This window comes from Telopea speciosissima, chromosome 1 (genome assembly GCF_018873765.1).
Source record: "Telopea speciosissima isolate NSW1024214 ecotype Mountain lineage chromosome 1, Tspe_v1, whole genome shotgun sequence".
Taxonomy (NCBI): Eukaryota; Viridiplantae; Streptophyta; class Magnoliopsida; order Proteales; family Proteaceae; genus Telopea; species Telopea speciosissima.
The window spans coordinates 31639663-31696823 of NC_057916.1; the positions used below are offsets into that span (position 1 = coordinate 31639663).

Genomic DNA, 57161 nt, shown 5'->3' on the forward strand with positions numbered 1-57161 from the left:
AGAAGAATCTCTTTACACAAAAAGCTTCTTAAAAGAGAGGCATGGAAACGATGGTTTCTCTGTTTTCTTCTTCTTCTTTCTGTAGTGGAAGAAAGAAACTCTTGCCATGCTAATAAATAAAGCTTCTTCAAGTGGTGGTTTTGAGAGTCCAAAAGTTCTCATTCGAATCGAATATGTGAAACTTGAAAAGCTTTCACTTGGCTGACCTTTTCCATAGAATCTCTTCCAATCCTTCAGAAAGTTAGAAATGCTTTTCTAACAACATTGCTTTGCTTCATTCTCTCTCTTTCTCTCTCTCTCCCTTCTCCTGTATGCCTTTCTCTGTGTCAAGTCGGAATGCATCTTCAATCCCTCAGTCTGCACAGTCCTGGTAACCTATCATCTCGACAGTTGGGTTTCTCTCATAACCCTCGAGTTATCAATGGCCTCTTCCCGCCAATTTCGGCCAATTGTGGAGCGGTTTCGATCTTTAACTGTAAGGGGCTTCAGGTCTCCTTTCCTAAGAATCGCTCTAATTCCCTGACCTTCACTGATAATCGTGGAGAAGATGAAAGGTCGAGAGGTGTTATCACCAAAGAAGCTGACATCGCCACTCTCGGTAACCTCTGTGTCGATATCGTGCTCAACGTCCCCAGTTTGCCCCCGCCGTCGATTGGGGAGAGACAGGCTTACATGGAACAGCTCTCCGCTTCTCCGCCTGATAAAGTTGGTTTCTTCTTGCTTTCATCCATTCATTTGTTCCTTTTTTTTTTAAAACATAATTTTTTACTCATATTATTAGTTCGGAATTTGTGGTTTTTTTTTTTGAAAGTGGACCTATTAAAACCCATTTCTTGTCTGTTCTTTTTATTTTCGGTTGTCACTCCCTTTGTTTTATATATTTGTTGATTTCGTTCAAGTAAGTGAAATACATGACGGGTTAGAATTTAAGCTTGTGTACTTGTTATGTATGATTTAGTTTGAGTTGGGGAGTGATCCAATTCCTAATGAGGGTTTTGGTCTCAGCATGCCGCTTTTGTGTCTTTGGAGGGAGAAGTCAATCTAGGGGCTCAATCTACTGGGAATCTGAGATTGGAAACACTGCACCTTGAATATAGCTGGAAGAAAGCTGGAATGTTGGTATTTAACTAGTGTGACAGGCCAGTCCGCCAGTATAAATGGTGCTGACCCCCCTGAGTAAACAGAGGTGTTTGGGCATTTCAACAGCTGATGGTATGGGATGCCTCATGGGGTTAAGTGACCTACAAGCTGGAGAAAACATTTCAAGGTATTAATGAGAGAACTTCTTCATGGGTACTAGTGTGAATTCGACTCCAATTTTATGTGGAGTAATTGTGTGATGTTCCTTGTGTTGTGCTATTGCTATTTGCTAACATAATAGCAAAATATTTGGGAGCGTTTAAGGTTAGACTTTATATGACCATGATTCCTGGAGAAGCAAAGAGAAAGATCAACTACGGATCCTAGTGAACAACTTCTAGTTTTTCAAACAATAGAGGCCAACTCTGTTGGTTTTAGATTTTTCATGAATTGCTTTAGCAACATGGTTTGCTATTTCAGATCCTTTCTGATACCACGTGGTTAACTTATGCCATCAACTCTTGTGGTATGGCATTTGATTTCTGTGTGGCAAAGCATTGCAGCTTGATTCTGCCTTATTAATATTCAACTTGAGTCCTATGACTATGAGTTACTTAGGTCTCCCTTACCATTTGGAATGCTGATGAGTTCTTGGCTGGGTACATGCTAAAGTTTTCATAGTGCTAAGGAGGAAAGGAGAAGAGTATTCTATGGGTGGAAAATTTTAAGGCCAAAATTATCACAAACTCCTTAGTTAAGAGTTTTTCTTTTCCAATGTTACAGTGGTAGTTGTATATAAGCTTTAAGCATCAAGATATTTTGAAGTTAAATGGTGAGCAAAGTGAATGATGTCAAACTTTGAAAGTCCGGTTCCAATTGATTGACTTATTCAAAATATGTGAAGAATGGCTTACAAAAGTTATTCATCTTTCCGAATAAAGCAGACAAGGGAGTCCCAAAGAGTACCATAATAGGCTGTGCCCAAAACGCACCATTAGCCCTTTTACAAAAGATATGGGTTTTCCACTGAACAATACAGATGACATCATTGGTCTAGTTAGGGGAACACTATTTTGTGGTATTTTGTATTTTTTCAACTTTTCATCGTCGGTAAATTTGTTTTCCTTTTGGTAAATATAATATATGGTATCCGTAGAAAATTGGGATTTTTTTAAAGTTATTGTAATATTAGTATGGTGTGGTAATCTGGTAGTATAGTTCTACTATGGTATGGGTGTAACATGGGTACAAGGGTAGTATAGTCTTTTCTTGTTATTTATTGTTACCATACTTCAAACTATTATAAATAAAGGAGACTAGTGTCATAATAGACACGTCACAATTTCCCAAATCCCAACATGGTATCAGAGCTGAGATCCACCTTGGGATCCCAAAAAATCTAGTCTCTCGTTCTCTTTCTCTCTTGCCATACCCTAAGCACCGTCGCCACCACTCTTCCACCTCTACTCGGCGCCACCACCTTTTGCCGCCGGGAAGCACTGCCAACCACTTCTGTCTTCCACCTCTCACAACCGGCACCTTCTCCAGTCTCTCTCTCTCGCGGTTCCTTTCTTTGGACCATGAGCCCCTTTTTCCACCCTTGGTGGTGATTTTTTTCTCCCACCAAGGGTTCTTTTTGCCTGCCTGTTATGGGTTAAACCAGATCTAACGGTTTATTCTCAGATCTGATTTTTTTGGTGTTCATGCTACACTTTGTTCTTTGTGGCATGTTTTGGTGTTCTCGTCGATAATCTTTGTTCATGTGGTTGCTTTTATTTTCTATTTCTAATGGAAGGAACAGATACTTCAACGACTTCCACCATGTATCCTTTGGATGGAAGAAACAACCGTCAAGATTTTCCTACTATCCCTGTATACTCCGTTAAGCTTGATGGGAGCAACTATTTGATGTGGTTGAAGACATGTTCTCTTTCTATCAGTTTCTATGGTTTTTCTAAATATCTCACAGGTACCTTGGAGAAACCGACAATTGCTGATGCTGCTCAAGAGAAGTGGTGTTTTGATAATTCTCTTGCTATGGCCTTTCTTTTGAACTCGATGCAACCCCATATTGCTCATGGGTTTGTTACTTGATACTGCTGCCTAGATCTGGCAGGCTGCAAAGGAAACCTATTCCCAGGTGGGGAATGCTGCCCAGGTATATGAGTTGAAACAAATAATCAGTAGCACCAAGCTACGGTAGATGACTCTCTCTCAATACTATTCCGAGTTACGCGGTATGTGGCAAGAATTCGATTTTTATGAAGATTATCATCCCTTTTGTCTTGATGATGCTACTGCTTTCAAGAAACGGGAAGACAAACACCGGGTGTATGAATTCCTTACCGGCCTAAACATTGAATTTGATCCGATTAGGGCACATGTCCTGAATCGAGAATCTTTTCCAATCTTGGCCCAAGCCTATTCATTGGTCTAATCTGAAGATAATCTTGTGTTGCCATGCCACAGCCAAATGCTCAGGAGAGGTTGGCTCTACTTTACTGGCTCCTCCTCCCATGGAGGGAGTTCTTCCAATCGATCTAAAGATTGCAACCAGCCCATGAAAGAGGTTCTGAGTGTGATTCTTGTGGTACGGAGCGCCATACCCGAGAACATTGCTGGAGGCTTCACAAGCGCCCTGAACTTGGTGCTGGTCATGGGCATGGGTGTGGTGGTTCTACACTTCTATTGGTGGCCGTGGCCATGGTATACCACCCCTTGGCCATCACACGGAGACTACTCCTGTCGGTTCTATTACTACCACTGATTCTCCATTTTCCCAAGAGCAACTCTTATGTTGCGAACCATGATGACTCAGATTTCTACTCCGTATGCTGCACCAACTGCTTCCTTGCCAATTCTGCCCATTTAGGTATTTTCTTTTTAATTCTAGTGATTTTATGGCATCCGTTCCTTGGATAATTGATTCGGGTGCTATGGACCATATGACTAGTTCTCCCAACCATTTTTCTCAATATTCTCCATCATCAGATAAGGAGATAGTTCGCATTGCTGATGGCTCCCTTTCTTCTATTTCTGGGAAGGGAATTGTCAAAGTTACCAATTTATCTCTTTCCTTTGTTTTACCTATCCCATCATTTTCTACTAGTCTTCTTTCCATTAGTAGCATTACACAAGCCTTAAATTGCAAAGTAACTTTTTTTTTCCTTGTCACTGTATTTTTCAGGACATGGTAACGGGGGCAACGATTGGCAGTAGTAAGGTGCGTGATGATCTCTACATTCTAGATAGTGGTACTCTAGTTCTTTCTTCCTAGGCCCATCACATGGACTCCTCTACTGTTGCTTTGTCCTAGTTACGTTTATGGCACTAACGATTAGGGCGTCTTCCGTTAGGCATTTTATCTACTATTTTTTTCACTTTATTTTTTAAATGTTTCTAGATTTTTTTTTTTTTTTTTTGTGAAGCTTACATTTTTGCAAAGTAGACTAGAACTAGTTACCCCAGTTTGGGCAATAAAAGTTTAGTTCCTTTCTCTTTAATTCACTTTGATATATGGGGCCCCGCCCGTTGTGTTTTTGTTTCTGGTTACCATTGGTTTGTTTCTTTTATTGACTATCATTCTCGCCTTTCCATGGTCTATTTTATGCATCAGAAGAATGAAGTTTTTGCTTGTTTTAAGCGGTTTCATGAGTTGGTAAAAACCCAGTATGTTGCCCGCATTCAGATTCTCCGGTCTGACAATGGAAAGGAGTACATGGATGCTTCGTTTCAATCCTATCTTGTAGACTTGGGCATTATACAACTAGAGTGAGGCCGTTCTCTTTGCTGCTTATTTGATCAATCGGATGTCTTCTTGCTTCCTTGTTGAAATTATTACTGGGCCTTCTTCTTTTGTTGTGCCCCCCAAGGTCTTTGGCTGTGTTTGCTTTGCTCGGAATCATCACACTAATGGGAAGTTTGATCCCCATGGTCTCCGTTGCATATTTCTTGGTTATTCTACCACTCAGAAGGGTTACAAGTGCTACCAACCTCCTTCTCGTCGCATGCTGGTGACAATGGACGTTTTTGTTCCATGAGACAGAGGCCTTTTATTTTGGGGTGGTACCTCTTCAAGGGGAGTCTGTTGCTTTACGTGAAGATGTGCCACTAGTTGCCCTTATTGAGGCAGGCCGTCCCTTGGTTGTGATGAGGAAGACAGATAGTGAGCCTCCCATTCAGGGGGAGCCTAGATTGTTACGTGTTTTCTCCAGGATGAATCTAAAAAAAATAACACCAGCCGCACAAGCTGACACCACTCCAGCACCTCAAGTAGATACCACTACCATTGCACTACAGTGTTGCCCTATGATCCAGTGTCTACATCTTTGCCTGGTAATATCTCTTCTTCTCCATCTCATGGTGAGATTCTCCCATCTCCTACTCATGATGCATCCTAGATATACCTATTGCTGTCCGTAAAGGGACTAGGTCCTGCACACAACATCCCATTTCTCACCATGTGTCATATGAATTCTTATCTCTTTTATATCTCTTTCATATCAGTCGTTTATCTCATCCTTGTCCTCTATTTCTATTCCTTCAAATTGGCAGGAAGCTTTTGTAAACTCCAGATGGAAGGAAGCTATGCTTGAAGAAATGCGTGCTCTTGGGAAAAATAACACATGGGATCTAGTTCCCCTTCCTCCCACTAAAAGACATGTCGATTGCAAGTTGTTTACTGTTAAACAGCAGGCTGATGGGACTGTAGAATGGTACAGGGCGCGATTGGTTGCCAAGGGTTTTACCCAGACATATCGCATTGACTACCAGGAGACCTTTGCCCCTGTCGCTAAGATGAATATCATCCGGGTTATAATTTCATATGTAGTGAATTTTGGATGGGAAATGCAGCAACTTGACGTCAAGAATGCCTTCCTCCATGGGGAATTATAAGAAGAGGTGTATATGGGTATTCCACTGAGGTTTTCTTCTCCACAGACTCAAGGGAAAGTATGTAAGCTGAAGAAGGCATTATATGGGCTGAAGCAATCCCCTAGGGCCTGGTTTGGTCGATTCAATAGAGCTATGGTGTCAGTGGACTACAAGCAGAGCAATGCTGATCACACTCTATTTATTAAACGGGTAGGTGATCACCTTACCATCCTAATTGTATATGTTCATGACATAGTGGTCACTGGGAATGACCTAGTTGAGATAACTACTTTGAAGGCTTACCTGGGCAAGGAATTTGAGATCAAAGACCTCGGGCAGTTCTGCTACTATCTTGGTATTGTGGTGGCTTAATCTACTAGAGGTATATTTCTTTGTCAACGGAAATATACTCTAGATCTTGTTTCGGAGACGGACATGCTCAACTGTAAGCTTCTAGATACCCCTCTCGAAGCTAACTCCCATTTGAAGGTTAAGGAGGGTGAACCGGTTGATAAGGGGAGATACCAACGCCTAGTCGGCTGACTCATGTATTTGTCCCATACCTGGCCGGATATTGTTTATGTTGTGAGCTTGGTGAGCCATTACATGTATGACCCTTGCGCCTCTAATATGGAAGTTGTTTTTCGGATTCTTAGGTACTTGAAATCAGCTTCAGGGAAGGGTATTCTTTTTTCACCTCATAATCACGTGCGTGTTGAGGCCTTTACTGATGCAGACTGGGCTGGTTGACTAGATGACAAGAGGTCAACATTTGGATATTGTACCGTTGTTGGCAGCAACCTACTTACCTGGCGTAGTAAAAAGCAAACTATGGTGGCTCGGTCATGTGCAGAGGCAGAACTTTGTGCCATGGCCCATGGTGTTTGTGAGCTATTATGGCTTCAGGGCTGCCTTTGCGATTTGGGTCTCCCTGTTCGTGTTCCCATGATGTTATACTATGACAACAAGTTCGTAATCAATATTGTTCATAACCCGTAATCAATATTGTTCATAACCCGTAATCAATATTGCTCATAACCCAGTTCAGCATGATCACATCAAACATGTTGAGATTGATCGCACTTCATCAAAGAAAAGCTAGAGCTGGGTCTTATCTGCATTCCTTTTGTGAGTCTAGTGAGCAGTTAGCAGTTAGCAGATGTCCTCGCAAAATGGCTTAGCAATAAAGTATTTGATCCTATTTTGTGCAAGTTGGGCATGTGTGATATCTATGCACCAACTTGAGGGAGAGTATTGTAATATTAGTATGGTGTGATAATATGGTAATATAGTTTTACTATGGTATGGGTGTAACACGAGTACATGGGTAGTATAGTCTTTTCTTGTTATTTATTGTAACCCTACTTCAAACTATTATAAATAAAAGAGGCTAGTGTCATAATAGACACAAGTCACAATTTCCCAAATCCCAACTTAAGTGAATCATGATTTTAAAACATTTTAGTAGTACTGAAGTTTACTTTCTGCAGTAATTCCAGATTCACTATTATCCTCTGAATCGTTTAGTATTTTTTAGTTTTTTTTCTTCTTTGGCATTAGTTTGTAAGAAACATTTATAGACCTTTTCGTTTCCTTTTCAAATTTTCTTTTTCGTTAGAACCTTGAAGATGAATAGCCAAGGATTGACAACTAACATGACCTTAAATAGAGTTGAATGGCAGAACAGAATTTGTGTAGCCGGCCCCATTTGGTTGGGAAAAGGCTTGGTTGAGTTGAGTTTGAACCTTGAAGAATGTAATTTCCTTTTGAACTAGTCACATTAGAGAGTATTCTTTTATCCATTTTGAGTTTTATTATGAGATTTAGTTATATTATGAGCAATTTCAACCGAAATTTTGCAAAATATTTTGTTTTCTACATAAGGTTGAATGAAACCATGTGTGATACCTGAGACTTACCATGTTTCGGTCGAAATTTTGCAGTTTTGGTGCATTTTCAACTATGTTTCGGATTTCGGTATTATTTCAGTCAATTGGTGATGACTATGAAGACCCTAGGACAAGTAAGTCTGAACTAGGGGTGCATCCTTTTTAAGATAGAAGGAAAGAGAATTCTAGTAGTGAACACTTTCTTTGAAAAGAGAGAGGAGCATTTAGTCACCTACAAAAGTGAGCATCATATCGGCCAAATAGATTTTTTCCTAACTAGAAGGGCTGATAGAATGTTTGGTAAGAACTGTAACTCTGTAAGGTTATACCTAGGGAGAGCCTAACCACTCAACATAGAATGGTCGTCATGGAAATGTGCCTCATCATGCAGAATCATAAGATAGGAGAGCCTATTTGCCTAAGATAAGGTGGAGGCTAAAAGGGGACTCCTTGAATCCATTTATTGATATTGTGGTCATACAAGGAAAGTAGGACTTGAAGGGAGACACCAATGCAAGGTGGAACGAGATGTCAACTTGTATTATGAAGGTTGCTAAAGAGGTCTTAGGGGTTTTGAAAGGAAAATGACTTGCCCCTAGGGAGACTTGGTGTTGGAATAACAAAGTTCAAGCAGCCATTAAGATTAAGAAAGCTAGTTTTAAGACTTGGCAAAGGACTAAGGATGGAGAGGATAGAAAAAGGTATATATTTGCCAAAAATGAAGCTAAGATGATTGTAGGGAAAGCAAGGGCGAAGAATATGAAGACTTTTATAACAACCTTAGCACAAAGGTAGGGGAAAAGGCTATCTATAGGATAGCTAGAACGGGGGAAAGGAAGAGTAGAGATTTCGACTATGTAAAATGTATTAAAAGTGAAGATGGTAGTGTACTAATAAGGGATGAGAACAATTAGGAGAGGTGGAAAGAGTATTTTTACAAACTTCTCAATGTAGTCATTTCAAGTATTAGTTCCTTGGAAGATCGTACTAATCATCTGTGGTTTATCTTGACTAACCAAGTTGTTGTATCTTGTATGGCCATGTCAAACTGTTGGATTTTCATGTCTAACACTTGTACAATTTATTGGCATAAAAATTACATATGTCTTTAGTTGTATGGCCATGCCAAACTGTTGGATTTTCATGTCTTAACACTTGGCAATTTATTGGCACTAAAAATCAAGTCTGTCTCTAAGCTATGTGGTGTTCTACTCTGGCAATGCACAAAAAGTAAGTGGGTTGTGCTTATTATTTTAATGGATGTTGTGAACGGGCTCCATGATTAAAGGTTAATATATTCATGGGTACCCATCAGTGCAATCCCTCGTAGAAGCGGCCCCTTTAATTTAATTTTTGTTGCTAGAAATTCATCAGGAGGAGTTTTTCTCTAAATTTATTTATCTAAGTATATGGAATTGGAAAAGAGATGTAACTCCAGTTCCTTTAGAAATGGTAAGATCTTTGGCGCAAGGAGAAGGGGTATGTACTTTTGACACCAATTCCTGCCTTAAGGAAATGCATGAGCGATAGACTCTTTTAGTTCCCTTCTTTCTTACGCTCAAACCCTTTAACAATCTTTCTATCAAAAAAACAAAAACCCTTTAACAATCTTAAAAAGGCTTTCTTGACGTCTTTGCGGAAAGCTCCATATTCATAGATCGGTTGTTCCAAATGTGATGTTGCAAGCGCCAATCAGTGCAACCAATATCTGACCCTAGGCCAGTTCTTCTATCTATGATTACGATGAAGATTGAGCCAATTAGTCAGCTTTGCCCCCATTGATGCGCTGAAGCATAGCAGCTCTAGAACTCATGAACTGAAGAGCTCATGTCACAAACTAAAGATGCTACGTGATACTTGATATGCGGATACAAGGGCCCTGCCCATTATGACTATGGAAGGGTCCTTTTTAGTTTACTTGATGAGTTAGATTCCACCCATTCGACTGGCAAAGTTCATGAGCTGGTTTTCCTTCATAGGATTTGTTGGAACCGCTTCCTCTAAAAGGCCGACCTTGTAGGAAAGGGAGGAAATAATATGTATATCATACAAGAGCTCTAACATGGCGGACTATCCAAAAGGGGACACGGGTGGATAAATAATTCAACACCTGCCTGCTCCCATGGGGGCTCGATACCATGACCCCTGCCTGCTCTGATACCATGTTGGAGCCGCTTCCTCTAAAAGGCCGACCTTGTAGGAAAGGGAGGAAACAATATGTATATCATACAAGAGCTCTAACACGCGGACTATCCGAAGGGGGACACGGATGGATAAATAATTTAACAGGATTCTTTCCTTTTTCTACACCTTTGTGTATTAGTTTTATGGCACACTGAATTTGTAGAATTTTCATATCTAACACTTGTCCATTTATTGGCACTATACATCAAGTCTAGGCTATATAGTTTACTGCTTTGGTAATGTTCAATAAAGAAAGCAGGTTATTCTTCCTTTGTTTTCATCTAGTCATTTAATCCATTTAATAAGCATAATGATTTTACCTTCTTGTGCAACTCGCGTTTTATTATCAGAGAATGAACTTTCAAGTTTGATCATCTGTTCTCATCTCTCTAATTATTCATGCTTCATGCCCTCATTACTATAATTGTATACTTTTCTTGATGTGCTTGTCCTGAGAACTTTTCCCATCTTCATTTCTCTAACTTTATGTATTAGCCTAAAGCATATAATTGCTTTTTTCTCCTTAATTTTATGAGATCAACTCCTGCAGTCCTGCTTTCCCACCCTCCAAGAAAATTATATCACATCAATGAGGCACAATACTCTGATTAAGCAGTTTCAAGATTTTTTGTATGTGTCCTCCTTGTTAATAGAAAATTTAGCACTATGCTTTTGCTTCATTTTGGGAATTTATTTTCCGCATAATGGAACTGTTAGCTATCTTTATTTGTTGGCATATATTCACATGGAATCCTCTGGTAGTGGTAATGTGACTCTGTGCAACAGAAATATTGGGAAGCTGGTGGTAACTGCAATGTGGCTATTGCCGCAGCAAGGCTCGGCCTTCACTGTCTTACACTCGGTCATGTGGGTAATGAAATCTACGGACGCTTCCTCCTAGATGTGCTCCATGATGAGGGAATCTATATGGTTGGGACAAATGAAAATACTGACGCTGTTACGAACCAAAGTGACTGTTATGAAACACTTCTGTGCTGGGTTTTGGTGGACCCCTTGCAGAGGCATGGATTTTGCAGGTAAATGAATTCTAGTTAAGTTTTGTATTTCCCATTGATTTTTTTTTAATCTAATTCCCATCATATTGCTTGTTGCTAGCTCCTGCACATATTATGTAAAATTTTCTTTCATACCACTAAATATGACATGCCTGATTGCCCTTGTTTCACTTTTCAGTCGAGCTGATTTTAGTACGGAGCCTGCATTCAGTTGGTTGAGCAAACTTTCTGAAGAAATGAAGATGGCAATTAAAAAGTCAAAGATTTTATTCTGCAATGGATACAGCTTTGATGAGTTCTCCCCTGATTTAATTGTCTCAGCTCTGGATTATGCCATGGAAGTAGGGACGTCAATTTTTTTTGACCCTGGACCACGGGGAAAGACTCTTTATAATGGAACCCCTGAACAACAGAGAGCACTTGACCGGATATTGAGGATGAGTGATGTTCTTCTTTTAACTTCTGATGAGGTTTGCTTCCATCTTGGTACAAATTGTGTTGATATTACCTTTACTCATTTGATTTGAAGCTTGGGATCTCAAATTTAGTGCTTCCATTTGCATAATTTTGCATACAGTATTTACTATTGCTGTTTATGCTATAGTACTAAACTGGGAAAGTCCCTCTTTGGTTGCTTGATTCATAAATTTTAAATAATAAATGAGCAATAAAAAATAGGAATACAAAAAAATACTAGAAACAAAGGAACACATGAGCTTTTTAAATTTGTATGAATAGGAATTGAGAAAAGGAGAAGTGTTAAAACAAACAAGAACCTGCAAAGCGCAAACACCATACATCTGAAAATGAATATTGGGGGATGAGGAGACAAGATTTTTTTTTTTTTGACCAGGGTGAGGAGACAAGATTGATCTATTAATTTTCTTGTTAACCTTCTCCCATCTCAAAAGGTGATTTTTGCCAAGTCTAGATGGTCTCAATTTTGAGTGGATATTGGGAAAAAGGTTTTAGGTTTTCTATACCGCACTGTTTGGATTGTTGGAATTAGAACTCTGATCAATATAGCCTCATTTTCTCACTAAGTTTGGACAAGGTTTAACATGAGCTTTCAGGTTGGATTCCTGCCTAGGTAATTTATAGATTCATTAAACTCAGAATTTTGGGTGGAGGTCTGAGTTGCTATTCATGATAGGGTTCAGCTCGGGAAAAAACATACGTAATTCAAATGAGATGCCCAATAATTACTTCCTGTTCCAACATAATCTGAACTTTCATGGCAGTTCAGGTTCTCAAGTATCCAAGCAGTACATACAAGAAACCATGAAAGGTTTCTGGTTCATGCCTTCATGGTGCCTATTTTTATAGTTGTGTGACTTGATTCTCTGCCCTAGCTTGTTGGAACTGTCTCTACTCTGCCTGTGTCTTGAAATCCTCAGACCTGTAATCACTTTAAGTGCTTAGTCATGGCCTGCTGCACCTCATAAGGAACTTGGGTGCATTGGGCCACATCCCTGTACCCACCAGCCAAATGTTACTTCGGTCTAGTGGCCCCTCCAGAATTTAGCACCTTCTGACAATAATTACACTGGGACTTTTTCCTATCGTTTCCCATAGGCACTCTATGCATCCATACTATGTGTCCACCTCCACCTCTACCCTCAGCTATTGTGCAACAATATTCTTATTTTTTACAATGTTAAATAAAAAAAGGGAAATTATCATCGCCACCCCCTGAGTTACACCGTTATTTTAATGCAACTCCACTAGATACCCAAATATCAAAATGACCCCAAAATCTAACGTGTTAACTGTGTGAATTACGAATGACTAAAATACCCTCTACACTAGAACATAAAAAACCCAGCCCCACCATACTTTCTTACCGTTGGACTTCAAACCTGTGAAGGAAAATAGGGCACCCGACCTTCATCTTCCATCCTTGCGACCAGCACACCGGAGAACCTGCAAGTGTTCAGCCACAACTCGAAGTACAGACCTATTCCTCTCCATTCTAGCTCCTCTCCATTCTATCTCCTCTTTCTCCTGCTACCAGAGCACATCTTTCATACCACTCCCCTTCCTTCCCCAGCTACCACACACGCACACACTCCTGCCCTTGGCTGTACCCGAGAACACACACACCCACACCCACACCCACACCCCCTGCCTCTTGCTGTACCACAGCACACACATCCACACACCCCTGCCCCTTGCTGTACCACAGCACACACACACACACACCCCTGCCCCTTGCTGTACCACTGCTCACACCCACACCCACACCCACACCCACACACCCCTGCCCCTTGGTGTAGTGTTGACACACACACACACACACACCCCTGCCCTTTGCTGTACCAGATAACACACACACACCCACACACACACACACTCACACACCCCACACACCCACACCCCTGCCCCTTGCTGTACCAGAGAACACTTACACTCACCCCTACCCCACACCCCCTTCTGCACTGAGCACACACACACACAAGCACCCACCCACCCCCATCACATCCCCTGCTGCACTTAGCACACAGACAGACCAGACCCCCTCCCCCCTACCACACTCCCACCACTGTCTAATTGTATTGATTCTCTGCGTGATGAACTTTGTACTATTGGTTTTTAAAGTATGATGTAACTTTTAAACTTTGTAAGTTGTTGGTATTAGTAACAAAAATGGTCTTTGGTATTGAGATTTGGTTCATATTTATCAATTTTTACCAACAACTTGATGATCCCAACTGGTTCAAATAAAAATTGTAAGCAAGCTCACCTGGTTCGCAACACAGTTGGACAGCATGTAACTGTTCCAATATTCTAAACACATAAATAAAGACCTGTTCACAATCAAATGCATAATACTAACATGATCACATCCATTGGCAGAATCAAATTCCAAACACAGTATGAAAACAAATCCATCTGTTCCATCACTCATATTACAACTTAATACTATTCCAAACACAGTACTATCTTACCAAATTTCCCTGAAAACACTCAAATAGTTAATCATCCAATACAATCCAATTGTCCACCAAATCAAACAAATACCTATAACTACTGACCACCACCCTCTGTGGCTAAACTACTAGCAACTTTTGCATTTCTTCTTGCCCTCATCGCTGCCATCTTTGCTCTCACCCTTTCTTGTATACACCCAGTTGCCTTTGAGAGTTACTTGTATCACCCCGACTGCTGGTTCCACTTTGCTTTTACTACACCAGCAAAAAAATAACATGAATATATATATATGAAATAACACTTGTTTAGAGGAAAGATAACAAAAACCATAGCTGTGATGCCACCCTTTTCCTTTCTTCACCAGCTACTGTGTTGGTGGATGCTACCCCTTCCCCTTCCCCTTTCACTGCACCCCCTGTGCTGGTTCTCTTGTTGTCGTTTGCAATGGCTACATCTTACTGATGTTGATCTCCTTCTGAAGTCTGGAGGGGGGGGGGGGGTCCTTCATCAGTATCTCTCCTTCTGTTTTTGTGGGGTCTGTCAAGTCTCCTTCTCATAGCTGGGGGCTGCAGCACACCATAGAAACTACTCTCAGACAATCCTGCTATATCTGGTTGTGCATGGATCATCTCTCCATATGCTATATGATATCTCTGCACACTATAGTAGGGGTCACAGTAGTCTTCAAGGTTCTCCCTCTTAGCAGCAATAGAATGGGTTGCATGCTTACAAGGCAGCCCGGTTGATTCCCAGACTTTACAAGTTCACTCAGTCAAATTCACCACAACTGTGTGATCTCCATCATTGACCTCAAACTCATAAACCTACTGCATATCCAGTGCAACCCCTTGCAGCCCTTTCAATTGACTCCAACCTCTTCCTAATAGCTGGTGTTATTGTACCTTGGAAAGTGCAAGCACTAGCATACCTCTTCTGAAACCTAGTTATCAATTGCACCCTTAGTTGGTCAATCAAATTCACAATTGGTTTGTCTCTGTAAAGTTCAATTCATTGGTTGAAGGACTCGGTCATATGGTCACATGGTCACTCTTGGCTCCATGATCGAATGCATGTCTTGACCAGCTTGATGGTGGATTTTTCATCAACTAGTCATGAGCATCAACATTTATATCCTTCATCTCAGCCATTGCTTTTTGGAAGTCAGCAAGAGTATATGCTTTAGCAGCAGCCCAAAAAGTAGTCTTCAACAATGCTCTAGGAAAAACACCCTTAAAGTTGGCATATAGGTGCCTACAACAATGCCTCTGATTACATCCAGGGAATTGTTGCTGAATAGAATCAATTAGAGCCTGTAAATGATTAACAAATATATATATATATATGTTAGGTTAGGCATATAAATGTAAGAAAAACATAACTTAAATTAACCCAGAACTATTTACTAACCTTTTGTTGGTTAGACATAAAGGTCAAGTGGGGTATATAGCCTGTATCTGATTGTAGAGCAATGTTTAAATAATCAAGGAACCACATCCAACTATCCTTCCTCTCAGCCTCTATCATCCCAAATGCAATAGGAAATAAAGCATTATTTCCATCCAATACTTTCCTTTTAGGTGGCAACCATCTAGTCCTATAAATGGCGTGCACTCTTGTACAAACCCTTTTCTACATTTTTTAAAACACACAAATAACCTTTTAAATACAAGATTTTCATTCATATCCTATCTTTCCACAAACTGAATCTTGATGATTGTGTCTAGGTTATACTAATCAACCAAATCAATATATGTTGGCAACTGTGCAAATGATTTTGCATTACTGCCTTCAATCTCTTCTTTAGAAATCATTCTTGCCCTATACAATTACAGCTTGCTTGGTTTCTGTTGATACTGTACCCTCATCATTGCCTCCATGCTTTTAATGGTCATTCCAGGATCTACCTTGAGGTGGGGAGCAAGTATACTTGCTATCCACCTGGAGTTAGCTGCTGCATTTTTTGACTTTCTTCCACAATAATTATGTTTGTCTGTATATGATTTTACAATGAAGGTTTTGCCATCAGCTGAAGGTGAAGCATGTTTCCTCCAGGAGCAACCATCCTTTGCACATATAACAGTCACTCTAGTCCTCTCATTCTTGATCCTATGAATTTCAAAACCCTCTTGAATTGCATAATTTTTCAAGTGAGTTTTATATTGGTCCATAGTATAAAAAATCATCCACTGAGCCAACTCCAATTTTCCCTTATCATTAACCCCACTTTTTCCCTGGAAAATTGTAAATGGTGCTCCTCAGAATCATAATCTGAAATACCATCCCTCTCTTACTCACCTTCTCCTTTATCTTCCTCAGACCCATAATCTGACCCATCATCCCCTTCCTCATAAACTTTGTCTTTATTTTCATAAAAAAAATCCTCCTCTTTCTTCAGATTCTTTATCACCATCATCTAAAGAATCTGAAGTTCTTTCACTTTCTTTATCAAGCTCATCATCACTCAGTTCCCATTTATCATCATCACCTGAATCATTCAATTCCATAGGTTCATACTCATTAAATCTAGCAGGACTTAAAGGTGTCCTACATGATGCACTAAGGCCTGTAGCACCACCCTTTTGACAGTCTTCTTTGGCATTCTACTACTACTAGGACCAGTACCACTTTGCTATCTAAACATAGTAGAATCCTGCCCTACATTTCTTTGCCTTCTTGAATGAGTGGCCATACCAATCACCTCACATTCAAATCCATTAATCTTACAAGACTAGCTTCTTTGGTCAGGCTCACTCTCTTGAACATTAAAGACATAGAGTTTGATGACCTTGTCCTTATCGTAGATGTCAAACAGTTGCATTATAGATTGATCATCCCACACCTCTACCTCATCATTCCCACTAGGTAGTATATAGCTTTACATTTAAAACTCACACCACTACCATCTGGAATGACTTGGGACTATACTTGTAAAATTATGTACACCAGAATACCCATGGTATTATGGTCTTTTGGGTGTTTTATTTGTTCTTTATTTATGTATTTATGAGCAAGGGTAGAAATGTAATTAGGGATGTGACACTGACACTGTTCACGTGAACAGTATCATGAACAGTGTCATGAATAGTGTTTCCCCTTGTAATCTTCTTTATTATTATTATAAATAGAGAGCTTGACTAATCTCATTGATCATTCAAGCATTATTCCACAAACCTGTTTTGTTAACATGGTATCAGAGCCAAAATTTCTCTGATCTAAATTTTCAAAACCCACCCCCTTCCTATCGTTTTTTCTTTCCTCCCCTTCTCTCGATTTCTTCTCTCCTTTTTTTTCCTTTGCTTCTCCTCCCTTCCTAAGGGCAGCACTACAGAGGTGATCATATGATGTAGTTGCTGCCCTATTCCCACCTCTGTTTTTCCCCTTTATGAGATAATTTATTTAGTCCGATTGTTGTTGGGTCCTGTCTGCGATTTTTGGAGTTTCCAGAATTTTGAAGCCCTAGCCACTATCATTGATCAAGGCTGGTTTTCTACATATTGGACACTCATCTACGATCTGGACCAGCTGCCCTCAAGCCCCTTTTGGTTGTTGAAGACCCCTCCTCCCAATCGATTCCTCTTTGAAAACCTTGATCATTATCGATTTTTGGGAATTGGGCTGTTTGCTGTTGTTTTTTTATTGGAGCTTCTTCTCTTTATCAAGGACATCCTCTACAGGTTCTTGGACAGATTCGATCAAGCTTCTTCGTCAACTTTTTTGAGGATCCCCATCACCACATCGATCTCCAATTTCGGGTTCTCTTCCAAAACCCTGACATTGTCGATCTCTGTGGAAGGGATCTCTCTGCTGCTGTTGATTTTTTGGGAGCTGTTTTGCCCTTCATATTGGCCCACACGACCTTGATTTCAGCTCTTGGTTTGGTGTAATTGCTGGTTTTTCATTCTCCACAGCCTTGTTGCAACTATGGGTGACTCTGCTGATTCCACTGCAACTTCTAATCAACCTGGACATGAAAAATCAGATTATCATACTTTTCAGCCCAATCCCATCAAACTTGATGGCAGCAACTACCTATTGTGGTCTCGGTCAGCCTCTTTTGCTATTGCTGGCCGTGGTCTCACTGGCCACATTGATGGCACTGTTCCCATGCCTGCTGCCCCAGGTGCTGCCCTGACTCGCTGGCTTGGCAACAATGGTGTTCTCATGTCTTATTTGATTGGTTCTATGACTTCGGACATTGCACATGGGTTCCTCCTTTTTGATATAGCTTCTTAGGTTTGGTCAGCCTGTAAGGAAACGTATGGACAGCTTGGTAATGATGCACAGGTCTATGAACTCAGGAAGAAGGTTCTTCATACTACTCAGGGGGACTTAACAGTCTCTAAATATTATGCTACTCTGCGCAACCTTTGGCAATAGTTGGACCACTTCTCTGATTACCAACCTGATAATGCTACTAATCTGGTTGCCTATAAGAAACATGTGGATAAAATCAGGGTCTATGACTTCTTGGCTGAGTTGAATATTGAGTATGACCCAATTCGTATTCAAGTGTTGGGCCATTCCCCTTTTCCCACACTTGAGCAGTCTTATGCCTTGGTCTCCTCTGAAGAAAATCACCGAGCTGCTATGTTGCACCCTGCTGTCCCTGACAGATTAGCCCTCCAGACTACTGCACTGGCTCCTTCTACACCAGTTGGCACTCTCTCTGTGGGTGGTACTACTATTGGCACCATTACTTGTGAGCATTGTCATAACCCTTATCACACCAAGGAAAAATGTTGGAAACGTCATGGGAAGCCTGCTGACTTTGAGGCTAAACGGGCTGCCAAGCGAAAACCAAAAACCAAGGCCAATCACTCTGAGTCTATCACTGCAGCCCCTAGTACTGACACTGGCCTAAAACAGGAGGATTTACAGGCATTCCTACGTGTGCTAAAGTCTTCCATTGCTGCTGCCTTTACTACACCAGCTACTGCCACTTCGTCTACTCCCTCAGGTTTACACTTTGCTCGGTCAGGTATTTCGTTTGGTGGTCATTGTGCCTCTGTAGCGTTCCATCCTTGGATCATTGATTCTGGAGCTACAGATCACATGAGCGGGTCCTCTAGCCTCTTCCATCGTTATTCTCCTACCTTTAGGAAAGACAAAGTCAAGGTAGCTGATGGTTCCTTTTCCTCCATTTCTGGAAAAGGAATCATTAACTGCACTCCTTCCCTTCCTTTGTCCAATGTTTTACATATTCCAAAATTTACTACTAACCTTCTTTCTATTAGTAGTATAACTCGTGATCTTAACTGCAAAGTAACATTTTTTCTTTCCCATTGTGTTTTTCAGGATCTGGACTCTGGGAAGACAATTGGATTGGGTAAAGTGCATGGTGGCCTGTACCTGCTTGACGATGGACGTCTCACTCCACCTCCATTACTACCACTACATCAGAATTCCTTAGTATCTTCTGAAATTTATCAGTGGCACTCTAGATTAGGTTACCCCCCCTTAGGCATCTTAGCATCTTTATTTCCTACTTTGGTCAAACATTGTGATAAGACCGATTTATTTTGTGAGGCTTGTGTTCTGGCCAAACAGACACGGTCAACTTATTCTATTTCTAATAAAAGGAGTTCTTCACTTTTTCACTTTTTCACTTAGTACATTTTGATGTTTGGGGCCCCAGTCGTAAGACTTTGGTTTCTGGTCACCGTTGGTTTGTCTCTTTTATTGATTGTCATTCTAGACACACATGGGTTTATCGTTTACACACCAAAAGTCAAGTTTTTTCTTGTTTTCAGCATTTCCATAACATGGTCAAAACTCAGTTCAATGCTACTCTTAAAGTCTTGAGAAGTGATAATAGGACTGAGTATACAGAGACTCAATTTCAGAAATACCTTGCTGATAATGGGATTGTTCATCAGACAAGTTGTGTTGATACCCCAGCCCAAAATGGTGTGGCTGAAAGGAAGAACCGACACTTGTTGGAAGTGGCCAGGGCGTTGATGTTTTCGCGCCATGTTCCCTCCCAATATTGGGGGGATGCTATTCTTACTGCAACCTATCTTATTAATCGGTTTCCTTCCGGTGTTCTTAACTCCCGCAGTCCGGCCGATATTTTATATGGGAATTCCACCTTTGTGGTTCCTCCCAAAGTTTTTGGTTGTGTGTGTTATGCCAGAGACACTAAACCTCATGGCAAATTTGATCCTCGTGGGTTAAGGTGTATTTTTTTGGGTTACTCTCCAACCCAGAAAGGTTATAAGTGTTACCACCCTCCTTCTCGTCGTACTTTGGTTAGTATGGATGTGGTCTTTCATGAAAGTCTTGTTTATTATCAGTCTACACATCTTCAGGCGGAGAATTCTGGTTCCAGTAAAGATGTGCTAGTGTTTCCTCCCCTTGAAATTCCTCCTTTGGTTGCTGCCCAGCCTCCTTTGGCTGTTGTCCCTTCATCTGTAGGGACTCCTTTACAGGGGGAGTGTATAGGAAATAATGGTGGTAATGATCATTGTTAGGGGGAGTTGACTCCAGTCCAGGGAACCATCAGTGAATTTCAGAAGAGAATTGACAATTCTAATATCATCACCTACAAGAGACACTCCAACAGAGGGCAACATCAATCCACTGTGGCACCAATACCTATTCAATTGTCGACCCAGGAGTCAAATCCTCCTCCTCTTTGTGGTGAGACCTCTCCTTCCGATCTACCTATTGCTCATCGAAAAGGTACTAGGACTTGCACCCTGCATCCCATTTCTCGCTTTGTTTCTTATAGTTCTCTTTCTCCATCTTTTCGTGCATTTGTGTCCTCTTTTTCTTCTGTTTCTATTCTCAAAAACTGGCAGGAAGTATATACAGATGGAAAGTGGAAGGCAGCTGTGTTGGAAGAAATGAGAGCTTTAGAAAAAAACAACACTTGGGATCTTGTAACCCTCCCTCTAGGAAAAAAACCAGTGGGATGTAAGTGGGTGTTTGTGGTCAAACAAAAGATTGATGGATCTGTGGATCGGTATAAGGCACGTTTGGTTGCAAAGGGCTTCACCCAGACATATGGGATTGACTATCAGGAGACTTTTGCCCCTGTTGCAAAATTGAATGCAGTTCGGATTTTACTATCGTGTGCAGTTAATCTTGGATGGGATCTCCAACAGTTGGATGTGAAGAATGCCTTCCTAAATGGGGAACTTTGTGAGGAGGTATACATGGATATTCCACCAGGTTTTTCTTCTGACAATAATGAACGCAAGGTGTGCAAATTGAAGCGAGCACTGTATGGGCTGAAGCAGTCACCTCGAGCATGGTTTGGTCAGTTCCACAAGGCAATGGCATCTGTTGGCTACAAGCAAAGTAATGCTAATCATACTCTCTTTATAAAGAGGGCTAGTGAGAAGCTCACTGTTCATATAGTGTATGTGGATGACATTGTGGTTACATGCAATGATGGGGAAGAGATCAGCCGATTGAAGAGGTTTCTTGGGCAGGAATTCGAGATTAAAGATCTAGGGCCGCTACGGTACTTTCTTGGGATTGAGGTTGCCAGATCTTCTAAAGACATCTTCCTCTCCCAAAGGAAGTATGTCCTAGACTTGTTGGCTGAAACTGGTCTGTTAGGATGTCACCCTTTAGATACTCCTATGGAGGCTACTGTTCATCTCAAAGAAAAGGAGGGTGAACCTGTTGATAAAGGCCGGTACCAACGCCTAATGGGAAAGCTGATTTATCTCTCACACACTCGTCCAGATATTGCTATTGATGTGAGTACTGTGAGTCAGTTCATGCATGATCCCTATTCTTCTCACATGGAGGCTGTTCTTCGGATTCTCCACTACTTGAAGTCAGCTCCTAGAAAAGGCATTCTTCTGTCTCCTAATGGTAACCTACGGGTAGAGGCGTATACCGATGCTGACTGGGCTGGTTTTGCAGATCGGAAGTGTATCTCTGGGTACTGTTCTTTTGTAGGTGGCAATTTGGTCACTTGGCGTAGCAAGAAGCAGAATGTGGTGACTCGTTCTAGTGCTGAAGCCGAGTTTCAGGCTATGGCACAAGGCATTTGTGAGTTACTTTGGTTGAAAGGCTTGCTACAAGATCTTGGTGTTCCTGTTCATCTTCCCATGATGTTGTACTGTGATAACAAAGCTGCAATCAGCATTGCACACAACCCGGTACAGCTTGATCGCACTAAACATGTTGAAGTGGACAGACATTTCATCAAGGAAAAGCTAGAAGAAGGGTTGATTTGTGTTCCTTTTATGAAGTCTGCTGATCAGGTTGCTGATATCTTCACTAAGGGATTTTCTGGGAAATTGTTCCATCCCATTCTAGTCAAGTTGGGCATGATTGATATATTTGCACCAACTTTAGGGGGAATGTTAAATTATGTACACCAGAATACCATGGGGGTATTCTGGTCTTTTGGATGTTTTATTTATTCTTTATTTATGTATTTATGAGCAAGGGTAGAAATGTAATTAGGGCTGTGACACTGTTCACGTGAACAGTTTCATGAATAGTGTTTCCCCTTGTAATCTCCTTTATTATTATTATAAATAGAGAGCTTGACTGATCTCATTGATCATTCAAGCATTATTCCACAAACCTGTTTTGTTAACAATACTGTAGATGTCATACACCATATTAATGAATCCATACCTGTCTCGGTCTACTATGTGAAACATTCCCATCATAATAGTAATAAATGGTGAACAAATCCATCTTGCAATGATTGAACAAACAACCAAATATTATGATAAAAATATCCCAACATAAAGTGTATATGGGTTTGTGTGGTCTATGAATATATAAAGGGGCAGGGGAAGGGGTGTGTGTGTGGTCTATGTAATAGCAACTGGAATGGGGTATTTGTATGTGTGTGTGTTGTGCTATATAGTGCAGCAAGGGGCAGGTGAAGGTTAGGGGAGGGGGGTGTGCAAGTGAGTGATGCAGCTTACTGGTGCAGCAGGGCAGTGGGGTGTGTGCAAGTGACTGGTGCAACAAGGGCAGTGGGGTGTGTGTGTGTGTCTGTGCAAGTCATTGGTGCAGTAGGGCAGTGTGGAATGTGTGTGTACAAGTGAGTGAAGCAGCAGGGCAGATGGGGTGTGTGCGTCTCTGTGAAGTCATTGGTGCAGTAGGCCAGTGTGGGGTGTCTGTGTGTGCGTGCAATTGAGTGATGCAGGGGAAGTGAGTGGTGCAGGGGGGGTGTCTGTGTGTGTGCTAGTGAGTGGTGCAGAGTGTGTGTGTGTGTGTGTGTGTGTGTGTGTGCTCTCTGTTACAGCAATGGGCAGAGCCGCAGAGGGTGTGTGTGTGTCTGTGCTAGTGAGTGGTACAGCAAGGGGCTCGGGTATGTGTGTGTGTGTGTGCAACTGAGTGGTGCAGGGGAAGTGTTACAATTTACCCATTTCGATTGTAACAGTGTGCTTTTGCATGCACTGTTTTGCACCGAAACCGAGTAGAAACTGTAATTTCAGCTGAAATGCCAAAATTTCGGTGATCCTACTAAGCCACACCCAATTTTGTTTTAACCTTTGTCGAAAGTGAAATATTTTGCAAAAATCTCAGTGGTTTTGACTGAGATTTCGAACTACAGAATCAGATGAGATGAAGTTGCTCTGAACTCTAACACCATTTATTTACATAGGAGTGAGGACAGTAGAATCATTCACTTCAGCTCTTACACCCAATTTTAGGATTTTCATTGGTACTGGTGGACAAAATATCTATGGTGTTATAAAATGCTAAGAAATGTTAAATTGCTCTCTTTCTGGTGTAAGAAAATGCTAAGAAATTTTAAATTGCTCTATTTCTAATCCTAATACAAATGTCTCTCAGGCTGAATCATTGACCAGCATAGAAAATCCTATATTGGCTGGACGGGAGTTGCTCAAGAAAGGGGAACGTACAAAATGGGTGATTGTTAAAATGGGTGCTAAAGGTTCAATTTTAATAACAATGTCAAGTATTTCTTATGCACCAGCATTCAAGGTATTAACTCTATAGCAACCTATATAATGATAAAGTAACTTGGTTCTGTTTTATTTTATTGTGTGCTTCTGAGCATGTCGTGAACATAATTTTATTGTCCAATCCAATGATAAGTAAAATTTATCATATTGATCTTCCTAGGATGGATGTGTCTGCTTATACATACAGATCTACTTTTAATTTGAAATTTTGGTTTGTATTTCAAAATTTTCCTCAGGTGAATGTAATTGATACTGTTGGATGTGGAGATAGTTTTGTAGCTGCTATTGCCTTTGGATTTCTACACAATTTGCCCATGGTTAGTACATTAGTACTTGCAAATGCTGTGGGTGCTGCAACTGCCATGGGTTGTGGGGCTGGTCGGAATGTTGCCACCTTGGAGAATGTCATAGAACTCATGAAAGTTTCAAACGTCAATGAAGACAATGGCTTGTGGAATGAGTTATTGCTTCAAAATATGGATTCAGAAGAAGTAATACTACTTTCAAAAACAATCATAAATGGAAGCAATGATCAACTGAAACATGTGTCCCTGCAAAAGGTGGTCAATGAGCTACTGTTGAAGCTTGAGGCTGTGTGGGAGAGGAAGATGGTGACATCTTGATGAGGGTTTGGACTAAGAGAGCATTCTACAAGAAGTTGAATTGATGGTGATTAAATTCTTTTGATGGGCTTGGTTAGTTTTTATCTCGCTTTGCCTGTACCCCTATTGGATAATGATCCTCGTAAAGAGTATCGATTGATGATTGAATATTTTCAGAGTTAAGCCAAAGTGGGTTCTTTGGTTGTGGTCTAGATGAGATACTTGAGAGAGAAATCCTGATTTCAAGGTAAAGATTGCTCGGTTCGAGATCTGTGCTGCAATCTGTGCTCCATGGTGGTATTTTTTGAATTGATATATGATGATCCCTTTGCAATTGTTGTAGCTGCAAACGTTATTGCTTAGCTGGAAGAAGCACTGAATTTGTAGGTTGGGAACAATATCATGCTAATGTAAGCTCATCTCATTCTTTGTGTTATTGTAGAAAACATGCGCCCCAAAGTGAGTAATACTAAGCATTGCAACTGGTGATTTGAGAAACTTGTATTTTGCATAACTTCATTTTTTTGTCAGTCTTGTGTTGGCTTCGTCTACTCAAATTTTCTAACGTTTACTTTGTAAGGGTTTGAAGAGATTTTGTGCTTTCTAAAACATCTTTAAAGAAGCCTCTCCTCCCCTCCCCCCCTTTTCATAAGTTATTTTGATTTCTTTATGGCTTGGAACTATCTAAGGTGGGGAGCAGTGGTAGATTTTACATGGAATTAATCATACAGGTGTACTTGGAAATATGGCTCCTTGAGATCCATTGATCCCAGCCAAATTAGGGTTTCACCTTTGGCTGTATGGTTCAGCCTGAGGTGGAATTCAGTATAATTTCTAATGTGATCGGTTTTCATACACACTGTATGTAACACAGTCAACACTTCAATCATCGGATAGGCATACGAGAATTGGATATTCTTATCCAACGGCTGAAGTGTTAACATGAGCGCGACCATGTATGAAATCTTTCATCATTTTCTATTAAATTAAAAGGGAAAGGATTTCCCAGTTTATGGGACTCATGGAATCTCATGACCTTATGGGATTCATCAATGGTGATTATCCACAAAGAGATCCCCGTACCAGATTATGTTTAAAGCATGGCAGCATTCTAATGCATTACCCTTTGGCTGGCTCTTTAATGACAATATGCCCATGTTAGCCAGGAAAGTGATTTTTTTTTCTCATGCATGAATTCACATCTCTCCGTAAGACTCTTTCCACTTCTATTCATGATTATTTTGTGCAGTTTAAGATCTGTTGTGATTCATGATATGCAATTAATAGACTTTTAGCCATTGAGGCAAAGGTAATTCAATTGCTTAATGGACTTCGCCAACAATATGGTGGTTTCATTGAGGCCTATTTGAGAACTATTTAAGCTATCAAATAATTTGTAATCTTATTATTATTATTTTTTTAACCTTTTTAGTATAACACATTACACACTTCTTTTCAGGGCATAAAGGATGTACCCAGTGCACAAGGCTCCCACCATTGCCTTACCCCTGCTTTCGCAGAGAGGCTGTTTCATATTGGAGCAATCTTTACCGTTGCACCAAGACTCGCCCTTATTACACACTTTTTTTCAATGAGGGTAAATACTGTCATTTCACATATAAACTTGAAAAAATGAGCATGATAATGATAACTTTTTTATAATGATAAGTTATATTCAAATAGTTTTTGAAAACCATTTATACCCCTAAGTTTTAAAAAATAAAAAACTTTTAGAAGTAAGATAAGAACAATTAAAAGAAGGTATAAAATTCTAAATACGCATATGGAAGCGTCATTCAGACAATCCCTTTTTTAAATGTTAGATAATGATGCACTTAACCCTTGAGTGATGGGATCTTCATCCCTTCCAGTTCTCCAGTGCCTCTGACAAGGGGAGGCACAATGATCACCCTACCCCTACTCGGGTGGGCCCCCCCCCCCCTATTAGAGGCACTGGGGAACTGGGCCGGGCAGGGAACTGGAGGAGATAATTTTGACTCTATAGTATCCATCTGATGACTTAGCATGGCTTACAAAATACTGGATCATATTTTGTTATGCTTGGGAATGACTCAATTTCTTTTTTGCAATAGAATAAAAAGCAAATCAATTGGTTCTCTTTTTTTTTTTTATCAGCTTTACCATACTTATGGCATCAACGTCTGGGACATTCATAATTTTCTATAGTTCAGTTTTTAGCAAATCAATGATTAACTAAAGTTGTTGACATTCATAATTTTGATCAGTTTCTTCTCTCTAGTGAATACTCAGATTAAAAGAGTCAACTACAGGCCTCCCACCTTGTTGATGGTCATCCACAAGGGATCCATATAGTCTAGAGTGAAAGAGAGAAAATAATAAAAAATCCTATGTGAGAGGAAAATAGTACTATGGCATCATTGTGCGGATTATTTTTCCTAGGAAGAAGTTTTCCTTTACCACACTTTGAAGGATTTTATTCATTTACATGTAAATATAGCTTTTCAGATAGCTATAACCTATCTGTATCCCCATCCGTTTAGCTTACGGACGGATTCGGATTGTGCTAAACAAATACAAACACAGATATGGAAATGGATTTCGACTATTCATTTACACCCCTAGTTTCTATATTGGTGTGGCATGTAGATTCCTCCCCACAATGGCAATGTAGAGAACCCTTTCCCTTCATTTATTTTGAGAGGAAGGAAAAGCCCTCGCTTTTCATCAAAACTACCTCTTTAGTCTTGAGCTCGTCCCCTAGTGGCCCAAATTAAGCCGTTAGAATAAGATTGGTGGTACAAAAGTACCCTCCCTTCTTACTGCAAATAGGATTGCCCTTATCAGTCATATACCCTCTTCTTTCACAAAGCAACAACTATGCCCCTTTAAGCATATTTTGTGTCCTTTAATACCCTTTACTCACTTCCATCCCTAACCCCCCCTACTAAAACCTTATTTTCACTTTAATATTTTGATAAAGCTATGTTATTATAATATTTATTAATTTTAAAAAAATTATTGCATTACTTTTAATTTGGAGACTTAATTAGAAGAGATGCATTATTGCATTACATAACTTTCTTTCTTCTTATTTTTCCAATCTTTTTAATTTTTATTTAAATTATATTTTTCCCTTTTTTAGAAAAAAATATTTTCCATAAGAAGGGGTGAAAATTAACATAACCGGGTGACTTTTAGCCGTACGATTCCCCGTTTTATATTTTTAATTGAAGTCATTAACTCATTAAGGAATTAGGCTTCTTTATAAACGAGACAGAGACAGAGACAGAGCTATATAAATAAGAGAAGAAGCAGCTTGTAAATTTTGACCTAAATACCCTCTTTTTTTGAGGGGTGCCCTAACTTTTTCTTCCCCAAATTGCCTTCGATACCAATCTTCTGCCCATTGCCCCTGCAATTCTCAATCTCCCAATCCATGCCCTTTCGTCTTTGAGGTTTTCCTTCCAACAGTACCCGCCAAAAATCTCTCTCCTCTTTTTTCAAATACCCTTTTGTCGGTTGTAGTAAGCATTTCTGTCACTGCAGTTTGCCTTATTGTCTGCTTCGATTCGGAGCCCTAATTGAGGTTCCGTTGCTTCTTCTTTTCTTCTACAGAGTACAGATCGGTGTCAGATTGCCTCTGGATTTTCACCTCAAGCTTTGTCACAGGTTCTTGTGCCGGTGGAGGTTTTGTCAACGTCAGAAGCTGCTTGGTGATTGGGGTTTTTGGGCTCTTCTCTTTGATTCGCAGAGGTATCGTTTTGTTTTTTCTTTCCCAACTATAAATTTATCGTTTTTGGTTGTTTTTCTTGCCATATTGGTGGTTTTAAAGGTGCACGATATGAAGTGAAGGTCTTCCTCTTCTCCTTCAGATTCAGTCTTTGTTTCGTGGTTTTGACTTATGGGCTGTGTTTTTTCTTGTTCTCTTGGTTGATAAAATGGCAGTTGGGAAATCCATGTGTCAGTGGCACAATTGGAGGGTTTTTGGGTTCATTAGTCTTGCGGATTCACGTATTCGAGAAGCGAAAGAAGAAAGGAAACCCGAGATCGGTTTACCCAGGTAGTAGTAGTAGTGTTCGTACATCGTCTGTACTTACTTGGTGGTATTTCTAAAGAAGAAGGAAAAAGAAAACGATAATTTCTTTACATAAACTGTTTTTTGCAAGGCAGGTTTGCTTGGGTGTGATAGATAGAAGGCAGTGATTTTTCAACGAAAATTGAGCATCTGTTTTGAGAGATTGACGAGGTTGTGTGGTAAATATCAGTACAGTGGATTATTCCTCAAATGGCTAATCACGAGTTAATTCTTGGCCAAAACCATGATTTATCTCTTGGACAGAACCAGCAGTTGGCTCTCCGTCACAATCATGAAATTGGTCAAAACCATGATTTGGGTCTGGGGCAGACACATGATCATGAACTGCTTGGTTTAGGACATGCCCATGTCCAAGAAATGGCCCTGGAACAGACGCTTGATCATGAACTGGCTCTGCAGCAGACGCATGGCCATGATTCGGAACATAAGAATGAATTAGCTTTGGGTCAAATTAAAGACTCTGAAGTTGGTGAGGATGGTGATAACAGTCATGACCATGTTGAAGACCATGATCATGAAGTATCTCTTGCTGCACAAAACCAGGGGTTAGGCTTGTCAGAAAACCATGAATTGCCTGTCCCAGAGAGCCATGATCTTGATCAGAGCTTAGAGCTGGCTGAGGACCAAAGACAGGAAATGGCCATAGAACCTGCTCCTCGAGAAATGGTTGTCCAACAGCCTACGCTAGTGGTAACTCCTGTTCTCCAGAGCCGTGCTCTTGTTGCTCACCCCAACCATGAGCTGACCGTGGGGCAAGAATTTCCAGATGTCATGAGCTGCCGTAGGGCATTGAGGGACTCAGCTATAGCGCTGCATTTTGAAATACAGACAGTGAAGTCAGACAAGACACGTTTCACCGCGAAGTGTGCAGCTGAGGGATGCCCATGGCGAATCCATGCGGCAAAGCTTCCAGGTGTTCCAACCTTCACAGTCAGAACCATAAATGAACAGCATACATGCGGAGGAATCACCCACCTGGGCCATCATCAAGCGTCAGTCCAGTGGGTTGCAAGCTCTGTGGAGCATCAGCTGAGGGAAAATCCACATTACAAGCCGAAGGAAATATTGGAAGAAATTCATCGGGTTCATGGAATCACATTATCATACAAGCAAGCATGGCGTGGGAAGGAGCGAATCATGGCTGCCGTCCGTGGGTCATTTGAAGAAGGGTACCGCTTTCTTCCACAGTACTGTGAACAAGTTAGACGGACTAACCCAGGGAGTATTGCCTCAGTTTATGGGAATCCAGCAGATAACTGCTTCCAACGTCTATTTGTCTCATTTCAGGCATCAATCTATGGATTCATCAATGCGTGCCGACCACTTCTTGGGCTTGATAGAACTCTTTTAAAGAGCAAGTACCTTGGGACATTGCTTTTTGCTACTGGTTTTGATGGAGATGGTGCTCTGTTTCCTTTAGCATTTGGGGTGGTCGATGAGGAAAATGATGACAGTTGGATGTGGTTCCTGTCTGAGCTTCATAACCTGCTTGAGCTCAATACGGAAAACATGCCAAGGCTTACCATTTTGTCAGATAGACAGAAGGGTATTGTGGATGGAGTGGAAGCAAATTTCCCAACAGCCTTTCATGGATTCTGCATGCGGCACTTGAGTGATAGCTTTCGGAAGGAGTTCAGTAACACAATGCTTGTCAACCTTCTTTGTGAAGCTGCTCATGTTCTTACAGTTATTGAATTTGAAGCCAAAATACTGGAGATTGAAGAGATCTCCCAAGATGCTGCTTACTGGATTCGCCGCATCCCACCTCGTCTCTGGGCCACAGCCTATTTTGAGGGAACACGATTTGGACATTTGACGGCAAACATAGTTGAATCATTAAATTCTTGGGTACTTGAAGCCTCTGGACTTCCTATAATTCAGATGATGGAGTGTATCCGCCGGCAACTGATGACTTGGTTCAATGAAAGACGTGAGGTTAGTATGCAGTGGACAACAGTACTTGTGCCTACTGCTGAGAAGCGTATGTCGGAAGCTCTTGAGCATGCACGCACTTATCAAGTGCTTCGTGCAAATGAGGCAGAGTTTGAAGTAATTTCTCATGAAGGAACAAATGTCGTTGATATTCGCAATCGCTGTTGTCTGTGTCGTGGCTGGCAGCTCTATGGATTGCCTTGTGCACATGCAGTGGCAGCACTACTGTCTTGTCGGCAGAATGTCCATCGTTTTACAGAGAGCTGTTTTACTGTTGCAACTTACCGAAAGACATACTCACAGACTATTCATCCTGTTCCAGATAAAAGCCTTTGGAAAGAGTTGTCTGAGGGAACTCAGGATGGAGGCAATAAAGCTCTGGAAATTATCATAAATCCACCGAAGTCACTTAAGCCACCAGGTCGACCTAGGAAGAAGCGTGTTCGTGCTGAAGACCGTGGACGTGTCAAGCGAGTTGTACATTGTAGTCGTTGCAACCAGACAGGGCATTTCAGGACAACTTGTGCTGCGCCTATATGAGTTTTCACTAATAAAGCGAATTAGGTGATGTCTCTCCTGTGCATAGAAAAGGGTGGTCTAGGTTTGTTTAATGTATCTGGAGCTGATATCGGTAATTGGGATCTTTTTTTATTTGGGTTTTAAGCAGGCTTTTCTTGATAATTTTTTACCCTAATAATCACATCCAAGGAGATACTTAGGATTTAATTTTTTTTGTTTTGGTTTTCCATTTCTAGATGGAGTTGTACAGTCCAGTGGTGGGGTTTGTTATCTTAGGGTTTTTTAGCCATTATCATTAAATTTTAATGCTTTTGAGGGGAACTAATGATGTAAATGTAAATCTAAATGTGATTCTTGACCATCTGGATCTTTGTGTTGGGTGAAATATGATTTTTGGTACTTCATCTTTGCTCTTGCTTGTTTGCTACCAAAAATAAATGAATAACTCTGTACCCTGGCTTCTCCATTCTTGCTGTGTAATTGTTTCATTTCTGGGAGCTTCATATATAAAACTCTTCTGGCTTGTTAGGGTGATATTGTGCCATCTTAAAAAGTTTTGTAATCATGATTGTGTAGCGTAATTAAAGCTTCCACCTTATTTGGTAATTATATTATTCATATATGATCTTTATTTTCCTTTTCACAACAAAGGGATTTGGTTGCAACATAAAGTGAAATTAATAAATAGATTTGAAATGCTTTGCAGTTAGTTACACAGTTAGGTAATGAATACAAAAGTTTCCATCTCAGTACTGATTTGATTTCTCTTCCTTTCTTTTTAATTGCTCTGCAGTTGAATGGAGCCGGATTTCTTCATTTCTAGGTTTTTTGTTTTTTTTCCTCTGAATGACAGCCAACTTGCTGGTCTGATGAGCTGACACAGACCCAAATTGCGAGTGAACCTTTTTGATGGGGGGATGCATTTCTACCTTCTAAGGATCTTGGTATCTAACCTACAAATGCATCTCCTCTTAAGCTGGTGAGGCTTTAAGTGGAGTTAGCGTCAGTTGCTGCTAGGATTCAGCAATGTCTCTTTTCCCAATTTTGTTGTTTTTTGAGCATTTGCTTGCTCCTAAGATAAACCTAGCCTGTTATCTATATGTTTCTTCTTTGCTGCTGCCTGAGAAAAAGGTTTTATGGGAAAGGTTCCCTGAGCCGATCAGAGGATACATTAGCAGCCCCTCTCTCTCTCTCTCTCTCTCTCTCTCTCTCACACACACACACACACACACACACATGAAATAATCTCTCTGCCTTCATGTACGAAACTGTTTCGATGCTCCTTATTGGTGCAGTCCTTGTGCCGTTTGCTCCGTTAACCTTGTCCCAAAGTTTATAAATATCCTTGAATATGTTATATATGATGAACCCTAGGGTGTAGCTCAGTTGGCAAGGAAGCGTGCCTAAATTGGCATGACTCCTTTTCCCCACTTGGGGCTAGTCCCACGGCTTTTATGGTTCTCATAGGATCCAGTGCTCTGATCTGATGCACGTGTAGGGGTGCTTGTGCATGCTCGGGGGGAACTAATCGGCCGAAAGTTTGAACACCCTCGTTAGCCAAAAAAAAAAAAAATCAAAATGAGTGTTATGGTTGATGAGTCTTCCATCCAATGGTTAGTCATGTAAAATGCAAGAAAAAAAAAGTGTTTTGTTTTTTCACATATTATGTTTTGGACACCTAAAAAAGAATAATGTCCAACTTTTTTCTACGAGAAATTTGAAAATTTCCCATCCTCCAGCACCTTCCTGATATCTTCCTCTAAAAAAGATTATTTAAAGCCGAAGCAACTTTCTAGTTGAATGCTTGAATAATCGATGGTGTAAAGCAACTCGACGGTGTGATTAATATGTCAATTGTTTGTCATCTTCCATAAGGGTTTGGAATTTCCTCCAATTGTCGTTGGTGGGGGTTAGGACTTTGGAGGTACCCTAAACATATATGTGAAATGTTAGCTACTTAATTAGGTAGTGTTATAAAAAATAAAAAAATAAAAAAATAAGGGTAGTATTATAACTTAATTATCTATTAGCAAAGTTGAAAATTTAAAAAGTTATGGTTAAGTTAACTAACAATATTCTTGTTTAGATTCCTCCCAAACATAATATATGAAATGTTAGGTACTTTAATTATAATTTCTCAAAACATTAGGTAACTCAAGTGTAGTTTATCACCCCCCCCCCCCCCAAAAAAAAAAAAAAATTAAATTTGCACATCTTTTAGGCTTTGTACTAAGCTGACCAAGTTGTGGTTGTCCATTATGCCTTGAAGGTTCGAGACTCCATGTGTGAATGGGCCACAATTGCTATAAATCTTGCAAATAAATCCGACTAAGCTTTCAAACAAATCCAAGATTGCTTAAATCAATGTTTTGGTCAAATCTTATTTGGTGTGTGCGAATGCTGTTTAAAATCGTTCTAAATGAGAATATATATTTTTTAAAATATCAAAACAAATTAATATTTTATTGCACTTTTGGTTTTTAGCAATATTTTACCATATTAAGATGAACTTTTTAGATTTAAGAAAAGCCCAGTATATAAAAATTGAAAATTGCACCAACAATGGGTTCTTTTTATCCTTTTGAACTTTGATTTTTTTAACTATTTTTATTGGATTCAAATAGGGGATATTTGCTTTTTTATGAATAATATCTTAAGTAAATGAAATAACAAATAAATAAGTGCTGCCGTTGAAATAACAAATATAAAAATATTTACTTAAAAGATATTTGACATAAATAAACGTTGCCCTTGAAAACCATGATTCTTAGTATAATGTGCGTACACCTAGTAAACTTGGGTCAATAACCACAAATACCATTTTGAGTAGGGATGTAAACAAATTGTATTCGGTCGAATAGTGGCATTATCATATTCGTATCCGATTATATTCGGACCAATTTAGATAATATCCTATTAGTTTTCAGATGGATTCGGAGACTATCCTATCTGTTGACATCTTTACTGTTTTGTTGATGAGAGTTAGGGTTGAGACTTTAGCAACTATCCTTTCTTCTACTTTTCTTAGTCTTCGATTTTTTTTACGTTATCTACATATTATCCTGTCCATTGACATCTTTATTGTTTTGTTGATGAGAGTTAGGGTTGAGACTTTAGCAACTATCTTTTCTTCTACTCTTCTTAGTCTTTGATTTTTTTATGTTTTGTATTTTTTATTTTTATCTTGTATTTATTTTTATAGATATGTGATTCTATGTATCACAATGCATAAAACAATATATATAAACTAATAGAAAATCTGGAAAAAGAATCACATTATCTTAACTTATAAAATTATAAAAATAAAAAAAAAACTTTATCAGATAGACGGACATATATATATATTCAGACATTTTATTACCTTTAGATTGCTAAACGAATTGGATAATAATCGATTGGAAAGGTGGATTATCATATTCGTATCTGATTAATTTTCAGACGGATTCAGATTCTCCTAAAGAGATACAAACGCAAATCGAATAAGAATTTTCGAATATCTATTGACATTCTTAATTTAAAAAATAGACTATATACAAAAAATAGAATCAGAAAAAACATTTGTGGACCTCAAAAACACCGATTCGAGTTAGTTGGGAAAAAAAAAATTTTCCTTCGAAACCGAGTCTTATAGAAACTTGTTATTGTCTACAACTATTCCTGTGCTTAATTTTCCTGTTTTAATCTGTGCAGGATACTCTAGGCCTGGACTAACTACAGTTGGATGGTCCTATTTCTTCTTGATTAATGGCAGACTAAAGTTTTTTGAAACAGGAACCCTATCTCACTCATCAGATTTACTACTTCTTTTTGCTCTCAGAAAAGGGTGTGACTGTGCTGCCAGCATTGGGGTGAAGATAAAAGCAGTATGGGTCGATCACAAGTTGATTATGGATACTTTTCCATCTCCTTCCAAATGCTTTTGGCCATGGTTTCTTTTTAAAGACATTTTGTATATTTCTGATCTGATCCAAGGTGTACAGTTTTCACGGGCTGGTGATAGGTTGGGTTTAAATATCGCTAAAAATTTAGCTAGGAATGTGTGTATGCAAGATGTATCAGACAGCTATGTAACTTGCTCATATGACTAATATATCTTTTAGTTTGTTGTCAAAAAAAAAAAAACAAAAGAAAGAAATCCGAAGTCGGCCCGACGAGGTAGAAATAGCAAATAGGCCTAACAACTTTCTCGGCTTCGTAGCTCGTCTCAGCCTGTGAAGACAAAATGGCGTTTAGAAGGGCCGCCATTGCTGTTTCTGCTACATCAACGCTGGTAAGTGACGCTTTAGCACACAGGGGTACTTCCCTTCTCGTCTCTGTTGCTCGCCTTTGCGTAGATTTACTTGGAATTGCCGAAATCCATTCGAAAGCTACAAAAGATTATGCACTGGATGACCCTGGTATGAATAGAATTCAGTTCTTAGCTTCTGTTAGAGAGCGCTGCATGTCTGATGCTCTCAGGCTCGAAGAGTGCCTTGGTTTCTTTCATCACTTCGTACAGATGCAACCTTCGTCACCCATTTTCTTCTTCAACCATATATTTGGGGCAATGGCCAGAAGGAGACATTATTCCTCTGTGTTCAATTTGTACAAGGAGATGAGTTCCTTGAGAATCCCTGGTGACATTTGCACGCTTAACACCTTGATTAATTGCTTCTGCCGCTTGAAACATGTGGATTTCTGATTTTCTATCTTTGGTAACATTCTGAAGCTTGGTTATAAACCAAATGCTGTGACATTCAATTCTCTGATTAAGGGACTCTGCATGGATGAGGAAGTAGCAGAGGCCATGGACTTGTTCAATAAGATGGTAAAGAAGGGTTACCCATGTTCTGAACTCACATATGGAACAATAATTGATGGGCTCTGCAAAGCTGGGAACACTGGAAGGGCCCTTAGCTTGCTCAGGGAAATGGAAGAGAAGGGAAGATGTAAGCCAAACTTAATCATATATAGCACAATCGTTGATAGCTTATGTAAAGACGGGTTAATTGATGAGGCCCTTAGACTATTCTCAGAAATGACTGCTAAAAGCATGTCACCTAACGTGATCACTTATAGTTCTTTGATTCAAGGCCTAGGCGACGTTGGCCGATTGAGAGAAGCTGCGAGTTTATTCGACCGGATGGTAGATGTTAGAATCTCACCAGATGTTGTAACCTTTAGCATTATTTTGGATGCTCTTTGCAAAGAAGGCAAGATTGCGGAGGGACATACCCTGCTAGACATGATGATTCGAAGAGGTATAGAGCCTAATACAATCACCTACAGCGCATTAATGGATGGATACTGCCTGCAGGGTAAAATGGATGGTGCCACAAGCCTGATGTGGTTACCTACCATGTGTTGATTAATGGATTTTGTAAGTGTAAGAGGATAGATGAGGCCATGGAGCTCTTTTGGGTCATGTATGGCAAGGGATTGAAGCCTGATGTTGCAACGTTTAATCCTCTAATAAGTGGATACTGCCTGGTTGGCAGAGTTGGGGCTGCACAAGAATTTTTTGACAATATGCAAGCCCATGGCATGGATCCAAATATCATCACATACAATGTTTTGTTGGAAGGGCTATGTAAAAACAACTGTCTTGATGAGGCAATAAAACTGATTTATTTGATGGAAAGTGGAACAGTTAGACCTGATATAAGGGCTTATGGTATTCTCATTGATGGCATGTTTAGAGCTGGAAGACCTGCAGATGGCATAAAACTTTTTGAGAGAACTTCTACTCAGGGGTTGGAACCCAATGCAGTCACATATACCATAATGATAAAAAGACTATGTGCAGAAGGTCTGTTGGAAGAAGCTAATGAATTGTTCTCGCAGATGAAAGAGAAGGGTCTTCAGCCAGACGAATTCACATTCAATGGAATTGTCTGGGGCTTTCTTAAAAAAAACGAGATCCATAGAGCAATGCAGCTACTGAATGAAATGATTGACAAGGGTTTCTCACCGAGTGCAAAAGTGACATCTGTGATAGTGAATTTGCTTGCAGCGGATGGGTCAGATCACGAATGCCTGGAAATGCTCCAGAAGTTCTTGCCAACAAAAGGAAAACAGGTTAAATCCTGACTCATTGTGTGACCCTTTTTAGGTATTGCAGTTTATGCTGTTCCCTACACCATTTGAGGATCATATTATCTTGTTTGGCCAGAAAAAGTTGTAGCACTCTGCAAGAAAACCTACTCAATGTCAGATTATCAGGCAACTACGTATGTGAGCTCCTCCATAATTTCTTTCCCATTTTGGTTATATATTTGGAAAATTCAAAGTAAACTGTTTGAAGTTGATTAGTTTATGGAAGTGTATGATATTCTTGACTTCCTAATGTATCATAACATTCATACACGATTTTACTTTCAGTCTCCATAGTACTAAGAGTCTGGAGGTTATAAGTACTACACTTGTCAATATCAAATTTACATGGAAAAGCTACATGAATGATAGGACCTTTCTTTACCCATTAGATTTGCATGAAATTTCTAGATGACTGGATGCTTCCACTTCAGAAATTTGTGATTCCTAAACTCTTTGGGAACAACGTACAATTCTAAGCTGTACCATGGAATGCTTTGTGGCATAATCTAGGACTATTAAATATTAACCAAAAATTTATTTTTGGCATGTAGCCATCTAGAGTCCATACCCAAGTCCTTATCATGAATGTAAATGAACAGGTGGAAATAAAATGAACTAGAAGAATATGCATATGCACTTCAAGAAACATTGACCCCCATTATTCATACATGGAATGGATTCCCAGATTATTAAATTGTAGATCCTTCAAAGAGTAGACCATTGTTGTGATAAAGCTGTATTAGTTCAATTAAATGGAGCTATGTTTAATTGGCATATTTTCCATATATTTCAAGTTTGATGATGTTCAGGTTGGCAATGCTCATCATAATGCCCCCTCCCCTTTTGTTTAGCAATTCGTGAAACTAGTTGACCAGAAGTTAGCGAGAACTTTTTGAGCTGTTTTCTGTTAAAAAGGTCTACTTTTGGTTCCAAATTGGGGGATTTTATGCTTTGCTTCATTAATTTCACCGGAACTGATCTGGGCTATCATGTGATGTTTCATTGTAAATTGAAGGACTGCTTGCTACAGTTCAATTTTGGAATACAGAAATATGTATTTGAAGCAGTAATAGAAATCAATGAGTCACTGTTCTGGATCACTTGCATATTAAATTTGCTATATTTATGCTCTTAGATGTTGTATGAGATTGGTATTTCTGTGTTGTCCACCTCCATGGGATCAATTTCTGCTTATTTGGCCACTTCAGTTCTGGCAGCTTGATGAGTTAAATGTGACAAAAGTGAGGGTTTGGATCTTGAATCTTGAATCCTGAATCTCTTTTCTGTAATTTCAGTGCTTTCCTTTAAGTTATCCGTTACTATGTAGTTCTTGATTTTTCCTTTTTCCTTTAAATATGGTTCTTGGTTTTTCATCTACCTTTTTCAGGAAACTTTCACGGACGAAGAAATTGGGAGTATGGAGTTTCTCATTGTTGTTGCAAGCTAATTTTGTCTGCCGTCGATTTCGTACAAATGCATTGTTGTTGTTTCTGGTCTGTTATCTCAGGCCTTAATTTTTAAGATCGCTATAAGAGACTTAATGGCTATATAATTTGTGTTGCGGGGAGTCGGGGACTTGCAGTATGTTTTTAGTTGTCTCCCTTTAGAATTTTGCTTTTGAATAGTAGGAGTGGAATGTTTCTTTGGCCATATATATATATATATATATATATATATATATATATATATAGGGGAGAAGTTTCATACACAACCGTGCATGGTGTATGATCATACTTTCAACCATTGGATGGGCATGATCGTTTATAGTATACAGCCTCTCATCCCCATCCAATGATTGTACATACGGTTGTGCATCATGCATGAAACCTTTTGCCATAAATAAATATATATATATATATATATATATGTATGTATATCATATCATACTGTTATATAAAATAACGTACTACATTTTTTTGCTACTTTTTCATTGGAGCAAAATACCGTTTGATATATAATTTATCCATACTCTCTTTCTTTCATACATCTCTCTTCTCTCTCTTCTCTCTCTTCTCTCTCTTCTGCACACCTCTCTCATCAGCCTCTCATCTTATTCTCCTTTACTCTCTCTCTCATACATCTCTCTTCTCTCTCTTCTTTATACCTTTCTCATCATCTTCTCATTTTACTCTCTTTTTAATTTCTCATTCTTCCTCCAAATGTTTACCCCTGATGCGATGTTGGGGTTCGAAAACCCTATTTGGGTTCGCTATGGTCCCACCCAAGTAATATAAGACTCAAATCAAGAGCATTAGTGGCAAAATAGTAAATAAATTGAAGTTACAAAAGGGGAGTAGCAATCTGGCAACTACTCAGGATATTAGAGGGGGTAAGGTTGCGTACAAGTGACCCTCCCCAGGCTCCAGAATGGCAGGAGCCTCGTACATTGGGTATGTGCTTTTTATTAGAAGGGGGGTACTTGGTATCCAAAAGGGGAAAAGGACACAATAGGTATTAGGATTTATTGTTTACGTACATGCTTGGAACAAACACAAAATAAAGGATAAAAGAGAATAAGGGATAAAGGGTGAGTTATAATAATGGAATACAGAATCAAGGGTTGAAAGATAAAACCTATGCACAGGGTTGTAGTTCGAAATCGAAGTGAGGAGAATAATTGACTTGTCACTTATGATAGAGGTCCTCTTTATTTATATTGATATGACAACCCAAGAGGGTAAAAAGGGAAAAGGGAAAAATAATAAAAAAGTTTAAAACCCTAATGAAGACTAGTGTAAAGCGATAAGATGCTAATCCCACGGATCTCAACACTCCTCCTCAAGTTGGTGCAAATATATCATACATGCCCAACTTGGAGACCGGTGGATGAAACACTTTTTGATGAAGTGCCGATCAATCTCAATGTGTTTTGTCCTGTCATGCTGAACTAGGTTATGGGAAATGCTGATGGCGGCTTTGTTGTCACAATAGTGACGCATAGGAGCATCAGTGGTAACACCCAAATCATTTAACAACCCCTTCAACCACATCAGTTAAAAAATGCCTTGAGCCATAGCACGATACTCTGCTTGTGCACTGGAGCGTGAGACAACTGATTGTTTCTTGCTGCGCCATGTGATCAGATTACCTCTAAGGAATGAATTATAGCCAGAGGTAGATCTCCTATCATTGATGGACCCAGCCCAATCAGCATCAGTAAAAGTCTCTAGCCTCAGATTCTCATTGTTAGAAAAAGAATACCTTTCCCAAGGGCAGACTTCAGGTATCTCAAAATCCGGTGCACTACATCAAGGTGAGATGTCCGATGGTCATGAAGGAAGCGGCTACTAATACATACATCATAGACAATGTCAGGTCTGGTATGGGATAGGTAGATCAACCGACTAACAAGTCTCTTGTACTGCTCTCTGTCAACTGGATCACCCACGGCACTACATAATTGATTGTTAACCTCAATAGGGGAATCAACAGGCTTACAACCAAGCATTCCTGTTTCGTTAAGAAGGTCCAGGATATATTTTCGTTGAGAAATGAAAATCCATTTGTCTGACCTACATCTTCAATCCCAAGAAAATACCGGAGAGGTCCTAGATCATTGGTTTCAAACTCAGTGGCCAGCAGATTCTTGAGGTGAGAGATTTCAGTATCATCATTCCCAATGATCACAATGTCATCTACATATACAATAAGATCTATGATGTGGGAACTACTCCTCTTCACAAATAGTGTATGATTGGCTTGGCTTTGTTGGTACAATCAACTAATTTTTTCCGTGTTAGGTGAGGGACAAAGTCCCCATGTACCATTCTTGTCCAATGATCACATTTCTTCTATCATGGTACCCTTCCACTTCGGATCTTTAATGGCTTCCTTCCAATCCTGTGGAATAGACACAGAAGACAGGGAGGAAAGAAAGGAAAGATGGGAAGGTGATAGAGACTCATAAGACACAAAATGAGAAATAGGGTATTGAGTGCAGGAGTGAACACCTTTTCTTATGGCAATGGGGCGATCATCAGGGTCAGGTATATTTTCAAAAATAGGAGAGACCTTACCTGATGGAGAGGGCGAATCTGGAGGAGGCGCCACAATGGTATATCATAGCATATTTAACTAGTGTTTGCTACCATCTTTTTCAGAGGATCGTCGCTTGGTGCAATGGCAAGGTCTCGTTACCACCAGCGCAGTGGTGCAGGTTCGAGTCCTAAGAATCAGCCTCTCCGTGAAGGGGGTTAAGGCTGCCTACCATCTACCTCTCCCAGACCCTGCGAAACGAAGGAGCCTTGTGCACTGGGTACGGCCCTTTTGCTACCTTCTTTTTCATTATTTTGAGAGACTATCTAGGGTTTTCTCCTATGGTGTGCAGTCACCTATTGCTGCAACGTACTACTATGAAGACCTAGTTTATATCAATAAAAAACTAGGGTTGTGTTTGCTTATGCCAGTTGTTGTTCATTTATATAAGAAGTTGATGAAGCCCTAATCTGAAACTAGGGTTTCTGCCCAAGGAAGGATTTATATCATCTGCACATGGTCTTCTTTACTTTGCGATTTCTGATTCTGATATGAGATGCTGCTGCTGTCTTATTAATTGAAGATTTTATTACTTCTTTTATGTTCCCTATGTTCCCTATGGTACTATGCTCCTTGTGGTTGCTGGTTTGTGATGTCTCTGTTTTCTAATCCAAACCCTAATCTGAAAAAGGGGTTACTGATTTGTTATCGGATTGATGCAAAATTCTAGGATATTTTTCTCCCTATGCTGATGGAGATTTGACTCTGATTGAACTATTGAAGGCAATCAGAGTTCTCTATCTCCCTACGATTTGAAGATTCTGGTTTTCTATGCAGAGAAGTATATTGTGGTTTACTCCTGTGGTTTGAGTTCTTGATGGCTGTTTATTGTGGTTCAACTGATGGCTGACCCTAGACCTACCGCAGACAATGTGAATGTCCAAATTATTATTATCAAACACAATAGGGTTTCTAATTACTTGTTATGGGCCCAGGCAGTTAAGGTGGTTTATCTTAATGCTAAAGGGAAGATATCCGCACTATCTTCTTCTGATTCTAAAGACTATGAGGAGTGGATGAGTGCGAATGACACTCTTCTCATTTGGTTGTGAAATAGTATGGACCCCGCTATTGCAGCAAATGTCATGTTCCACACCAATGCCAAAGGGGTTTGGGATGATTTAAAGGAAATCTTCTCCCAGGAGAAGAACATGTCTTGTATTTATGACTTGTATGATAATTTTTTTAACTTCAAGCAGCGGGATAAATCTTTGAATGAGTACTTCAGTGCTTTTGAGGGAATGTGGGAGGAGCTCAATATTCATCAACCTCTCACTATTGATCTGGAACAGTCTTCTCTAGTACATGAAAGGAGCCACAACAAATAGGTTCATTGCTCTAGCCCAGAATACGATTAATTTGGCATGGGCTACGTGAGCCCTGAGTAGTTTATCGGATAAATTGAGTTGGGCATTTCTGGCCCACCAAGTGAAACCCACCTTATTCTTTTTAAGATTTTTGGTCATTTGCTACTGGAAGATCCCTATAAACAGGTATAATAGCGTTTGGAACGCCTATAGGATCATGATCATTAGTAATCGCATCCCGCTCATGACGGTCGGAATCTTTAGCTCAATAATCTTCATCTTCATCTTTCTAATCCAAATCATAATCTCTCTCTTGATCACATCGAGAAAGAGAAAGATAACTCTTATAGTCTTCTTAGGCTCTAGTGCAAGCTCTGATATTTAATGAAAATCTTTTCCATTTCTTAAGTTGATGAGTTTCTTTTGGATGGATAAAAGGTTATTACAAGATGCTCTTCCCTTAGTCTTATCCTATTTTCTCTAATTCTCGGATGTGGCCAAGGGAACAAGCAATGGTGCGTTGCAAATTCAACAGGCTGAATTTTAAATTGCAAAATTTATGCCAGATTAAATTCTGATTATCATTCAGTTAAGAGCCAACTGCTTGTTGGGGGAGAAGGTGCCTACCCTAAATGAGACCTCCCGTCTTTAGCGTATTATTACTCCTTCCAAAGCTGAGATCTCACCCTCTGCTAAGGAAGGTTATGCGTTTGTCGCTGGTTGTGGTCGTGGTTTTATCTTTTTGGGAGAGAGGTCGTGGCTTAGCTTAGGGGAGGTCGTGGTCGTTGGTCGTGGGATGATCGAGTACTTTCGGGCAAACTTGATCATACAATTGAGACATGTTGGGCTAAACATCGTGGCTTAGCTTAGGGGAGGTCGTGGTCGTGGTCATGGTACAGGTGGACAACAGACTGATCGATCCTCTAGACAGTGTACTTTCTGTGGCAAACTTGATCATACAATTGAGACATGTTGGGCTAAACATGGTAAACTAAAATGAACTCAACAATTAGTTAATACCGTTGTTTCAGATGGTAATATTGAGATGTCTTTTGGCGACACCACACTTGCCACTTCATTTGAGGAGGGTCATAATGACACAACCTTACCCCCACTTTCTAGAGAGGTTGTTTCCCGACTCGAACACATGACCACTACCATATCTTGCACTCCTCAGATAATTGATTCTGGTGCATCTACCCATATGACTAGTCAGGCAGAATTATTTTCTTCATTATCTAAATTTCACAATCCTTCCCCTATAATTCTTGCTAATAGGTCTTTTACCCATGTGACTGGTTATGGTACGGTATCACCTACTTCATCCATGATTTTGTCCTCTATTCTTCATATACCACAGTTACCTTTAAGTCTTTTATCAGTCAACTTACTAAATCTCTAAATTGTTCAGTTACCTTCTTCCATCTTATTGTATTTTTCAGGATCTTCAGGCAAGGAGGACGATTGGTGGCAAGCTTGAGTAGGATGGACTATATTATCCTGATTGTGTTGGACCCTCTACTGTTGCTACTAATAATTCCAGTGATCTTTCCCCTATTCAATGTCACTCTCGGTAGGGGCATCTATCATTATCAAAACTTTAGCATATAGTACTAGTTGCAAATGTGAAGTATGTGAACTTGGGAAGCATCATTAGTCATCTTTCCCTTCTTGTAGTGTGTCTAGTAGTCCTTTATTTTCTTTACTACATTAAGATATTTAGGGTCTTTATCATGTTAAAATAGGTTAGGTGTTTCAACTTTCTTATTGAGACCCCATAAGGTATCAAATAATTTGTACGCAGTAATGTGAAAGTTCATGGAGAGGGTTCGGGGGAGCGGCAAGCTAGTGTCCGTCTCTCTTATGCAGCAATGGTGGGGCGCTCGTCTCTTCCATCTCTAGAGAAGCTCCCCACTCTGGCGAAGGATGGAAGTTTGTCTTGCAGTAAGATCCCTCAGGCGGCTTATAACTATCAGTTGGATCTTCATCGCTTTGCTTTATTGGGGCGGGTAAACTTTCGTTTTATCACCATGGAACGGTTGCGAGATATTGCTACGTTTGCGTGGTCATAGAAGGATAGGATTTTTCTCAAATCTCTTGGAAAAGGTTTTGTCTTATTTCGTTTCTCAAACGAGGGAGATATAATCTCTATTTGGAAGCAAGGACCATTGCGTGTGGATGGGCAGCTACTGCGGTTTCAGCAATGGCGGAAGGACTTCAACATTGATGATCAAGACATCACTCATAGGCTAACATGGACTCGTTTTCTGAATCTACCGTAGGAATATTGGCATGTGGATATAATTTTCTCTATGGCGAATGCCGTGGGTAGGCCTATGTCAATTGATCAGAAAACAAAGGAATCACACTTTGACCATTATGCAAGGGTTGGTGGAACGGGATCAAGATGGATCTGCGGATTCTTTTGTTTTCAAACAGCAGGTGATTTTTGAGGATCCACCATCGCGATGCTCTGTGTGCAGGCGCTATGGGCACTGGGCTGATGCCTGCCCTGAGAAGCAGAAAGAGAACAAGGTAGAAACGGGAATTTATGGTGCCAATAAAGCGTATAAATCTTTTCAAGTTCGTCGTCGGCAAAAGGAATGGCAGCCAAGGCTGCCGGTCACTACAGTGGTAGATGGCGTTATGGAGTTGGAAGAGGGTGAGATTGGTGGGGAGCCCAATAAACGCAAATCACGGAATTCTCTTAAAGAAGGTAATGTTGTCTCTTTCGCAGGAAACGAGGAAGTTATGGTTGATAGGGATTGTGTTGACGTTTTGCAAGGGAAAGAGGCTTTTCCACAATTTTCTAATAGGGAGGGTTGCTCTCTCAATATGGCAATTATTGATGGTGTGACACGTGTCATGATGGAGAATTTGAATGGCCCTACTCTTGGTAGTAATATGATCAATGACTTGGAATGCACAGAGAAGGAAAATTTCCTAGAATCGGATCTGGGTGCTACCCAAACCAAGGTGGGTGGTGTGGTCGGGTCTTTGCAAGGATCCGAGGTGGATGGTGAGGCCGGGTCTTTACAGGGTTCTTTGGCTATTGAACTTTCGATTCTTGTTGGTGAATCAACTATACACACTTCTTCTCTTGTTTCGGTCACAGTTTGATGCTTCTATTAAAGTTCTTCAATCCGATAATGGACTTGAATACACCCAGCGTGATATATCTGCTTTTTGTTATGCTCATGGAATGATCCACCAAATGAGTTATTTTTATACACCTCAACAAAATGTGATTGCTGAATGGAAAAACAAACATTTATTGGAGATTTCCTGGTCTCTAATTATTCATATGAATATTTCCAAACATTTTGGTTTGATGCAGTTCTCACAGCTTGTTATTTGATTAACCGAAGGTCCTTTTCTGTTCTAGATAACCGATCACCTTTTTCTATTGTGTTTTCAAAATCTCTCCTATTTTCTTTGATGTCTTGGGTTTTTGGATGTGTGTGCTTTGTTCATAATTTGCAACCTCAAGTTATTAAGTTGTCTCCCAGGGATGTCAAGTGTGTTTTCCTTGGTTACTCTAGAACTCAAAAACGGTACAAGTGTTATGATCCTCTTACTCAATGACAGTTTGTCAGTGCCGGTGTTACATTTTTTTAAAATACTCCATATTTTCTTCTCCTACAACTAGCTCTTCCCTTGACATAAATGTTGTTTGCACTCCTCCCGTTCCTACTCTTGTGCCTTTTAATGATGCTCCAGCTCCTACATAATTTTCACCATTGAAAGTATAACAATGTAAGAAGACAGTGCAGTCTATGGAAGTGTGCAAACAAAGTGCCGCAGGCTGCATAACAGATTTGTTATTGCATTAAATCAGGGGCTGGTCGAAGGACCTATTCGGGAGGGCCCTCAATGCCTGATGCAGTTGCCTTAGCCTTGCTGGACCGACTTGACACACTTTGGAGGCCCAAACTAAGGATTGGACCTAAACCGGTTTTCTTGCCTAGCAAGGGCTGGTAGTTTACTTTGGATACAATATTTATTATAGTTTATTTTATTTGAAATGGGTAGATTACGTAGGAGCTTCTTAGGTAGTTTTCTTTTTCTTAGATATAGTTTATTTCGGTAGTTTCTTCTTTGAGTTGTTTCCATTTTAGTTAGTTTTTATTTCTATGTAAGGGAGTTTCCTTTAAATTGATGTAATACGGTAGGAGGGTTCAGATTTGAGAATTGAATATTGAAGTTGAACTTGCTGGTTAAGTAACTGTGCATCTTTGTTCCCTCTTCTCTCTTCCCCCCTGCAATTCTGAATCTCCCTAGTTCCCTCTTCTCCTAACCTGCCCTCCACCAATGCCCTAAAATCTCAATCTGATCTAATGGTGAGATGTGGATTAATTGTAAATGTTCTTCTGCCCAGAAAACTTCAAAAAACAGGGTACCATAGTGCCATAGGCTTATGAAGTTAGTTTTGCAGGAAACTCAAACTTGATGAAGGGAAACCACCAAGGACTTACTGTTGCACACGATAGGGCTTCATATAGTTGATAACAGTGAGGTAGATCCATCTTCCATGGTGCTCCAAGCAAAGGGAGAACAGTGGGTATTATATATATATATATATATATATATATATATATATATATATATATATAGAGAGAGAGAGAGAGAGAGAGAGAGAGAGAGAGAGAGAGAGGAAACCTTGATTTACTTTCATTTAGTTTCAAACTAAGGTTCCATATATCAGATATGGCAGCATAGTTTGCTGCAAATCAGAAGGGGAAGACCTCAAAGGACTTTCAAACCAGGGAACGGATAGGAACTATTTAACGAGGCTTTGATACCATGTAATAAAGTACCAAACCTATAAACCAGCACCGATAGGAGAAAGAGGAAGAAGAGAGAAGAGTATCGAACACGATGGAAAAGAGAACAGGGAAAGCTAGAACCACAATAGGAATTAAAAGTGGCCTATTGTGGTCTAGCCCCTTACTTTTATTATATCAAGAGATAAACTCTTAGTAGGAAACCTACTAAGAGTCTAAGTCTAATTAGAATAGAAGTGAATAACTAGAAGAGAAATAAAACTGAAATAACAAACTAATTACAACTCAATATTATCCCACGGTACACTATCCTGCGGGACACTTTAACACATCAGTCATTATTGAACCCATAAGGCTGTTCGAACTCACCCACTGTGAATTATTGTCATCAAGTTGGAATTTTTGTTGAGCTTAACCAATTATACTTTTCCTTGTGAATAGGATAGACCATTTTTCTATATCTTCTTTTCCCTTCAACACTAATTTTCTTGGGTCCAAGTTATAGAAATAATGCTTGCCAACATTGCCAATGCAGCTTTATCAGGTACCAATTTCTTAATCCAGCTCTTGCATTGGAAATGAAATATTCCATTTGACTTTTTTTTGTTTATTTGTGTGGTTAGTACTAATATAACCTTTTTTTTCAGGCTCGTCTACTGTTTCTCTACACAAGTTTGGATTTGTGAGTGACTATTTTGAGAGCGAATGTAAGTGATATCCATCCATGATAATTGAATATAGATTTTTTTTTTGCTGTTGAAATTTTGTAACTTCTTGTCTAATGTGCCTCTTGTATCCCCCTATGCTTCCTTGCTTCATTAGTTGAATCATTTGTTTTCTTTTTCTCCTGTTAAATATGACGATGTTCCTCCTATGCTGGCCTATGCACATGCCTTTTTTATGCTTTCCAAATTAAAATTTGAAGTAGGAAATTTAAATGAAAAGAGACGATTGGCTGAAGCATATTGATCAAATTGAAAGAAAAATTTATCACGTATTAAGGTGCAGAAGACGACACCTTAGTATGGGATTGAATAATTTCGGGATTGATTTGTGATGAGTAAACTTGTTCCTTAAGGAGCAATTAAGCACTCCTTTATGGATAAGAGTCACTATAATTCAACTCTAATGTACCAATGAAGCCTTGCTTTAATTTGAGAACCTGGTAACAGTTCAGAATTAGAGTTGGGAGAATAATATGACTTGTCATTAATGACAGATGTCCACTTTATTTATAATAATGAGAATTACAGCCTAAGGGCAAACTAGTCAAAGAGGGGAAAAATAAAACCCTAAAGTAAAGAGATAATATTCCAATCCCACATTTCTCAACAGTAAATTATGATTGGATATGATTTGAGGGGACATTTCTGGAGGGAGCTGAACTATGTCGTAGACTGTTGGCATAGGTTTCTTGTGTGAAGATGGTGGCAGGAACGAAATTAAGATGCTCAAGAGCATTAGAGGTTTTGTGAGTTTGTGGACAAATTTCTTACTTGAATCGAAATCATGTATGATTGATACTATTAATATAAGTTAATCGATACATTTTACAAATCAATACTGTTATTTAATATGAATAAAAAACTGGTTCATATAGTTGAAATGCCTTCAGTTTGTTTTAGATATCTCCTCTCTCCACCACTTAACTAATGGCCACATGTGTACTTTTTGATAAATTTCATTAACCAATAATTGAGAAGGGAAATAAAGAGATAAAGGACTGACAGTACTAGATTTCATTGTAGTAGGACATAATGTTGTTGGGCATGTGGAGTCGGAAAGAAAGATTGTTGGGCATGTTGATGTATTGTCATTGTTGGCAGCCTTCTTGGTGACAACCTACACATAGTGATGTTATGTGTTTGATGGTGCTGAAGACCTTAGAGAGTTGCAACAGCAGTAACTTCATGGGGATTTTGAGCTATCCTTTAGTTGGTTTTTGTGGAAGCTCAAAAATGAGAAAGGAAGATCTCTAAGTCATCTTTCCATCAGTTCTAGTTTCACATCAATCCAACAATGGGATTGGAAGTTATGGCAAAAACATCCAACTTGGTTTGTGTGTGTATCAGAAAGGTTGTATTCTGCATATCAGTCGTGTTCAAGGAAGAACTCGAGGTTTCAATCGAGTTGTCTCGGACATAGTTAGTAAAAATGGGAATGCAAAAAAAACGGAGTCTTACGGTACGGGTTTTAAACGGAAAAAAAAATTGAAAATGGACGGTCAAATAAAACGGTCAAAAAAATAGAGAACGGTAAAAAATGGAAAACGGACGGTATGGGTTTTAAACGTTTATATTTCAAAAAAACGGAATAATAAAAATGGCACTATTCTCATATAAATTGATGAATTTTTATTTGAAATACATGCTTCTAATTCGGTATCCGTGCATTGTCCTTGAGTTGAAGGTGATATCACAAAAAATGTAGCCCTTCGAGTCATCTTTACGTTGGAGAAAGAATCAGGTAGATCAGAGTTTGGGAGAGAGAGATATGGTCACTTAAGTCCAAGGTCTTAAAAACGCCAAAAAAAGGGTAACGTGTTTTAAACGTGTTTAAAACAGGAATGCTTGCCGTTTGCCATTTTTTCCCGTATGTTTGGAAAACATACGGGAAAACGTGTTTAAAACGGTAAAAAATGGGAACGCGTTTAAAACCAATTTTAAATGCGTTTTTGCTAACAGTGGTCTCGATTTCATAGCCTACCAAGACGAGATGTGGATTGATATTATTTTCAACCTGGTTTTGCATGGTTTTGACCAGTTTCGACCATATTTCATTAATTTCGCAAGTTTTAACCTGAACACCTATATAATTTCGCTTATCCCCATCGAAACTTGAGGAAACCTGGCTCGAAACCAGGACTGACGCTTATTTATGCCAGAAACCATGACAGACATTTATGTCAAATATCATTTAAGTAAATATTTTGTTATTTCATTTACTTAAGATATTATTCATAAATAAGCAAATACCCCCTATTCGAATCTGATAAAAATAGTTTAAAAAATCAAATTTTAAAAAGATAAAATATCAACCCCCTAGTTCAAGAACAAAAATTGGATTTTCGGCAGTAGGTGCAATTTTTAATTTTTAAATGATGGGGTTTTTCTCAAACCTAAAAATTCCATAGATCTTAATATGATAAAACATTGCTAAAAACCTAAAGAGCGGTATAATATTCATTTATTTTGATGTCTAAAAATTTATTTCCATTCAGAGCAATTTTAGACAGCATTCGCGCACACCAAATTAAGTTTGACCGGAACATAATTCCTTCAATATAAATCGGATTTAAGCAATTTTGGATAATATACACTATCAAACTTGGGTCAAAACCACAAGTATTATTTTGAGTGTTCTCTATGTGAAACTAATGCATGGATTGGGTTCAAATGTCAAAATAGGCAGCACAACAAGAATCAAGGCAAAAAACAACTTTTGGGCCTCAAAACCAAAGTTCGTGTTAGCCTGGAGAAAGTACCAGATTTTGACCAAAATATGGTCGAAACTGAAACAATCTCTGTTTCTGGCTGGTTGAAACCAGTGTCAGCATCGAGTTCTTGATCCTTAGTCGTGTTCAAGCTAAATTTTGGGATCCGTGCACCGGTACCTGGGTTGTTGGTTTCTTTATGAAAAATGTAGTACTTTGAATCTTCTGTACATTTAAAAAAAAAAAAAAAAAAGAATCGGGTCAATCAGAGTTCGGATGAAGAAGGTATGGCTATTTTCGTGGAGGATGTGTAATCTACCCAGTTTTGACATTGACAGAGTTCCGTGAGTCATTGACAAACATCCGTGAGCTTGCTTAAGGCCTAACAGAGACTAATGCTTTTGGAGTACTTATACCATGGACTTCCGTGGAAGTAGGATGGACATCCGTTCGGGGAGGATATGTGGTTGTGCTATCAACACGTGACATTTCAGTTCATCTGACTTTGATCAATTTTTGAGCATGTCTTGGGCATAAGTAGAGGAAGGCTATTTCTATGAAAGTTGTAGATTTTTCAGTCTACAATCAAATGCAAAAAGAATCAGCCCAATCGGAGTTATACAAAAAGAGTTATGCCATCTGGACTAAGCAAAGGTCAATTTGCTAGACTCACAACCGGTCTGAAGCAAGCAGTTGGATCATGCACGGGATTGAGGCTATTGTTAGCCTATTTAATGAAGTTTTTAGGGCCTCATTATCAGTTCTTTCAAGTAGAAGAAAAGAGAAAAGAGAGGAGAGAGCCGTCTCAAGTAGAGAAGAGGGGGGAGAGAGAGAGGTTATGCGTATTCTGATGATCGATTTACCTGCATCTCTCAAAGTTCAGTAAGAACTGGATCTCACCGTCTATTTAATGTACAACAGTGAATCATTGAGAGGAACACGCTACAAGTTCTTCTCGGTTGTGTTTACTTCAAGGACGGTAACACGATATCTCGCAAACCCAGTTTTGTATTGTTCGAGAATTGTTTATTGCTGAAATTCCTAGTTCACTAATGTATTGAGAGTTGGGTTTGTTATTTTGATTATGATTGTAATCGCAAACAAGTGGGTTCTTGATAGTTTGTTGGGTTGTAGCCTTTAGGGTTCCTTGTGAGTGCGGTAGGTGCTCCTGGGTCGCTGTAGCAACTGAAATAGTAGTAGTGTATTGATTAATATACGAAGCCCCGATTTGGGCATTGCTCCATGGGCATAGGCACTGTTGCCGAACCACGTAAAGTCTCTATGTTATGGTTGTGCTTGTTTATTCTATTGCAAATTGGGAGTGTGTTTGCTGCAGAGTGGATATGCACATTTGGTAGACCATCAAATGTGTTGTTTAAAGTTGGGCACCATACAACAATAACAACAACTCAGCCTTATCCCAAATAAATGGGATCGGCTACATGGATCCTTGCCCTCCAATCAGCTCTATTCGACGTCATACTTGATACAAGGCCTAAGCTATGCATGTCTTTCCTCACTTCTCCTAAGGACATTGGGCACCAAATTATTAAGAAATAAAAGGGGAAGGGTCCCTCTTCAATTAGCCAATTAGGGAGGGTCTCAACTATAAGTAGATAGCGTATACAAGGCAACCAGTAGATAATGGGAGCATTCACTTACTTTGTTTTGTGCTATATAGAGGAGAGAGAAGATGTTTCCACTATAAGCTTTGTGAGACCTTCATGGTGGTAAGGTCATGGTTGTTAGACATACAACTAATGTCTAGATGATGTTTACATGCATATGTGTTGTGTGTGTGTGTGTGTGTGTGTGTGTGTCATGGTTGTTAGCCAATGTCTATATGTTGTGTGTGTGTGTGTGTTTAATCTGGAAAAGTAATGGAATCCCTTGATGGCTTCGTATAAGATTGCCTGAGGCCCTGAATACACATTTCTTTTCCCATTGAATTTGCATCTCAAGGGACTCTCTAGGGGTATGTTTGTATGCCAAAGTATCATGAACTGTGAGTAGTTCTCTCTTAGTGGTTTAGTTTTTCCTCTGGTGCAATATACATCACTGAACTGTGGTATTTTTTGAATCTCCTTATATTATAGCAAAATATGTATCTTTTCTAATTGCTCACCTCAATTTTTTCTTCCTTGTCTCTTTAGGGATGACATGTTACCTAATATTTCATGCTTTCAGTTGCAGAGAAGATTGGTTAGAGAACTAGATGCTAATATTGACGCTGCCAAAGAAATATCAGATTTATTCTGCGGCAGTTATGAAGCCATTGTGAAACTAATGTACTGTTGGAGATTGTCCTGCTTCTATGCTGCAGAAGCATCTCAATACAAGAAGGGTGTAGAGTTGACTAATGCCTTCCTAACTTCAGACAGGTACACATAGCAAATGGGCCTCCAAGTTCCAATAATATTTCAGAACTCCTTTTAGCTTGAGTGAGAACAGGGGATAAGGAAGAAAATAGGGGGAAAAGAAGGGCAAAGGGGGGAGGTAGAGAATGTGGATGTTTCTGTTTCTACTGTCGAGGACTGCCCGAGCTGTTAATGGGGATAGACTGTAAATTCATTGGTAATGTGTGACAAGTGTCTCATGTTTGAAGGATCGAGACTCCATGTGTGAAAGGGCCATACTTGCTATAAAACTCAACTATGGTGTTACCAGTGTTTGGATATGCTGTATAAGAAATCTTTGAGATGGGTATCTTGGAGAGTAATTACTCTTTAGATATGATGTATTGTTGCCATGTGTCTTATTATTGATAATGGACTTTTCTCCATTATCCTTATTTCTTTCTTTTTTAAAGATTATCTGATGGAATTTTTTCGATTATGTTGGTTAAAACAGAATCACAGAGCAATATATTTTTTAGATAGATAGGCCCTAAGGAGTTGGTCTTTGCCAATTGAGCTACCCTCTTGAGGTTAGATGGCATTTGGAGTGTATGTGGAGAGTAGTTATTCTCCACATATGTTGAGAAGATCCGGACTCATACATCTACCCCTGCAAATGGTGGGTCTTGATCGAGTATATCTGAGACATGTAAGTGGTGATTTGGAGTTAGGAATGAGTGTTCAATTTTCTTTTCCTCATAGACAACAATAACTCAAGTCAGGCTCCTGTACTATAACAATGCAGGAAACGAATGAAAATCGCAAAGAAATAATGACACAACCCAAAGATTTAAATGGTTCGGCAAGATTGTTTATATTCACTGTGAGATGAGATTTGTTTCACTATCACTGGAGAATAGAATTACAACCACTTTTACTCATGCCTCTCCGATTACAAAGAATGAACTCGCTATAAAATTGTCACAACATTATATAAGTACAATTTAAAAAATTGGAATCAGACCACAAACCCTAGCGACAAAATACAAGACATTGTACCCTCAACAGCTCCGGCATCTTATCTAACCCAACTCGTTGATGAGTCTGGATCCCCTTGTTGTACGTGGAGAGAAGTTACTTACTCTGCATATATGTTGTCTTATGTTCTACCATTGACAAAGGAGGACAATTCTGTTATCCCCTTTTTCTCTCCTCTCTTACAACTCACCCTCTCTATCACTTTCCTATCATTGGTCCCCAACAAGTCACCCTCCTTTGCTTGCTAGCATTTCACTATCACATTCATATGATAGAGAATAAGAGAGTAGATACTCAGCATTCAACACATGTCCTTTGTAATTCCAAAAATACCCCTTAATGTATTCTAAATGGCAATGTGAAGGACATGTGTTGAGCGCTGAGAATACGTGTAGCAGAATTAGACTTCGAGAATAACATAATGAGAGTATCTGAAGTCCGGCTCCATCTATTGTGGGGAAATAAAGAAAAGAGAAGTGAAATAAAATTGATAAACCCAGATTTATGAAGACCAATTGGAGGCTGCCATGTGTCGGGTCCAAGGAGGTGGATCCTAACGGGACCGAAGGAGGAACTAGCACGAACGTGGACCACCCACACCCTTGGGCTCCAACCCCTTGGGGTACGGCTTCCCTTGGGCGCCAACCCCTTGGGGTACGGCCTCCCTTGGGCGCCAACCCCTTGGGGTGCGAACTTCCATGCACACACAGACGGGGACCTCAGACACACATGGATCTAAGCGTGGATGTGGATCTTGATAGGAGACTAACACCATCGTCACTGTCGTCGTCAACTGGACGTACACCGCCTCAAGGACTCTAGAACACCGCCTATCAACTGTACAGTCTCAGATGGACATAAACACTAAGCACCATATCTGACAACATATCAACATCTATCCACTAAGAACGACAACCCAACTGGGACACTACATCCCATGGGAAGACAACCAATCGAGGAGGAACCCTACTACCCAGGGACTCTATCAACTACGAAGGCCACTCTACATCAACTGGGACTCTTCACACCGCCATACTCTACTATAAAAGGGAAGGTACTCTACCCCATCAACCCATCTTAAATTCTATTATTCATCTGTTAACTTAGAGAGATCTAACTTAGGCGTCGGAGAGTCCTAGGCCGGAACCACACCGGTTCTCCTTTGTCACCTAAGTTCTTGTGCAGGTTACAGCACTCAAAAGGATCCTTGAATGATTTCCTGATGCAACAGATTGGCGCCGTCTGTGGGAACGATGCTAGCCATCGTACCTACTAGCTCAGTTTCACACTCATCCAATGGCACCACGGGGTAAGAAGACTGCTCCCTCCACCAACAATGTCCCAAGGAATGGATCACCTCCTCCAGAGAGCTCTCGTCGTAGAGCCAATGACCATGACCATGTCTCTCTAGAGAGGGAGATCTCAGACGATGATCAAGTTGCGGTAGTCGAACCCAACAACGTAGTGGTGGAGGTAGTACTTGACCCCAATGCACCAGCAACTATGAGTCAAATCAATGACCTACAACGACAGATCCTCGATGATCAATGACTCTTTCGAGACTACCTGAGGCAGCGTGCAATGTCCCATCACCGCAGGACATTGTCAGCATGAAGGATAGAGCCTATACTTCGATAGGAACCAAACCCTAGGAGATCATCCCCCAGGGGTGAAAGGTCAGAGAGACTTGTGAGGCGAGCAACCCCCACTCCCCAACAGGAGGAGCCTTCTCAGCATCCCCGAAGGACAAGGGACCTCTCAGTACGGTCAGATCGTGGAAGGACACCAACACCCAGAATGAGGGTACCTAGCCCAGAAAGATCCATCAGGAGGTCCATGTTCCAAGGTCGACTAGGAGGAAATCACACACTAAGGCGGAGCTAGACCGACCGAGAAGAAAGCCCCTCACGATCATGCCAGGGTTCATCGCGATGTGACCATTCACCATCCTGCCAATACTCAAGGCGGGAGGGGACTTCAAGGAGAGGACATGAACGAGGTCGCAGTGAACGTCCTGCTAAGTGTGAGAGACAGACATGGGTTGAAGAGATCGACAAAAGACTCCGAGATCTGGAGGAGAAGCTGGAAGGGTTGAAGAAATACACCAAGGGCGAGATGTACTCAATACCCGGGCAACACCCATTCTCGACAGAGATCATGTCAGCCACACTCCCCTCCAGGTTCAGGTTACCCACCTTCGAACTCTACAGTGGTACCACGGATCCTAATGACCACATCAACTATTTCAATGCTATGATGACACTGTATGGTGGATCGGACGTGGTCTCCTTTCGAGCATTCCCTGCATCCCTTAAGGGTGCAGCTACTTCCTGGTTCTCCAGACTACGATCGAGATCAATAGGTTCGTTGGCAGAACTATGCGAGCAATTGGTTACCCGCTTCTAGAGCAGCATCAAGCAGAAGAAGACCACGGTTAATGTACTGAACGTGGTATAAAACCTTGGGAAGTCCCTCAGGGAGTATGTCAGTAGGTTCACCAAGGAATCCTTAGAGGTTCGAGACTTGGACGACTAGACCCAACATGCAGCCTTGGCAGGGAGCATTAGAGACCTGGACCTGATTAAGGACCTGGCACCTCATGAGACCAGGACTATGAAGGAGCTCCTGGAGCGATGCAATGAGTTTGCCAATATGGTCGAAGTACTGCAGGCTAGGAAGAAGGTGATCGAGGCCAAGCCACAAGACAATAAGAGGTCAGCACTAGATGACCATAAAGAAAGTAAGAGGTCGAGGACCGAGCGTCGACAAGAGAAGGGTGACCGCCCATCTGGAAGGACTGACCATCATCCAGAGAGGAGTGAGAGAGCAAGCAGTTCTAAGTTTACACCACTAAACACTACCAGGTCTTAGATCCTCATGCAAATTCAAGACCGTGACCTACTCCGTTGGCCACGACCCATGCTAGCAGGACCCGAGAAGCATAACCCCAACAAGTACTATCTCTTCCACACGAAGAATGGACATGATACAGAAGATTGCTACCAACTGAAGAGGGAGATAGAGAAACTTAAATGAGCAGGGAGCTTGAACAAGTACGTGAAGGGGAGATGTGATGGCCTTTCGAGTCAAGGAGATAGAGGTCGCGATCGAGAAAGAGAAGAACCCAGAAGGA

The 57161-nt window shown here is 40.1% G+C and overlaps 2 protein-coding genes and 1 pseudogene across 3 annotated transcripts; all 3 read left to right on the forward strand.

Annotated features, from left to right (window-relative positions):
- Nucleotides 1–207: 207 nt before the first annotated feature.
- On the forward strand, nt 208–25021 carry LOC122638742 (5-dehydro-2-deoxygluconokinase 1-like). The gene is made up of 5 exons (XM_043831594.1): nt 208–705; nt 10815–11065; nt 11223–11514; nt 23756–23908; nt 24126–25021. Exons 1-5 carry the CDS (start codon nt 337–339, stop codon nt 24510–24512), a joined length of 1452 nt encoding a protein of 483 aa, XP_043687529.1. The 5' UTR covers nt 208–336; the 3' UTR covers nt 24513–25021.
- Nucleotides 25022–28172: 3151 nt separating this feature from the next.
- LOC122639637 lies at nt 28173–31424 on the forward strand. Of its 2 annotated transcripts, XM_043832518.1 has the most exons (3): nt 28173–28226; nt 28346–28534; nt 28632–31424. In XM_043832518.1, exon 3 carries the CDS (start codon nt 28759–28761, stop codon nt 31039–31041), a length of 2283 nt encoding a protein of 760 aa, XP_043688453.1. In that variant the 5' UTR covers nt 28173–28226; nt 28346–28534; nt 28632–28758; the 3' UTR covers nt 31042–31424. The 2 variants fall into 2 exon arrangements, with proteins under 2 accessions (XP_043688453.1, XP_043688445.1); XM_043832510.1 differs by having other exon boundaries at nt 28346–31424.
- A 3789-nt stretch (nt 31425–35213) lies between these two features.
- Nucleotides 35214–37125, forward strand: LOC122643809 (annotated as a pseudogene).
- Nucleotides 37126–57161: the final 20036 nt, after the last annotated feature.

Coding starts and splice junctions, on each gene's coding strand:
- LOC122638742 (XM_043831594.1), top strand. CDS start 337: ATGCATCTTCAATCCCTCAGTCTGCACAGTCCTGGTAACCTATCATCT. Junction 11,066..11,222: donor CAGAGGCATGGATTTTGCAG/GTAAATGAATTC, acceptor TTCACTTTTCAG/TCGAGCTGATTTTAGTACGG. Junction 11,515..23,755: donor TTCTTTTAACTTCTGATGAG/GTTTGCTTCCAT, acceptor AATGTCTCTCAG/GCTGAATCATTGACCAGCAT.
- LOC122639637 (XM_043832510.1), top strand. CDS start 28,759: ATGGCTAATCACGAGTTAATTCTTGGCCAAAACCATGATTTATCTCTT.